The sequence below is a fragment of the Tasmannia lanceolata genome, unplaced genomic scaffold (assembly GCF_043159265.1).
Source record: "Tasmannia lanceolata isolate RefF3 unplaced genomic scaffold, GAP_Taslan_0.1 ptg000018l, whole genome shotgun sequence".
NCBI lineage: Eukaryota > Viridiplantae > Streptophyta > Magnoliopsida > Canellales > Winteraceae > Tasmannia > Tasmannia lanceolata.
In genome coordinates this window covers 18946066-19018154 of record NW_027518695.1, presented here as the reverse complement: position 1 = coordinate 19018154, position 72089 = coordinate 18946066, and the positions used below count along the sequence as shown (strand labels likewise).

Genomic DNA, 72089 nt, shown 5'->3' with positions numbered 1-72089 from the left:
TCAACCTGAAAAAGAGGTTACAGAGCCCATTTTATGGTAAAAGCTCAACCCAAAGTTTCATTTTCAAGAGAAATTCTTTGGTGCAACTGTGCAAGCCCTTACGGTGGAAGTACCAACCTTGATATTTGATCCAACAACAACTTGGGTTGGCCAATTGAGTTTCATTGGCTAGGGCATTATATTCCTTCTCTTGGTGAATTTGCAGTAGCAAATTGCAGCTATTATGGGAAAAAATCTTTGAAGGAAACATATTATATGTCTTGGAGTTATTATGTCTTTTTTTTAATCAGATGTCTTCTTTGCCATCATCTCAACAATCTGTGAATGAAACTAATCCCCCAAATCCTAAAGAAGTAGTGTCTGGTGAGAATGTGAATGAGGATGATAATCTGCAGATTTCCGACTGGGAGAATGAGACGACTCAAGAGATTGATACGGATGTAGACAAAAAGAGGAAAAAAATCTGATGTTTGGGTTTCTTTTGAGGATACAGAAGTTACGGAGAATGGAAAGACGGTTATAAAACATCAATGCAAGGGTTGTCGATCAACATTTACTAAGATGAAAGGTGGTACCACATCTACCCTTAGAAGGCATATGGGTTCATGTAAAGCTTTGAGTTGGAAAAGACCCAAACAATCTACAATTTCTTTTCCACCTGCTGATGGTAGTGGGATTGAATTTGGAGGTTTTGCTATAACTTCCTATGACCAAATGAAGATTAGGGAAATCATTGCCAAGATGATCATTGTGCATGAGTACCCGTTTAAGATGGTTGAACACACATGGTTCAACATCTTATGTAAGTCTTTAAATCCTACTTATGAGAAGATGTCAAGGAACACAATTAAACTAGAGTGCATGAAGGTTTATGAAACTGAGAATGAGAAGTTGAAAAAAAAATTCAAGGGTGTTGGTAGAATTTCCCTTACATCCGATTGTTGGACATCAAACCAAACTATTGGATACATGTGTTTAACTGCTCATTTTGTTGATTCGGATTAGAAGTTACAGAGGCGCATCATTAGCTTTTGTGATTTGGAGCCACCCCATTTTGGAGTTGTCATAAGTGATGCCATTTCTGCATGTCTAACAGAGTGGGAATTCAGGATAAGGTGCAATCCATCACATTGGATAATGCACAGAATAATGATGTGGTTGCCGATCAATTGAAGATCAATTTCCAGTCAAGGATTAAGTTGCACTACAAGGGAAAGATTTTTCACATTAGATGTTGTGCCCACATTCTTAACTTAATGGTGCAGGATGGTCTTAAGAAAATTGATTCAATCATTCAAAAGATAAGGGAAAGTGTGAAATATTTAAAGAAATCTCTATCTCATCTTTTCATGTTTGGGGAAATTGCAAGACAACTGGATGTTCCTACTTCTAAAGGGTTGCGCATAGATGTTCCTACTCATTGGAACTCTACTTATTTGATGCTTGACCATGCCTTCACATATAAGAATATTTTTAGTCAATATGCTGCTAGAGATGCAAATTACAAGTGGCTTCCCACTCCACTTGATTGGGGCAAGGCAGAAAAAATTTGCAAGTTTTTGGGGGTTTTCAATGGAGTGACAAAATTATTCTCAGGAACATCTTATCCCACTGCAAATGTTTTTCTTTCTGAAGTGTGGAAAATTAAACAGGAGTTGACTACCCACTTACTTTCTGATGATCAGTGTGTGGTACAGATGGCAAAGATTATTTGTGAAAATTTTAATAAGTATTGGGGCGATTGCAATTTGTTTATGGCTATTTCTAGCATCCTTGATCCTAGGTACAAGATGAAATTAATTGAGTTTTGTTTCCCCAAAATCTATTCAGTCTTCGATTATGAAACTCACATCAAAATAGTTCGGGACTCGTTGTATGAGTTGTATGATATTTATGTAGTTGAGTACAAGCGCCAATCTACCATTGAACAAAATTCACAATCATTTCAAAGTTTACAAAGAATTGATGAATTTGAAGAATTTTGCCAATCTACGGAAACCGTTAGATCTTCCAAGTCAGAGATGGACACTTATTTAGAGGAAATTCGTTTAAAATGCGACAAAACATTTTTTGATGTTTTGGAGTGGTGGAAAATGAATACACTCAAGTTTCCTACCCTTTCAAGAATGGCAAGGGACATACTCACTATACCAATCACTACAGTTGCTTCTGAGTCTGCATTTAGTGCAGGAGGAAGGGTATTGGACCAGTATAGAAGTTCTCTAGCTCCAAAGATAGTGGATGCTTTGATTTGTTCAGGTAGTTGGCTTAGAGCTACTCAGAAGGTCATCTCTCCCCCTTCGGTAAGTGTCATATCATAACTTGCAATTTTTTTGTTTCATTATTTTATATATTACTTGTTTATGTAACACTAAATTTTGCAGTGTGATTATGTCGAGGAGGAAGATACGAGAGTTGTTATTCCAGATGGTGCCGAATAGATTGTGGTATGTTGTTACTTTTGTAGGTTTAATTATTTATTCAGGTTGTGTTGTATTGTTGTTATTTTCAGGTAATCATTCATTTTTGTGGTGGGTTATTTGTCGTGGGTTTCTCTTAAAGTTGATCATATACCCACATGTATCTATTTTTTGCAGGAATATGGTTTTTTTTTTTTTTGGGTTATTTGTGGTGGGTTTTCTCTCAATGCTCATGCAACCTTCTATGGAGTGGGTGATGCCTCTGGAATAGTGGGTATGTGATGAAATGAGGCTAATGAGCATTTGTGGCCTTTGTTATTTTAGATGTGATAGATTATTTGCATAATGTTGTTGCATTGGCCTTTATTATTTTAGAGGTGTCACTTTAATTGCATAATGTTGTTTCGTTAACAATTTTTCTCTATTTGTTTTGTAGGTGGTGGGGCTTTTGGTTATGGCCTATGGGAACCTCTGAAGTATTGGTTATGTTGAAAGATTTGTAGTGATTTTCTATGCATGCATAGTGATTTTTGTTTTGAAGTTGTAATTGAACAATATATGTGCTTGTTTGTGGGGATTGTGAAGTGTAGTTGGTATTAGACAAGTTGGTAAGGGCTTGTGTTATCCGTTCCCATTGTGCTGGATGGATTGTTCCCATTGTGCTGGATGATTTTTGTATTATATTGTCCATAAATTGCAAGAATTTCAAATCGTTTTGCATGTATTATAATGTCCATATATGTTAAACTTGTTATTTTATTTGTTACAGGTCAGAATAGGACCTTTTTGCTGTGAATTTGCACAAGACTCTGATTCTCAAATAGAAAGCGTAGAATTTTCTAGTGAAAAGATGCCACAAGATGCCAATCAAAATTCAAGGTAGTTCCCATCAATTACTATTTTGTTTTCAGTAAGCTACATTTAAGGTAGATGGAAAATAAGGTGATTTGGATTTGCCTATAAGTCCATCACTTTATAGCCAGATGATCTAATGATGAGAAGTAGTGTATGTGGAAGTTCTGATACCAATTGCAAGGATGGAAGGATGTTGTACCAGAAGCTTTAGAGTAAGGTTAAATGAATTGGCTGAGAAAAACAAAGGAAAAGGGTAGTTGAAATGGACTAAAGGGTACTTGAAACTGATTGAAATCTTTGTTGGAGGAAAGGTGGTTACGTAGGGAAAGTAGTAGGAAAATTGGTTAAGGATTAAAAGGTTATAAGCTGGTTGGAAATTCAAGAGATAATTAGGAAAGTGAAGAAAAGAGATGGTAACTTGCAGATTCAGGAATGGATTGTTAGGAAAGGTGTAATCAGTTATCAAGAAAGGTTGTTTGGGGTGAGGGAAAGGCGTGTGAAATCAGTAATAGCTAGGTATTTCCTGTTATGTGATGAAGGGGTTATGCGGTTGACATGAAGGGAGAATAAGTGTAATCGAGTAATGTGTCTCTCGCTAAAAGTTCAGCGGCGAACTGAGAGAACTGGTTGCTCTCGGGTTAGCTGATTATAGCACGTATGGGCTCTGTTGTTGAGAGGTTTACAAGGGCTTTGGGGCTGCTTTCGGGATAAGTGAGGTGTGGTGTTTCAGGTGAAATTGAACAAATTTGGAGCGGCTGGTTAAGAGGGAAGAAAGGTGACAGATTTGGGCTGAAACTGGGTGCCCAAAAAATCAAGGGACCTACAACAAACATGAGTGGAAAGGGGACTTAGGCTGGGTGTTAAAATATGGTCTCAGGTGAGGTTTTGAGGCTGAAGCGGCTGTTTGATGGTGGTCATTTTGGCTAAGAATGGAATGTTTTGTTTCAGGTGCGTGTGGCAAGTGAGAGGGGAAAGGGGATTTCGGCTGGGTGTTAAAAGAAGGTCTTAGGTGAGATTTTGAGGCTGAAGTGGCTGTTTGATGGTGGTCATTTTGGCTGAGAATGGAATGTTTTGGGACGACTGAATTTAGGGACTGGTGCTTGTAAAAAACTGAGTTTCACACCTAAAACTAAGGAGGGCCCTCCGGCTGAAACAAAAGAAAAGGAGATCGTTAGCAGGGAAGAGGAACAAGTCTTGGATGCTGTTGGTGAAGGATTCAGCTGGCTTGAGAAGAGGATTTACAACTGCCTAAATAAGAGGAAACAGGGTGCTCGAACAAATTTGGGCTGACTAAGGGTGAAAGGGGTTGTTTCCTGGGCAGTTATTTGTAGGGGCTGATTTACTATCTGAAGCTGGGGATTTTGCACTAATATCGTGCGCTCCTTGTAGTGGCTTAGTCTACGATCAAAAATGTTGTTTGTGCAGTTAACATATGGCAGAATCATGCCTGCTCCTAAAAATCGTGGGGCTGTTGCACGGGCAAACCAAGAAGAAAGGGGCTTCTCAATCGCAAGATGATGAACATAGTCGGCTGCTTTTAAATTGATGGGATAAGAGGTTGAATCAAGAAAGTTGTTTTTTTTTTATTGAATGATTAAGAAATGGATTATACATAGGCTTATTATGCCGATCTCTTACCTGTGTGGTGAGAGCAAACTGGTATGCAATGAGCTATCTTGATGACTTAATGCACATGGAGTTTGTGAACCATGCTTATTGTGTTCCCTTTTACACATTTATCGCAATAGGTAAAAAAAGAGCCCAATTCGCCCCTGTTAACGAGCTTGGTGAGGCTCGCGAGCCGCTGCGAGCCTGGCCGAGCCTGACCGAGCCGAGCCGAGCTTTTGAGCTTAACGAGCCGAGCCGAGCCTGGCCAAGCTCGGCTCGGCTCGGCTCGTTTACACCCCTACCTATAATAGGAACCCAACCTATCTGACTGGAGATCCCAAGAAGTAGGTTCAATGGGGAAAACAAGTTATTTGAGTGATCTGTTTTGCACCAAATTGTATGTGAATTAAGTTCACTAAGCCTATCCCTATGGTGTGGGTGCAACCTGTAACAAAAAGAGGATGAGTTGTAGGACTCTTAATATTATCTATAGCTGACTAGCTAACTAGCTGACTATCAGTGGGGTGCGTAGTTACAGGGCACTCCTGATAGATACACCTATATGAGTGTGGAAGTGTGGCTGCTTCCTGTGAGAATGGGCTAATTTCTCTAGAGCGCTCATGAAAACAAGACATAGTACATGGCCGAAAAGTGCGACACCGTATAAACTTGCTTATGCCTTCTGTGTTGTGTGTGTGGTATGTTGTCTCAGTTTATTACTAAAAGTGCTTGGTTCAAGACGTATGTTCACCGAGTACTTGATAAACTCCATATACCTACACTAAGTAAAGGTTCAAGTCCAAAAGACACATCTAGTGATACATAACACATCTTGCCTTGATCAAATCTATTTACATTTATGATTTATTTATTTCTTGTAATTTTGAATTAGTGGGGGATTGTTGACTTTTTATGTGAAAAAAGTCTTTTTGTAATTCAAACTTACAATGGGGTGTTTTTAGTCATTATATGTATGCTTTTGGGCTTCCCTCCAAAAAGACTAAAGTCATGAGAAAACTTTAGTCCTAGATGGGAAGTGTGAGATGATGAGAGTGGTCATATATATAATTTCACTCTCTTAGCCTTGTGAATGAGCAAGAGGTCATGGGAATCCTACGCGCACGGATCGCCCACTTGGGTCCGGTGAGCTTTTGGTCTTACCACACACGCGCGCCGCCCGACCCGGCCTGCCGCGCGCGTGGACCTAAGGCTTTTCTTTTTCTATTATTTATTTTTTCCTTTTAACGGTCAAGAATTTATTTATTTTTGTTTTAACTCTTTTTTTACCGTTTGAGATTCCTTAATCGTGGTTTAGTGACCGTTTGGAAAACGTCTCTCACGCACTAAAAGAGTGCGACATTTCACCCTAACGTGTCGATTATTTTTCTATAAAATCAGTTTTAGAGAAAACAGAAAGATATCCTTGACGGATTCTTCTTCTGCTCTTTCTCTTCTCTGGTTTTCTCTCTGGTTTTCTGCTCAAGGCTTTTGGCAAATATAAGCGAGTTCTTAGGCATCCGGGCTGCGTGAGTGCACACCCCTGGAGCGAGAGTTGTTGTATCCTGGAGGCATACGCCAAGACGCCCATCTGCACCGTTGATTCGTCATAGTGGGGGCGAGATTTGCCTTAAGGACAGCGAAGATTCTTCGCGCCTCAACTCGATAAGTGATCTAACAATTTCTTTTTTCCTTTACAGATTATTATTGCAGAAAATATTATTATTGATCTCTGTCTTCAAGTTGTGAGATTAATTTGTTATAAGGTATTCTCGAATCCTAAATACAGATTTGCACATCAATTTTCTAACAAAAGGAACAATTTACAGATAGTAAATCGTGACTTTTGTGATCTTTCATTGTCGGCCATCGTCCAGAGAGTTTCTAGTGAGGCCTTCGATTCTGAGGGATCCTTGGGTTGCAAGGATTCCAGTGAATCCGCTTTGTCGGTTTGAGAAGAAAGTCTTAAGGGAATCAAGGATTAAAACCATAGGGTATTCTTTGATGTTATCTTCTTGAAGAAAACATAGGGTTTGGGGTGAAAACCCTGGATAAAGAACGTGAACCGTGCATTCTAGGAAAAACCTAGAATTGCGAGTTTGATCGACCGAAGGAGGATTTGGCACACCGAACCCAACTGGATGGGTATTTGAAATTTTCCAAAACCACAGGGTCGGCCGGCCGAAGAGGCCCTCGGTTGACCGGTTGTGGTTCAATTGTGGTTGAATTCTTGCATTTGACTTTTGGGGCACGAACTCGCCCCAATTGACTTGTGCTTGCATTCAAACATTAACATATAGATGATCTAATTGTAGGGTGACACTACTTGGTAAAATAATTTAGAGACTTGGTTGTGGAAGGATATTGATCTTTAATTGGGAAAGTAACATGTATTCTTATATTGGTGTTTTCTCAATGCTTTACCGTTATGCATATGATTCATATTTTAAACCATGTTTATGGACTCTTAAAACCATGTTTGAAATCCTGTGTATTGTTATTTCTTTTAAAGCATTTTTTGCATGTTTTACTGATGAAAAAGATTAGATCAAGTACGGTGTGTTGTTGTATATGATTTGCAAGTTATATCATGTTCTGTACAGGTTGAATTATTTTCCATGGAAATGGACTCGCTTAATCTCTCTTTAATTTTCTTACCTTATTAGGGTTATTTGAACATGAAAAGATCATTGAAATCTTTGGGGAAAAAAAAACCCTCCGAAGAACCCTAATCTTTGCTCAGTTCAACATTGATAGTTCTTTTCCCATGAATCATATCTTTGTCATGGGAAACTCAAGATTTGATCCTTATTTGTGATTTTAATCATAAATCTCCCACCCATTTTTTAATAAAACTCATTAGATGGAGATCTCTCAATCACAAACCCTATACTAAATCTTCTAAAACCTTATTCCCATGGACAAGATGATTCTCTATGGGAAATTCAAAGATTAAAACAATGAAAATTAGAACTCAATCTATCACATACCTTTAGAAGAAGATTTTCTCCTCTAGGATTCATCCTCGTTTCTCGTGTTCTCCAACTCCCCAAAACAGTTGTCCTCTCTCTCTCTCTCTCTCTCTCTCTCTCTCAAATACCCCCGAATTTCTTAAGAGTATTTTTTTCAATTCACTCTAAACTCTGGATTAGGGCTTCTAATCACACTATAAATACTCTTAAGAAAGTACTCTTGAGAATTGACAAATAATCACACTATTATTCAATCTAAACTCTGTGAATTAACAAAAATACTCTTAAGAAATTTGGAAATTTCAAAAGTGGGGTATTTGAGAGAGAGAGAGAGAGAGAGAGAGATGTTGGAATTCTAAGCTTGACTACTTGACCACCTATTCACTTTGCTCTTAGATTTTCTATCGTTTTGGAACTCTACTATTTTGGAAGCTTGCAAGTTGCAATTTTGACTTGGCCTGACCGCATTGGAAATCTCCTTTGGGGGATTTAATGGCCTAGGGACTTAGTTTCTTTGTTTTGGAATTGGGTAATACATTTACTTTTCCTATGTTAGTGTGTTAGTGGTACTTAGGAAAGCTAAGATTAGTTAAGTCTTATTAATCTCGGATTTGGAATGTAGGCTATATTTTGGGCATGTATATTCTTCATACGTAAGCCATTTTAGTGAAATTTGAAAGGTCTTGAATAGTATAACAACTTGGGCTACTTTCTTTGTGTGTTTGGCATCAAGAGAACAACCTTCTTCTATAGAAACTCATCTTCTACCTCCAATCTAGTTGGTTTCATTCCAACAAGAGAGAGTATTGTTGGGTGACGCCTACCTGTTGGACGTTTCCTAAGTTTGGAGTTTCCAAACTTAGAGTTTCCTCTTTATTGGGAATTCTAGAACATTGGTTACTAAGTTTTAGAGTTGCTAAATTAAGAGTGGCTTTGCATATTAAGCAACTTTTCATCTCTATAAGGTAATCCCTTAACTTTAGAAGTGTTTGGAGAAGGAAAGTTAACTCAAATTGGACTTTCTAATTCGAGTAGAAAAGCCAAATGAATTTGGGCATTCTAGGAAAGCTCTATGAGAGTTTTTGCCTATAAAAGAGACCCTTGGTTCCTCTTACCTCATACCACAATACTAGAACTCATTGAGAGAGAAAGATATCACTTTCGAGAGGTTTCCCGTAGACCTATTGTTGTGCAAGGTAAGAGAAGAACAAGGGGGCCTATAAAAGAGACCCTTGGTCCCTCTTACCTCATACCACAATACTAGAACTCATTGAGAGAGAAAGATATCACTTTCGAGAGGTTTCCCGTAGACCTATTGGTGTGCAAGGTAAGAGAAGAACAAGGGGGCGTTTCTAGGCCTTTATTGTGCTTAGAAAAGATCGAATACTCGTTGGATTTCAAGCTTCAAAGCGGCGGTCATGGTGGTGAAAGGTACATCAAACCCATCTCATTAAATTAAAGTTTTTCTATGATTTTCATTACCCAAGATCCAAAGGGATCATTAAGTTAATGTTTAGATAACATTTGGTATCAAAGCATAGGTTGTAGGCTTTGAGTTTCAAAGAAAATTGAGTTTTGGGTATTTTGTGCATGTTTTAGAGTCACCGGAAAAAGTTAAGTGCCACCAGAAACCGGCGAGTTTTCCGGAGAACCGAGGGTACCGGCGTATTCCTCCCTGACCGACAATCACGCCCCTCAAGTTTCACTGTCATTTGACGGTCGGATCATTAGATGTAAACTGCAAACTTTAATGGCAGTTCTGTAATTTTCCCTTGAAAACTACTGGTTCGTTTTTAAAAATTCGAGAAGCCGAGCTCATGTCTGCTTCGGTATTTTTAACTGTGACACTCTTTGGTAGTTTTGAGATTTATAAGCATCTTTCAAAAGGCACCATAAACTAGTAGTTTTATAAAAGAGTTATACTAACTCGTAGTTGTTGTAAACTTTAAAACCTTGTATCCGTAGTTTCTTTTAACCAAAGCCATATAATGGTACTTTTAGAAAAAGAAACTGTGTTTTTGAAAAAGAAACTGTGCTACGTCCGTGCGCGCGTCACCATTTTTCAAGGGGGTGAATTTATCCTTAGCGGGGAGAAGAACAGCAGTGGGTGAATTTATCCAAGACCATAATATTTCCAAGGGCCAGTTCGGCCTTCTCCCAGCCGTTTCTTGGCGAACCAAGACTGGTTCTGGGACCCTCTAGGTCCCCTCTACCTTAGGTAAAAATTTCAGAGGTACCTCCTTCGGTTTTCTACAAAATCTGAACTTTTTGACATATTTGGCTTCCTCTACTACAAACTTTTTGGACCCATTTTTGGGTAATTTTTTACAAGATAGGAATGTATCCTAAGGTTTTCCTACGTTCCGGATCCATTGGCATAGGTTACGAAGTTATCTGAGGATCGGCTCTTATAGCTCATGTGTAAATGTGCTTGTGGGCCTCCCTTTGTGAGTAAGTTTTGGACCCTTTAGGGTTGTAGTTTTCTGTTTCTCACAACTAATACTTGTTTGGTCTTACTTAGATGCATGAGTTGCACAAAATATTTTTTGTGTGCTATGCATGTCTGGTTTATTTTCTTTTATGTACACAAATAAAAGATTATGAATGTTTTGTATGCCCCTATTTGATCTCTTAACCATTTTGATTCCTCGTTCTTAAGGTTTTGAGGCATACTATTAATTAGATACATCTTAATATTATTATTGGACATGAATCTAATATGAAGATGTGTTTTGAGGCTCCTTTCTATATCCAACTATATTTTATGTGTACATTTGCCTTTGGATTTAGTTGGAATTACTTAAGAATTATTTGTTGCATGTTTCGCGTAGGACCTTTGGATTCATGCAACAAAGTTTTCAAAGGATTCCTATTATTTTTTAAGCACAAATTAAGAGCCTAATATATGTTAACATGCACTAAGGGATTGAAATCTTGTGAGAAACATTATTAGTTGGCCGTGGATAAGCACCATTGTTGCACTTGTATCCATTTAGTTTCCCTTGTGCATCAAACTACAGTTTCTGGATGCTCATTGTTCACATAAAAGGTTTTTGTGCCTATATGTAAAGGATTATTTGGATTCATGCACCAAAGTTTCCAAATGATCCCTATTGATCGTGAGGCACAAATTGAGAGGCTTACATATGTATGCACACTGTGAGAGTTTGCAATCTTGGAAATTGTGTAAGGGCTTTGATCAGCCCAACAGAAGGTCATTGCTCCTATGTAATTTTTGTATATGTGATTGCAAATTTTCATAATTGTGGCCTCTATGCATGTGAATGAGATGTTGTATTTTCTAAGATAAATACTTCGTTGGATTTTGTCTTTTGTGGCCAACTTTAATGATGCAATCTCCTTAAATTATTATGTGTGTGTATTACAATTTATTTTACGAGATCATGTTCAACTGGCTACCACCCAAGCATGAAAAGGTTTAGCCCAACCAAGAATGCTTGTCCGGGTTATTTGGGTAGAATAAGGAAGTTGCAAATGAATAACCACGCTTGGAATTTTATTCTGCCCAACGGTGATGGAATTCCTGGTGCTAAGTTGTTCATTTTCACTAGTCTCGTTGTGAGAGCCCACTGTGTGTCGTGGTTCTGCCCAACAGAAGGGCCACGATGACACGATGGGTGTCTCAACGGGATCACATAAGGATATTTTGAGTGATCATGTAAAGATCTAACAAATCATGGAATAATAAGTGTTAAAAGTAGTGAGCTTATTAGGAAGTTATGCCCATGACATTGAACCCTAAAGGTGTCTGATTTAGATACCTGATTGTATTAAAGTACATTGGTAGGATAAAACCCGAGTGATAAAACGGATCGATAAAGTTGTAGGCTACATGAATAGACTATACATTGCTGGAAGACACAAGCACCAAAATTCACAAATAGAAGAAACTTGTGAATAGTGGTAGTGCACTAATTGTATTAGTCTAAGAACTACATCTTGACTGCAATCCGAGATATTTATTCTGGCTCGGAATGCAAACGAGATTATGAACTTTTCAGATGATCGTTTAAGACACTCGTGAGTACCCTTAATATAAGTTTGGAGAACCCTAAAGTCAGTTGACCAAAGAGGTCTTTATGAGCATATTTTTGAACTCTTGGAATTTACACTCTTGATAATGCTCACTATGAGGTCATTTCAAAGGCAACATATCGAGTCTGGCAGATATAGTGACCCAACAGAGTCAATTGGTTAGAAATTAAGACTTAGTATTTAGTGTCGCCCTTATGGTAGAGGGAGGGCACATCAAGTAACAATACCTTAAGTTTGTGATGGCTGTAAAAATGTGGTAGGACCCTATTTTTTCAAGTACTCCTAGAAACAAATTCATGGATAGATTCAGATCCTACTATCCATATTTAAGTTTCATGTGAGGATTCTAATGAGTAAATTCTAGGTAGAGGAAAATTGGATCAATACATTAGGGAATGAGAATAAAGTACGGATTGAGGCCGTTATCATTCTCTGTTAATTTTTTAATACGAGTTTCATTAGTTTCAGAAACTTTATTTCAGGAAACTTTGTTCTTTCAGCTATGAATCAAAGTTTAGAAGCATGGCGGGTTCTTTCTAATTTTTCATTCCCATTCAATATGTAAGTGATTCTTTTTCAAAGGCAATCCATAAAGATTCGGATTGGTTTCTTCTTGTTATCAGACTCGAATTACCTTACATGAGAATAAGATAGTCAGTAATGTTAGAAATGAGCAAATCAAGTGAGTAAGATGTGTTAAAAAAAATTGGTTTAAAGGAAAGTTCTAAATTCATTTGATTTTACTGATTACAGTGTTTTTATGGATTATATTAAAGAAAACATATAATGGTAAGGGTCTAAAGATATCACTTATAGTATCGGTCCACTAAAGATCATTTAGATAAGATTAGTAGACCTTTCTGACTCTGAAGGTTAGTAAAAGAGATTATTAATCTCTGACTCTTATAGTTTAATTTTTCAGATGTTGTTTATCTTTTTAAATGAAGGCTAGAAGTTGTGGTTTGAGGGTTTTGGTCTTATATCTGCAAGAGAACAGTATTGCTAAAAAGCGAGACCGTATTCTTATGGACAAGATGATGAGCAAATTGTGCAAATCATCTTTACTTGAGAGGAGATGCCTTAAAGACGGCGGTGCAAATCCCAGCTCGGATTTTCTAGCATAATTACACTTGAGACCCTTTTAGTCTTAGTAGGAAATCGGTGCTAGGGTATTTGCACATATGAGGATTTATTGGCCGAGGCTAAAGTCTATAATTCCCAAATAAGAAAAATTGGACCCTAAAATAAGGAGTTGATATTTAAGTGGTTATTCTAAGAGGTTTAAGGGGTTTTGATTTTCTTGTCCTACAAATAGTACTTGTATCTTAAAGATTAGATACGCCGCACGCTTGGAATAATAGCAACCTTAATGGGAGTGTCTTGATCCCATCTCTTCCCATGCAGCCATAATGGGTGATCAGTCGGCTCTGTGGCTTGACGCCATAAAGGAAGAGCTGCTCTCAATAGAAATGAACCAAATTTGGAAACTCAGCGTGTTGCCATATGGAGTCAATGTTTGACTTCAAGGATGACATTGAGATGCATAAAGTAAGATAGAGAAAGGCTATACCGAGGAGGGGGATAGACTTCGAAGAGACTCTCTCTAGTTTCAAAGAAAGACTTTCTATGGAAAGGCATATCTTTAGTGACTCCTTTTATTCTGGAGTTGCACTAAGTGTCTTGGTAGTGGTACTTAAAGTTTTCACATATTAATAATAGGATTTGGGTTCAATAAAGATGTCATGGATAAATGAATATATCTTAGGGACAGTGGGAGTCATACCATCATTTTGGAATTTGTGAGTTGTTGGTGTACTACTCTTTAGAAGTATCATTTTGTCCATGTTACATTGAGACCAAGCAAGCACTGGGTAATTCTTCTGCCCAAAGGTGATGAATTACTCCAGTGCATGTTGACTGTGTCTTGGAAGGAAACTTGGTATAAAAGATCTAGGTGGAACATTTTAGTCTATGTTCACCTAATGAAGATTCAAGGATTACTGATATTATCTCAAAAAGCCTATAATGAGAAGGTCCTTGAATTATCAACATGGATATGTGCCCCACTAGTGGTTCCTCTTGTGGTTAGTGATGATATATTCAGTCAAGTTTGTAGGTCCCAGGATCGGACAGGGGTAGATAAAGGGAATCTCCTATAGTTCCGCATTTGAGAATCTCATAAATGCTTGAGTTTACACCTGTCTCGGCATAACCTATGTGGTGGGCAGCTTAGAAGGTATCAATGTGATCCTATGAATGGATCATTGGAAAGCTGCCAAGAAGGTTGTGTGTAAGGGACTGAAGGCTCACATATAGTAGATCAGATGACCCTAAGGAAATTGGTTAATCTAATTCCGACTTTATAAATGTCGGATACTTAGAGTTCTGCTTAACGATATTTTGGCAGAAAATCTTAAATCGTGGAAGAACGTAAGATATACACCATTAGTTGCTTCCACCTTGGGTTTGGAGTTTATGGTGTATTGCAAGGCCTTAAGCTATGCCTTGTAGTTGCGGAATTTTGACTCAAGGTGTTACCTTGTTGATAATTGACAAGTTACTGAGCATGTGTTGTGATAATTCCGTTGCGGTTTTACTTTTTCAAGAACGACTAATAAAGTAAAGAATCAATGTGGACATATTGTCGTGAGGATGATAATTCATGATCAATTAATGTCTATTGAGTACATAAGTACCGCACTTATGTTAGCAGATCCAATAACAAAAGGCTTACCACTTGAGGTCGTTAATGACCTGTGGACCCCGATCCGAGAGAGGCGGCGGTGAGGGACGAGCCCCCCACGTGCTAACAGTCTCTATGGATCATCCACGTGAATGGAGAGCTCTACCAAGGAACTCTCGAAAGAATAATGCCCCTCACAGCATGAGTGGCGATACAAAGGTGAGATACCTCTCGATTCGGGGACTAGCCCAGATTCGAGGCGTACCTTAAACAAAGAAGAGTCGCCATCCAAGGAAAAAGGCAAATGGGCCCTGGATCCCATACTATGCTCTGTTGCAACGGATAACCAGAGATATAAAATAAGGTTCGTGCCTGGTTACGAATTCGGAAGGTCTAAAGAGCACCTCATCCGCCCAAGTGCAAACACCTGGTCTCTTATGCCATTTACTTAATAATTTTGAAGAGCTTTGGGCGAAAATCATATGAAATGGGAATGAATATCTCCGAGAAGACGTCTATCTAATCATGCATGTCTCGGAGATGAAATCAAAGGCACACAAGATAAAATAAAATAAATAAAAAAATATGTGTCACCTAAGCATAGCTAGGTTATAAGTGACATGCCTAATGGGTGTCTAAGTTCTGATGAACAAACACATGCATGACACACCAAAAAAGTATAAGGTCTGCGCAATAAAGTAAGAAAACACTGCAAAACATAGAAAAAGACTCGATACCATACAACCCTAAGACTCTAATCTATACCTAGGCCCGAGTCTTTAGATGATCTGATGTTCATCCAAAGAAGCCTACGTATCCCCGCCTCCACGAGAATCAAGGCAACGTAGTTCTTCGCACCTATTCTAAGCTATGATGCCTAAGACATCTAGACCTCTATCCTAGACTCGATCTAAAAGACCAGACTAGCTCTTAAAGCTTCTTGTGTGATTATTTAAATTCCAATGGATTGTAGATTTTAGGACACCCTATATGTCCTAACTAAATGCAAGTTGGTTAGCCCTAAGCTAATGCAGGTGGTTCCTATAATCTATGTGTAGCTAGACTATATATCCTAAGAAAACAGTAGGATCTATCGCATCTTAGACCTAGTCATCAATTGGCGATGTGGATCGCCAACTGACTGGACGGAGGCGCTCCTATAACTCTAGGACAAACTCCTAACTCTAACACAAACACAAACAAACCACACAACACATCAAAGACAAACTCAAAACTTTAAAACTCTTTATCTAGGACAAACTCCTAACTCTAGAGGAAGATCTTGTTGAAAACAAGGTTTTGAAGATTTTTGGTATTTTTTCTTAAAATGGGTAAATGATTTATTTACAAAGGTTTGGCTGGACTTGAGATGTGGATCCCAAACTGCACTACGTACCTCGTGGAAGAGGATCAAGCCAACGTAGTTCGGAACAGATTTCCTAACTACTCCTAATGACTCAAGATTTTAGAGATTTTTGGTTTTTCAGATGTTTTTGATATTTTGGTTGTTTTATAGTATTTTTGACTCAAGGGGGACAAATCCTATCATCATAAGGGGAGGACAGACTCCTGATATCCCGCAAAGGTTGGACAGCATCCTATGCTTTGCGGTGAAAAGAACAGAAACACAGCTCTGCAAGGGTTGGACAGCATCCTATACCTTGCAGGAGCGGATAGAAAAAAACATGATACGATGAGAGGTTGGATAAAATCCTAACCCCTATGATGATAGAACTGACTCCTGAAAGAAAGACAGACTCTCTAGCTAAGGACAGACTCCTAGGCTAAGGACTGACTCTGAAAATAGGATTCTAAGAAGGAGGTGCTAATGAGACAAAGCCTGTCTCCTAAAAGAAAATAAGATAAAGAAGGGTGCTAGTGAGACTATCAAGCTAAGATAAAGCTCACAAGTAATAAGGAAAAAGAAACCTTGTGCATATTTGGCAAAGGTAAAACAACCAGCCGGGCCGGACAGCTACCTAGCCCTAGGGTGCAACAAATGTGCAACCCAATACCCATAAGGATAAGGGGTATGTTGCCAAGCCGAGTAGGATGTTCTCCCAAAAACCAAATGATGCACAAAGAGAAGGTTTAGTAAAAGAATGAGACTGGGTAAGTCTATTATACACATAGGTAGGATAGAGAAAAATGTGAACAAGGAAAAAGAGACCTTGTGCATATTTGGCAAAGGTAAAACACCCAGCCGGGCCGGACAGCTACCTAGCCCTATGGTGCAACAAATGTGCAACCCAATACCCATAAGGTAAGGGGTATGATGCCAAGCCGAGCAAGGTGTTCTTCCAAAAACCAAGAGACGCACAAAGATGAGGTTTAGAAAGAAAAATGAGATTGTGAGAGACTCCTAAACAAAAAGATAAGCTCCAAGAGAGGTGCTGACGAGACACGGCATGTCTCCTAAGGATGGACTCACTAACGAGACAAAGCTTGTCTCTAAAGGATACAACTTTCTCTGTCTGAGACATAGCCTGTCTCCCTGAGAGGGCTCTAGAGAACTCTTTCATTGCCCTTGCAATGAATGGATTTCTAATTTCTAGGGGATACACACCATAAAGACTTGGATAAGTCTTTAAATAAATGAGAGGAGTGCTATTTGGACTAAGCAAGTCCCCTAAGGATGGGCTTAGGCTAGCGCCTTCATCGCCCTTGCAACGAGAGGGAATTCTAATATCTAAAGAATTTTAACAGAAATCTATAAGACTGTGTTAGTCTATCAAAAAGAGAAGAAAAGGCTACCAGATAATCACAAATTTTATTCTAAGAATAAATCAAGTGCTAAGCAAAGAAGAATATACAATCTAATAGCAATCATAAAATGATAAATAACATTAATTAGTCCAGACCAGCCGCTGGATAGCCTAATAAAGTAAAAACAATACCAAAACACTTCAAAACCAACCACAAACCCCAATACGGGGACTCCAATGAAATCAGATGATGCCAAAGTAATCATCTTATATCATATACACATGATAATATTTCTAATCCCGCCTTGAGATCAGACAGTACTCATGTTGAAATCCAAGTAGTGACTTGGTTTGGCAACCTAGAGGGGGGGTGAATAGGATGTTTATAAAACTTTTACCTTTTGAAAACTTTTACTAAAATTCCACCCAAGACTTATCCCTTGTTTAATTAAGTTTGAAATAGTTGAACTTAAACAATATTACAAATTAATAAAAGTTCAAAAACCCTTGTTAATTAGCAAACTTAATTAGGTGATTTAGCCTAGTTAGCAAGGTACCAATATTCAATCAAAACCAAAATGCTAACTACTCACTCAATTCCAAATATGTAAGAATGCAAGCACAAATAAATAAGAAAGTGAGAGGGAGAGAAAGATAGAGAAATACCAACACAAGTGACACAAAGATTTATAGTGGTTCGGCAAACGGCCTACTCCACTCTACTCAAGGTCGCACTTGAGGATTTCCACTATTGAGACCTCCACGACGCCCGGCTCCGAGGCTTTTACACTCCAAGGGAATTAGATAAGGATGCCCTTCCACCTTTACAATGACTCTCCTTCTCCGCCGAGTTCTAAGCGCTTTCTCCCAAGGGAATTAAACACGGATGCCCTTGCCACCGATCGAATAAAGAAGAAGATAAAAGCTTTGCCTCTATGTAGGCTACAATGCAAGTTGAAGCTCCAAGGATGCTCTCAAGAATAAACAAGTTTAAGCCTAAACCAATCTCAAAAGATTTTCTCAAATCAAGGCACAAAGAGTTTGGTTGGTGAGAGAATTTAACCAAAAATAGTTCACAAATGATTTTCTATGGTTTGTTGAAGTTGGACAATGTTCCTCTCTTGTTTTAGACCCATTAGATGGGTATATATGAAGTCCCAACTCCATGTGACCGTTTGGGGGGTAAAACAGTCAAAACTGGGTCAAAAAATCAACTAGTCGTTGGGCCTCCAACGGCTATAATTTTTTGAGAAAATACACTTCTCGGAGTTCCGAGAGTTTTCTCGGAGCTCCGAGGGTTTCTCGGAGTTCCGAGAAACCAAACAGAGATTTAAGTTTAAGAACCTGGTGCATTTCTCGGAGTTCCGAGACTGGTTTCCAGCAAACAGTGTCGAACTTGTAAAATTCATATCTCCCTCATTTCTCTTCGGATTTTGACGTTCCTATACTCTACGGATATGAGAAAAATGAGAGCTATCTGTTAAAAATATTTTCAAAAATATTTGAAAATGTTTTAAATAAGTTTTGATAGGATTTAGTTGCTGGTCCAGGTTGTTGCTTCGGAACTCTGTTTTGTTCATTCTTGTGTTGAATGCCATATGGGTCCCAACATGTTGGTACACCACCATGGCCATTCACTTATCCATTTAAGTCCTTAAAGGGTGTGTTAGTCTCTTTGAAAAACATATTTTAGGGGTTTTAAGATGTGCCTTGATCAAGAGAAAACACAAGAGAGAAAGGTGATACATACTACCCTTTTGAACACTCTCTTGAATGAACTCTTGAGCCAATCTTCATTTGATCTTCAATGTGGTTCTTGGATTGCTTGTGGGATCTTCACTTGAGCTCCTTGCTTTAACATCTTCCAAGGATGATGCCACCAATGTGTTCAAGCTCCTTTGCATGTTGATCCTCAAGCATGTGTTGTGTTGCATTGTGTAATGGCGATATGACATGTCAAGCATGTCAAGTTCCTGTCTAAGACACAACACTCAAGGCAACTGATCAGTCCATAAACGACTAATCAATTTGTGTTTGTTAATCATCAAAACAAGGTGATTGAATGAACCCATGGGGAATCCTTGGGGAACCCTTGGGCTTACAATCTCCCCCTTTTTGATGATGACAAACCAAATTGATTAGATAGGTGGGAGGAACCTCTTATGAGGATTAGATGGACAATTTAATCATGACTACTCCCCCTCAACATATGCATGAGATATATTCAACAAGGTATAATACAAGAATGCATATGATAATGGATCTAATCAATTATACAAATTCTCCCCCTTTTGGCATAAGCAAAAAGGAAGAATTAATCACTTAAGCACAATACATAAAGCATCAAGATATACAATGAGAATATGATGCTCCCCCTAGTTTCTTATCATGATTTACCAATTAAATTAATGTATATATGGCATGATAAGATATAATCAACATAGGAAAGGAATGACACAAAACAAATCAAGCCTATGTTGGAAAAAACAAAGAGACATTCCAAATTTAGCACAACTTTTTAGGGTATATCTTAGTATATATATAATTCCAATATAAATCTACCCTATGACCCAAAATATAGTAATAAATTAGCAAGTTAAAGCTTATATTTTACTTATCATGAAAGAAATTAAGCAAGTTTTAGACTTAGCATGATAAGCCCCCTTTTGTTTTTAAAATTCCTATTAGAATCTTATCATGAGGTGATGTGTAAGTATAGACTCATCATGATAAGCAAGAATATATATATTTCAAGTTAAAAATATATTCTTAAATTGTCATGCATAGAAATGGACATTTGATCCTAATATGGCTAACTATTAGGATATATGGCATGACAGTGAAACTTATCATAAAAATACAAATTTTCAAGTGAAAGTACACATGATAAGCAATCAAATTCATAGAGATTAAGATTACAAAGTATAATTTTCTCCTATGAATGGGAAACAAGAAAGATATTCAAGATTGAGCACAAAATTCAAAAAGATGAACATTTAAGCCTTTTTTTTGTTTTTTTTTTTGTTTTTTTTTTTTGTTAAAGTATGAACATATAAGCACATATAGGTGGGGAATGAAAAAATGAACTATATAAGCAAGTCATTATAGTCATTTTAAACATGAATATAGCAAAGGTAATCTCTCCCCTTTGTATTTGTCATTTGCCTTATATAAAAACAAGGTATGACATTACACAATAGGCCAAAGATATGACAATTGAATGCTTGGCCATCAAAACTTATTCTTGGAATAGATGATACCAATCTAGATCATCCAAGATAAGTCTAAAAGCCTAAAAGATATGACTTTAAGTCCTAGGCTATGGGCTTTTTGTCTTAAAACAGTCACATGCTAGATGATACCAATTTAGGAGCATAAGACAAGCCCGAACTAACCACATATGGAGCAATCATGGCTCCTAATGGGTGTACTTATCATAATCCAAATGATATATACATTGAGTATCATATGATAAGCCACTAAGGACAAATCTTGACCTTTAAGCTCCCCCTTTGAAAGAGAGTCATGCAATGCATGAATCCAAAGTGTAGTCCTAACATAGAATCTAAGGATCTTCAAATGAATGATTTTAGATCAACCCTTGGGCTACGAAGACACTTTACTCTCCAAGTGTCGGTTTATCATGATAAAATGATAGTCATAGTCTAGCTCATCATGATAAACAAGCATAGCACAAAAGATGTTCAATCTTTGGCTCATGCTCCCCCTAAATGTGATATAATATTTTTCAAATTTAAGTTTTACTTCCCTAAGTATGCAACATATATAACTAGCCAGGGAGATCACATGTAAATGTATACCTATTCATGTTTGAGAGGTAGGCACAATGCCAATTTGTTAAATATTTTAATTACGGTGAGTGTACCATCTCCCTCTTAGAATCTAAGAAGGCTAAGGGCACCAATTGAGTGACTTTTAAGTTAAAGTTTGACATCTCATACATGTAGATATAATCAACCAAGGGGTGATATCTATAGAATATATATATATATATATATAAGAATTCCAATTTGACTTGATTCTATAGAACTTAGACATAGAAGAATGGACATTAAAGAACCATGTCTAAGAGAGACATCCATGGCTCATGAGTGAGAGTATACCACTATGGGTAATCATGAGGAAGATATGATCTATATCAAAGCTTCCATGGATAGTCTACCATGTTTGGACACAATGATCATGATACATAAGGTACATGGTCCAAACATCTTCTTCCTACATTCACATACCACAAATGTAAAGATAAGGCATTAAGCACATAGTGCATAAGCCCATTGAAAACCAAGATGTGTGGGAGATATATGTTCCCATCATAATCTAGTGTACACAATCACCATAGTGAATTTTAATTTTACTCAAGTGAGTAAATGCCCAAATATGATTCTAGATTCCTATGATATTTTCATTTCAAGTGATACATTGAATCTAGGCATATTTTCAACTTCCTTACAAATTATATCCTTTTATGAATTTTGGGAAGAGACCAAGGATTTTAAAACCATTTAGGTTCAAGTCTTAAACCTATGGGTTTCCTTTGGTTTTGCTAGAAAGATGTGATCATTTAATGTAATTACTAGCAACTACCAATATGGGTTCAAATGCTAAGGATATACTTGTAGATTTAATTTGAACACATGGGCAAGTGATGTGGTTGTATATTCTATTAGGATCAAATTATGGTTTTCACATTAAATTCTATAGTGGCATGAATGTGGATGAATACTAAGTGCAATAAGATCTAAATCATAGTGTGTGCACTTAGAGTAGAACGTATAGATACATGAGAATCAAACAAGAATAAGTACATGGTATCTACACAAACAAATCTATCAAAAGATATTTCATTTTAAGCTCATTACTCCTAAATCTACTAATCATATGATGTGATTCAAGTAGGGGATTTTGGAACCCAAACCATCTTGGTTCCAAGCAAGTTTGCTCTAGGTGATAAGTCCTTTTTAACCCAAACAAACTTACTGCTTTTTACAAATCTAAACATACATTTAGATTTGTAATGTCCAAATCTACCACAAAAATCACAAGACATATATGAGTAGGTAGATGGACGGGATGAACATGATGATCTACAAGAATGGTCATGATGGCAATTATGTTTTACACTTTCTTGTAGTTTGTAATTTTCCAACTCAAGTTTCTCATTCTTGATTTTCAAATCATTGATTTCCATTTTGAAGTTATTTGTTTCAAGAGATGAGGAATTCTTGATTTTATCTTCTTCTTCTTTAAGGAGTTCATTTTCTTCTCTTAGTGATTTAATGGTTTCACTTAGTTCGATAAAATTATTTTCAAACATTTCATTCTCTTCACTAAGATGTGCATGGTCTATTTCTAGTGACCTAAACTCCTTGTGAATACTAGCTAAATTATTTTTCAAGTTTGAATTCTTAGTTAGTTGATCCTCAAGTTTCTTATTCAAATCTTGAAAAGCACAATGTAGTTCTTCAAATGTGAAATCAATATTTTCCAAAGCATTTTCATTAGATTTCTCAATTATTCCACTTAAGCATAGGATTTCACTTTGACAAGATTTTTCAAGTTTGTTTAAAATCTCTTTAGCATTAGTACATGAGGATACCTTCTCATAAATGTGTGGTGGTAATGCACAACATGTTGCAATTAGGGCTTTCGTATTTAATAAAGATAATTTTTTATTATATTCATTTAATCCTTTAGATTTAGCATTTAAAATAAATCCATTTTCAATTATCTTTACCATATCTTTATCTAGACCTTTTAAGTATGTCTTCATATGGATCAACCATGATCCATAATCCGAACCATCCAAAATAGGTAGTCTAGATCCCATCTTTTAAGTTGCCAAAAAAAAACTAGATCGTTCAACTCTTAACCGGTTAGGGTCTTAATCAAGAGCCCAAGCTCTGATACCAATTGAAATCCAAGTAGTGACTTGGTTTGGCAACCTAGAGGGGGGTGAATATGATGTTTATAAAACTTTTACCTTTTGAAAACTTTTACTAAAATTTCACCCAAGACTTATCCCTTGTTTAATTAAGTTTGAAATAGTTGAACTTAAACAATATTACAAATTAATAAAAGTTCAAAAACCCTTGTTAATTAGCAAACTTAATTAGGTGATTTAGCCTAGTTAGCAAGGTACCAATATTCAATCAAAACCAAAATGCTAACTACTCACTCAATTCCAAATATGTAAGAATGCAAGCACAAATAAATAAGAAAGTGAGAGGGAGAGAAAGATAGAGAAATACCAACACAAGTGACACAAAGATTTATAGTGGTTCGGCAAACGGCCTACTCCACTCTACTCAAGGTCGCACTTGAGGATTTCCACTATTGAGACCTCCACGACGCCCGGCTCCGAGGCTTTTACACTCCAAGGGAATTAGATAAGGATGCCCTTCCACCTTTACAATGACTCTCCTTCTCCGCCGAGTTCTAAGCGCTTTCTCCCAAGGGAATTAAACACGGATGCCCTTGCCACCGATCGAATAAAGAAGAAGATAAAAGCTTTGCCTCTATGTAGGCTACAATGCAAGTTGAAGCTCCAAGGATGCTCTCAAGAATAAACAAGTTTAAGCCTAAACCAATCTCAAAAGATTTTCTCAAATCAAGGCACAAAGAGTTTGGTTGGTGAGAGAATTTAACCAAAAATAGTTCACAAATGATTTTCTATGGTTTGTTGAAGTTGGACAATGTTCCTCTCTTGTTTTAGACCCATTAGATGGGTATATATGAAGTCCCAACTCCATGTGACCGTTTGGGGGGTAAAACAGTCAAAACTGGGTCAAAAAATCAACTAGTCGTTGGGCCTCCAACGGCTATAATTTTTTGAGAAAATACACTTCTCGGAGTTCCGAGAGTTTTCTCGGAGCTCCGAGGGTTTCTCGGAGTTCCGAGAAACCAAACAGAGATTTAAGTTTAAGAACCTGGTGCATTTCTCGGAGTTCCGAGACTGGTTTCCAGCAAACAGTGTCGAACTTGTAAAATTCATATCTCCCTCATTTCTCTTCGGATTTTGACGTTCCTATACTCTACGGATATGAGAAAAATGAGAGCTATCTGTTAAAAATATTTTCAAAAATATTTGAAAATGTTTTAAATAAGTTTTGATAGGATTTAGTTGCTGGTCCAGGTTGTTGCTTCGGAACTCTGTTTTGTTCATTCTTGTGTTGAATGCCATATGGGTCCCAACATGTTGGTACACCACCATGGCCATTCACTTATCCATTTAAGTCCTTAAAGGGTGTGTTAGTCTCTTTGAAAAACATATTTTAGGGGTTTTAAGATGTGCCTTGATCAAGAGAAAACACAAGAGAGAAAGGTGATACATACTACCCTTTTGAACACTCTCTTGAATGAACTCTTGAGCCAATCTTCATTTGATCTTCAATGTGGTTCTTGGATTGCTTGTGGGATCTTCACTTGAGCTCCTTGCTTTAACATCTTCCAAGGATGATGCCACCAATGTGTTCAAGCTCCTTTGCATGTTGATCCTCAAGCATGTGTTGTGTTGCATTGTGTAATGGCGATATGACATGTCAAGCATGTCAAGTTCCTGTCTAAGACACAACACTCAAGGCAACTGATCAGTCCATAAACGACTAATCAATTTGTGTTTGTTAATCATCAAAACAAGGTGATTGAATGAACCCATGGGGAATCCTTGGGGAACCCTTGGGCTTACACATGTCGATAATATCGAACAGAGTAGTCATCTGATCTCCTTCTTCCTATTAAACAATTCATTTAAATAAAAGAGAGACAAGTATAATAAGCTTTGAGATAATCTCACCTGAACAATCCATTTATTACCGTCTTCAAAACCTAACTCAAAGCTTAGTATAAAAGAGAAGTAGTAAATTTCCAATAGATTATAGAAACACATTAAATGATATTTTCAATTTGTACAAATTTTAATACATAACAGGGCATCAACTTGTGCAGATTCAAATGTAAAAACTGTGAGAGTGAAATATAAGCAGATTTGTGCAAATAGTGGGGCCGAATTATGCTCAACAAAACATCTTCAAATATATTTAAAAATCAGCTCCAAAGAGACCTTCTCCTCTTTCTAACCTTTAATTTTTCAAGAGGCAAGTAAACAATGAAAGGACCAGATGTGAATGAAACAAGGGCTAAGATTTTGATAAAAAAAAAAACTGTAAGGTGAAGCAAAATGTGCTGAGCTCAAGTTCCATGAAGGGGTGTTTGAGATAGGGCTTACTCCTCCCTGATTTCACTAATCTCTTATCTCACTCTCCTCTCTTCTCTTTTTTTTTAGATAACAAAATAATATGAAATATTACAATACATATAATAACTAAATGACACTTAGAAAAACTCAAACATAGAGAATCTTATAAAATTGACTATAATGCACATCCACAGTAAAATGCTCACAGATATGAGATATATATAATACTAACTCTACCAAAGAATAAAGATCTAACTTTTAGAAACCACAAAAATTTTTAAAAAATACAAAGCACAAGTAAGTATCCTATCATTTAACAGGGTTAAGAAATTCGGAATAATGAAAATCTTAAAGAAAACTTACCTCGATGAGAAGACTATTAAAATTTGAGAACCTCTCTTATGCTAGCCTTCGGAAGATCCTTTATACTCTTTGGATCTGAGCTCTTTGCAACAATCAAACCTTCAATTGCCAGCAACAAGGTGATCGAAATCTTGCCGGAGATAACGAGTCAGCCGGGGAACTCACCGGAAATTGGCCGAAGAAGAGACAAAAAGTAGGGTTTCAACAATTTTTTTTTTATCAAGGTAAAAAGAGAAAGTGACCGGCCGGAGCTTGGATCTGCCGGAAAATTGATCGGGAAAGGTGAAGATCGATGAGATCTAGGGTTGATCGGAAGTGAGAGTTTATATCTAAGGTTTTTATAAAAGAAAAAATCAGATCTGGAAGTCAGAGATCCAGCGCAAATCTCCCGGAGAAGACGATCGGAAAAGGTGAGCTCGCCGGCCGGAGCTACGACAAATGATCGGAAGGGATGAGGGTCGGCCGGAACTCGGATTCGCCGGAGAAGAAGATAAGGGTTTGGGAAATTTTCTCCTCTGCTCTCTCTTTCTTTCTCTCGCTCAGATTTTTCGAGAAAAATGAAAATCCTCTCTTCGTTCCACCAAAGATGATAAAACCGAGCTTTTCAAATCTCAAACATCTGAAGCTTTGACAGATCGGAAAGGATGAAGATCGGCCGGAGTGTAGCCGGAGATTATGCTTGCCGTAGAAGGTAGATTGGCCGGGATCTGGCCTGAATCGGAGATGACTTCCGACCGGAGAAGATTGGCAGAATCGGAAATGGATGACCAGAGTAGAGAATTCCGCCGGAGAATCGATCGGAGGAGAAGAGAAAAGGGATCTGGAGGAAAAAAAAACGAAAATGAAACCTGTTTTTTTTCCTTTCTCTCTGCGAATTTTTTTTTATAAGAAAAATATGGGTTGTTGATATTGACACTCCAACTTTTGATGAGCGCACGGTTGCGCAAAGAAATGATAGGCGCGCGATTTTGCGCGTCCTATATGGCTAAATTCAGCCCTCCCCAGGATAAACTCACCTCCCTTTTTCTGGTTTACACAACGGTCCTTTCTCGGCTCGTTCGCTGGGTAAACGCATTCCGATTTCAACGAAATTTTATGGGGACCTAGCCGGAACCCTAAGCTAGCTCGGGGTGAAATTTGGGGTCCTAAAGAATTGATTTGATAGGGTTTTTGCACAAACATGGAGAGATTAGGGTACGGTCAAAATGGGGTGTCTACATGACCATAAAGCACGCATAAGGTTGGTGGGGAAGGCCGATTATGTTATTGGTGGGAGTCTGCATAAAGGTTATAGACATTGTAATGTGATCACTTTTGAGCTTGACCCTGATAAATAAAGTTATCTGCTTTTCCAATATTTGTATTGTGAACATTGAATGGATATTTAGAAAGCAGAATGTCGGTAATGACATAAAGTGGACCATGTTTAATTCATGTTGATGAGTTTGCCAGCTTTGTGACCATGGGGAGGTCATTGGATAATTTAATAGTCTAATGATTACATGATCCATTGTTAGTACACTTATTGAACGGAATATAAAGTAGTTAATATGAAAGGTATAAAGCCCATGCAAGCCAAGTGGGAGACTGTTGGACGTTTCATAAGTTTGGAGTTTCCAAACTTAGAGTTTCCTCTTTGTTGGGAATTCTAGAACATTGGTTTCTAAGTTTTAGAGTTGCTAAATTAAGAGTGGCTTTGCATTTTAAGCAACCTTTCATCTCTATAAGGTAATCCCTTAACTTTAGAAGTGTTTGGAGAAGGAAAGTTAACTCAAATTGGACTTTCTAATTGTTGGAGAAATTGAGGGTACTGTTGTTGACAAAACACAGAAACTTGTTGCTTCAAGGCGTGATATCACTTTCCTTAAGACAAGATTCGCCCCCACCAGTAGTGTGCAAAGGGGATCCGCAAATTGTCTCCAAGATACAATGAAGCCTAGTAGGGAAGCCCTACTAACGTTTGATGACTCCTCGCACTAGCGGAATCAAACCCGAAATGCCCTTCTGAAAATTCAAGCCTTAGAGAATTTTCCAGATAAAGCGACAATAAAGCGCCACTATGCGCCCTATAGCCCATTGCCCACGTCGCGTGTGCGCGTGCGTGTGCGAACGGTGCGTTGCACCGTCCCGCGGGTCCAGCGATGGGTTCAACCCAATGTGCAACCGAACAAGTAGTAGAAAAGTGTAGTGCTTTATAAGTTCTTCTCTTTCCTTTCTCTCATTCGGTACGGGACTATCTTTTCAACTACACTTCTACATCATTTTGTAAAAGCAAATCTTTCCAAGAAAATATTTTCTTTTTCCCAAACGCTTTTGATAAAATATTTTCCAAAACACTAAAACATGCAAAATAAATGATTTTGAAAATCCAAAATCACTAACACTAATTTGAGTAGAAAAGCCAAACGAATTTGGGCATTCTAGGAAAGCTCTATGGGAGCTTTTGCCTATAAAAGAGACCCTTGGTCCCTCTTGCCACATACCACAATACTAGAACTCATTAAGAGAGAAAGAGATCACTTTTGAGAGGTTTCCCATAGACCTATTGGTGTGCAAGGTAAGAGAAGAACAAGGGGCGTTTCTAGGCCTTCATTGTGCTTAGAAAGATCGAATACTCGTTGGATTTCAAGCTTCAAAGCAGCGGTCATGGTGAAAGGTACATCAAACCTATCTCATTAAATTAAAGTTTTTCTATGATTTTCATTGCCCAAGATCCAAAGATTTAAACAATTCAACAGTTGGGCCCCACAAATAGTTGCATATTAGAGAGAGGGGGGGGGGGAGGGGGGGTGAGTCCCACTGTTGTTCCGGTTGTGGCTTCACAACCAGTAGGGGGTGGGGGGTGAGATGATTTTCCCAAACACACACACAAGATAAGAAAAGCTCACATATGAAGATGACCCAATAACTAAGCACGGAGAGTGAGACCAGAACTATGAAACTTTTGCTCTGTGAGCTGATCCAAATGCTCTATCAATGGAGGGGTCACATGATTTTCCCAATCACCACCTCCCCTTTCGTAAAGAACACCCTAATTTCATGGCCTTGCTCCACTTTTCCAGTCTTGTTCACTTCCAAATCGATGCAATTTCCTTAAAACTGCAAACCACCCCTTCACTTTCTTCCTTTGGAGAGAAAGGATACCCCAATTACTCAGCTAACCTCTTCAAATGAAGTATGGGTTCTTGTTTCATTTCCTCATACTTCAAGAACATGACCCTTTCAGGCCTTTCCAGGCTTGCCTTCCAGTACCCCAACTCACAATCCCAATAAGGACCATATGTGAACACACCGTGCAAAACAACTCTAAGGCCTCCTCTAGAGAAAGTGGTAGACTCGCATGTCTCAACTTGTTAATGAAATGCCACATGGAAGTGAAGGTATCTCTATGATTCTGACGCAAGTAAACTATCCCACAATTCGATTGTAGTGCCCAATCCGGTATCATCGTGTTTGGGATGCGCGTAGCCAAGAGCCTAGGGGAGGGAAGGCTGTAAAATTCAGAAAATTGGTTATGTGCAAAGAACAAGGGAAGGCATAGCCATCTAAACAACTAAACTTATCTATGAACTAGGAAAGGCTAGGAACAAAACTATCTAAACAACTAAATATATCAGGGTGTGCATGCTAAATAATTTTGGTGAAAGCCATTTTGCGGCTCACTTTTGCATAACAGAACAGCCACACATGCTCACTTTTTATCAGATTTTGGTTATTCATTTAATTCATCTGAGATGGATGTTCTATCGGGCAAAAGTGAGCTGCGAAATGGCTTTCTGCCAAATTGCCTAGCAAATCCCTTCATAATAATAATAATAATAATAATTATTATTATTATTATTATTATTATTATTATTATCATTATTATTATTATCATCATAATTATTAAGATGGAGAACACAGGCTTTGAAAGCTAAAGTGACTTTTCTTTGGGCATTCCCCGGTCCAGTTGGTTTTTGTGGTGCATCGGAAGTCGAAGTTAGGGCTCCTTATCATCGTATTAAGAGTCTTGGCAGAGGCATGTTGGATAAAGCTATCGTGGAAGGAGATTCTTTGAATGTGATTCGGTGGCTTCAGGGAGGCGTGGCTCCTCCCGTTTTTTATAAAATAGAGGATTTAATCATGGGAACATCTATTGTGTTTAATCATGTCAGAAGGTCGGCTAATGAGAAGGCGGATTTGCTTGCTTGGAGGGGGGTTTCTACCAAATTGCTAGAGTGGTTTGATTATCTGCCACATTGTGATATGATGCATCATGTTACCCCTTAAAAATCATCCTACCAAACTTCGTAAAAATCATAACTGAATCATCAAAAATAAAATGAAAGAACTTTGACGATCTAAAATTACCAAGAAGAAAATAAAAAGGGTTTTCCAATTGATCAAGGGCCCTTGATTAAATAGGATTGTACAAAATGAATTGGTTTTGAATCCTAAGAACCAATCCCTGGCACATATAAAGTATTACAAAACAAAGAAAACAATACGATGTTCTAGAGAACCAATTAATGAGGAAAAAGTGTCGTGTAAGCCCTCATAGTCCTGTATTTTTCAAAAAGTACTGTGCGGACCACACTATACGATTATCCAAACCGTCCATATGATGGGACACAACGTAAATAGGTTGTGCCAAAAAAATCATTTCTATAGGATGATCCCAACCCTCTGATCTTAGAAGAACTGCATATTATCTTAACATCTATAGATCGGAGGGCTAGGATCATCCTATGGAAATGATTTTTGGAGCACAAGCTATTTACGTTGTGTTCAATCACATGGACGGTTTGGATCATCATATGATGTGCTCCACACAGTACTTTTTGAAAAATAGGGGACTATAAGGGGCTACACCATATAAAATCTCTAGAAATCATTATTTAAAAGAAAAGGTAAATAATGGGCTCTCCAAAGTCCAAACATAGTTTAGGAAAAGCCAAGGGTGCCAATATCAATAAAGCAGTGGCCACCACTTTGTTGCATAAGAAGGGCAGGACTTCCATTAAAACAATCGAGTGTCGATCTTGAAGGCGAGTGCAGCGGTGGTGGTGGTGGTTCTTTGGAGTATTTATTGCTAAAATGGCAAAATTACCCTACCGAATTCAGTTTCTCTACTGACTTTAAAAATGACATGGATCTATTCAAGGTTGCATAAAGAGGGCCCTTGCATCTATCATTCCTCATTATATAATATTAAATAAAGCTTGCTCTCTTGTTTCTAAATCTCACATTGACACGGGAATGAAGCTGTAGAAATGGAGGGTTTAGTCCAACGCAACTAAAACCTCCTTATACTCTACTTGGTTGTACAATATCCTGGGTTTTGTAGGGTTTTGTGTGGTTTTTGGCTGTCATAGCCCTGCTTTTCAAACAAGGTGGGCCCAAAAAATTTTCTAATAAATAATACTGGGCGTTGAAAAATTTACCCCTTTTCAGTCAGTCTTTGCCCCCCTTTTTACTTGGTTGTGAAGCCTGTGAAACTACCAATTACTCTAAAGGCTTAAGCGTTTGAAGAAGTTGGTAAGTTAACATGGTATCAAAGCCAAAGGTCTCGAGTTCAAACCTCCCGGATAGCAAAAATCCACATGTGATGGTCGGCCCAAAGTGGGACCACATGTGCCACGTGGTTGCCAAGTGGGCCACACGTGCGGGGGAGTGTTAAAGTATAAAAGATACATAACACCTTTCTCCAATAGCTTAAGCTTTTGGAGAAGTTGGTTTTTGCTTCTTGCTTTAATTCTTTGTGTTGAACAAGGGTATCAAAGTTTGGGTGCTTTGATCTCTTATTTTCTACAAGTGGTATCAGAGCTACTACAATAGCGGGTGACCTATTTTTTCCTGACATGCAGTCGACAAGAACACGTGCTTGTCCTTCACATTGCTCTAAAAACTGAATCGCATCATCAAGTGGAAAACTTTTCTCTTCCTGGAGGCAATGATAAGTGAAAGAATTCTTGTACAAATTTTGACAAGCAGGTACAGTATTGAGAATCCTGTTCTCCAATAGCTTAAGCTTTTGGAGAAGTTGGTAAGTTAACAAAGCCAACTAACAGTACAATAAATCCTATCTCTCCATCTCCCTCTTCTAGCAAACCATACATACCCTCACAACTCTCTCTCTCTATCTTTCAACACCAGTCCTTGGTGGGGCCCAACAACTGAATGTTTTAGATCTTTGAATAGCTAGACCAGCACTATAATTAAAAAAACATACATATAACATTTAAAATAGGCCCACTTTATTCAAAATCCAAACCGCTGGCCTGGTGCAAATAGGCCTCCCCTATAAAATCATCTCCATAGGATGATACTAACCCGTTGATCTCTTTACGGAAGACACCATATAACAGATTGAAGAGTTAGGATTATCTAAATTATATGCTTTTATGGGAAAGGATATTTGAGCTGGGGCCCAACAAATGAACGGTTTGAATCTTTGAACAAGGTGGACCCCGATGGATTTTCTAATAAATACTCATTATACAGTGTCTGTGAAGTACCCCAAAATACGCTCTTTATAAAATTAGTCCCCCGTCTATGGAGAGGGCCGTTTTTGTCTTAAAGTGTTCAGTTTTGATTAGGGCTCTTTTATAAGCCTATAAATACAACTTTAAGGAGAGATTCGCATAGAACAAGAGGAGAACGAAGATCAAGGATTTGAGAACTCAAATCAAGTTACGATCTATGTTCCAAGATGACTATTGTGTTAAAGAACTGTAAAAGAAATATAAGAATGTTTAGGAATACAAATCGATGGTTTGATTGTATTCTAGGTGAAATCCGTATTTGATCTTGGATTCTTTGGGGTTCGCTTTGTATTAGAATCCCCAACGAACTGAAGATCAAATCTTTTTAGCCTTGGAAATCTAGATTTTGCGATTTGGACCTAAAACGTAAAGATATTGTTTTGATCTCCGTTCATCGAGTGTTGACGCATGAATTTGGATTTGATGGAATCCTCATGTTAAACGGAGTCCATCGGATCCAACCTCTCGCGAAACGGAGGTCAAACGAGAAAGTTATGACTCCCTAAAGCTTATGCAAAATCGGGTAGAAATTTTGAATTCACGGAAGAAAATCCTAGTCGCGATTTTGGACGCCTGATTCAGCGCCGAACGCGTATGATTAAGAAACCCTGAGAGCTCGGATTTCTTCGAAAAGTCTCAGAGGCGCCGGAAGGGTCTTCCGAAGGAGGTGCTCGGGTGCTTGAAAACCTAGGTCGAACGCCCGAACCCGCTGAAATGTGTGAGTCTGTTTTGGATTCTAGGTTTTGTATTTAGTGTTCTCTTTTAATTCTTTAAAAGAACAATTTTGGGTATTAAAAGCTTATCAAATGTCGACTGTAGGAAACTGAAGAATAGCTGTGTAACGTTTATTGGATTCCCAACTTGAGGTGACCAATAGGGGATTACTCTAATGGGTTGTTCCAAAGCCCTCTTTGCATTTCTATTGCTATGGTTACTCATATACAAGTAAGATTACGGATATCTATATCCTATTGAATTCCTAACCCGGTATGGTATCGAAGTCGGATTGCTTATAGGTATACCCCTTACCTTGTGCTTCTGTTGATCAATGTTGTATCGAACACAATGTTTCCAATTATTGAAACTCACATCGAATGTCGAACTGTATGATTATTAACATCTTTGGGAAGCTTAGATTTATTTCTGGACCGCGCTAGTGGGGCATGCATAATTCATTTGCAAGACTAAACATTTTTTAACTATATTATTGGCCAATTATGGACCCAGTCAGTGGGGAATGCATAATTCGCCAACATTGTCGACATCTGAATTCTGAACAATAACCAAAGCTTATGAAGCCGAGATGTATCGAATTCTGACACTGATATATGTATCGAAATACCATTTGCTATCTGATTTAGACCATTGATTTCAAGATACCTGTGAATTGAACTTTTTTTATCGTTTCATGGAACTAGTACTGCACTTCAGTTGATCCCATACATCTGAATGAATTTATTAGATTCTTTACTACCTTCGTTGCTTGATATTCCAACTGTAATTAGTGTAGCTCTTGTTACTTCACATGAGTATTAGCTCAACTGTAGTTTGCATATTCCAACTGTAATTAGTGTAGCTCTTATTAGCAATTTAGCGGCTCACTTTTTCAAGAAAAATGAGTCACCTCACATGAATCTATACTACTCTTAAAGCCTTAATTTAAAAAAATATTATTAGGAACTTTACCCTTAGATATTTCCCCTTATATCCCCACCCAGGGCACTTACAACTTTCCACCTCCCATATGTTACGAATTTTATTTTTTCCCTCACACATGTTCGCCGCCCACTTCGACCTGTTTTCTTTCGTCTTTTATTCAAGGCCAAAACTCTTCGTCTTGTTCTTTTAGTTATAGCTTGAAATCCTTCCATCTTCTCTATGGCAGAGTACCCAATTGCTTAAAGATGATGAAATAGTAAGGAACAAATGCAAGGAACTAATCTCCTCCTCTTGTCAATCCGAGCCGATTCGAGGGCTGAGAAGGAACAAAGTGAACCTTGTCATAGTAAAGAGATGCAATTAGGGCTGAAACAAAGTACTCCTCCAAAGAAGAGTCAGAAAAGGAAGCTGATGAAGAACACCCCCATCAGAAGAAAAAAGAAACCCTCCATCAAAGGAAAACTAAATAGAAAGAATAACTGAATAGCAGCTTAGAGATTTGGGAAGCCAAAATAGAACATAACGTGTAGTTCATTGATTTCTTCATGCTCTCTTACTGCTCAAACACATAATCCAAACAAGGATTTATTGGAAAACAATCAAAATCAAGATAAGAAAAGCTTCTCAAGTGTTATTGGAAATCAAACAAAAACAAGATAAGAAAAGATTATTTAGGAAGATGACCAGATAACTAATAGAGGAAAGTGAGACCAGAACCATTAAACTTTTGCGCCATCAACTGATCCAAACGCTCTATCATTGAAGGGGTCAAATGATTTGCCCAATCACCAACCTCCCCTTTCCTAAAGAACACCTTTTTGTCCATGCCAATCACTACGGTTCCTGTCTTGTTTGCTTCCGAATTGCTCAAATTCTTAAAACTGCATAGCTTTGATATTTCTTCCACCACCCCTTCTCTCTCCTCCTCTAGAGAGAAAGGATACCCCAAGAACTCAGCCAAGCGCTTCAAATGAAGTATAGGTTCTTGTTTCATTTCCTCGTACTTCAAGAACAAGACCCTTTCAGGCCTTTCCAGGCTTTCCTTCCAGTACCCCAATACATGATCCCAATAAGGACCAAAGATAGAAACTCCAGTGCAAAACAACTCAAAGGCCTCGTCTAGAGAAAGTGGTCCTAGACTCTCATCTCTAAGGTTGCTCATGAACGCCCACATTGAAATGAAGGTATCTCTAGGATTCCGGCACAAGTAAACTACGCGACAATTCGAATGTATTGCCGATTCCGGTAAGAACGTGTAAGGGATATGGGTAGCCAAGAGCCTAGGGGAGGGAAGGCTCTCAAATTCAGAAAGTTGGTTATATGAAAAGAACTTCAAGATGACAAAAGGGACAAGGTCATGGGGGTTAGTTTTGAGCAAGGGGTGGTCAGTGAGAAGGTAACGAGACCGGTTCACAACCGTGAAAGCAAGCGCCTTCAGCCAAGTGGTTCCGGATTTCGGGGTGGTGACCAGAAATACATCATCGTCGCGGGGTTGAAACTGTTGATGGAAAGCCACTGCTCCTTTCAAGTAACGTAGAAAATACCAGAAACCTTGATATTGGTAGAAATAAGGTAGGAACCATCCATTCCCTCTTGGAAGGGACGAGAATAGTTCCTTGCATTCATTCCTTAATATTTCATCGTCTTTAAGCCATTGGGATGTGGCCATAAAGAAGATTAGGAATCTGAAGATCTCAAGCTATATATCAATAATGTCCACAGGGGAATTTGCAAAGCTTGGATGCATAGCCACATATTTATTCTCCAGTTCTAAAGCTTCCTCTGATAATTTGTTTTAATTATCTGACCTTCATCTACCAACTCTCCTCCATCCTGGTACTCACAATAAACATTCATGTGTTACAGCTTACAAGAGTGTCGGTGACGCAATCCAGACCTTCTAGAAATGAGTAATTAATAAGGGATCTGCTAGGGACCATCGCAGAAGGCATTTCGCCGACTGATTGCAGCCACTTAGGCTCAGATTTTGTCAGACATCTAAGCCTATGTGGCTGCTCTCTCGTGCAACAGCCCGTCCGCAAAATGCCTTCTATGATGGTCCCAAGCAAATCCCTAATAATAATAATAGTAATAAGGGATTTGCTAGGATCCATCGCAAAAGGCATTTCGCAGCTCGTATGTCGCATGTTAGGCTAGCTACCTTGTGAATGAAGACAGCAGCTTTTGTCTCCATTCACGAGGTGAGTGGTCTCACATGCAACATACCTAAGCCACGAAATGCCTTTTGCGACAGACGCTAGCAATTCCCTAATAATAATAGACAATACACCAAGCCTTCTAGAAATGAGTAATTAAAAGGGCAAATCTATTGTTTTAATATTTAGTCTAAGTTTGATGAAAATCATCAAAATCACATCCTCTACCATAAATACAAGAGGGACAATGAAAGTCATTAATGAAGCTTTTCTGGGGACCAATCTTTTCCCTTAATTAAATGGGGTGTATTATATTATGGATGGAAAAGTCATGGAAGAAATCTATAATGGGGATATTGTTCCCACACCCACCAACATTTTCATTAAAGTAGAGTTTGTGGGGGTCGAAATTTAAAACCATGATCCATACCATTCAGTTACTTAGATTAATCAGTTAGAATTGCTCGATGAATGTAATTCTTCCGCTATAGCATCTTTATGGTGGACCCATTGGATCAACGATCATGATCTTTTGTACACTCACCTAGATGGGCCAGAACAGAGGATGTCTAATGTGCGTATGATAAAAGTGAATCTCATTTTATCGTTATCCATGATATAAATTTAGGTTATGTCCCATTTTGTGGACGGTTTGGATCATCCTATGGTGTGGGCCCAGCATATAAAAACTCATCATTTATATATAGGGTGATGATATTTGCCCTATTTTACCGTGATTTGATGTCAAAAAGCATTAAAGTTGCACATTGTTCATATTATAAGGGGCGAATGCGTACTGCACACGAGGTGAAAATATCATCTCCGGAAATGATATCATCACACACATGTTTTAATAAGAGGCGCTCAAGTCTCTTGTCTTTTAGTATTTAAAGGGCTGTCAGAAGTATATTACAGTTTTCAAAAAGCTCTTTCAAACCCTTTAAATACTAAAAGACAAGAGACTTGACCGCCTCATATTAAAACATGTGAGTGCAGATATCATTTCCCTATATATATGTACAAGATTTTTATGCATTGGTGTAAAAACGAGGTCTTGTTTTACCTCCATATTTTGGGAGCTTAGTGCTTATACATATATGCTCAATATAGCAAATTCAACCCAACAGATTTTTTGGTGATATTCCTTAAATTTCGGCCCGACCCGAAATTTTGGGAAAAACGAACTTTCGAAATTTTGGTCGAAACGTTACCCAATTTCGGTTTCACTCTAAACCGAAACCCGAAATTTCAGATTTCAGTCGAAATTTAAAACCTTGCCTATAATGTTACTCGTTAAGTTTTAAAGACAAAGAAAAATGTTGAGGGGAGTGAATTTATCCTCAAGCACTGAACCATCCTCACAGATATCGTTAAGCGGGGGGGCGGTCAAGGTGGCAAACGTGCCTGGCCGTGCCGGCACGGCCCGACCAAATGAGGCCCGCATAGGCCCGCGGGCCGGGCACGGCACGGCACGGCACGGAAAGGTTCATGGGCCGTGCCGTGCCGGGCTGAAATCGTTGAAGCGAGGCACGGCACGGCCCGCTGCCAGCAGTGCAGTGCAGTGCAATGCTAGCCAGTGTTTTTGTTTTTTTTTTTGAAATATATGTTTTGGACGAAAATACCCCCCAAACTAGCCGTTTGAAATAACTTTTGGGGGGTATTTTCGGGTTTTTCAAAAAAAAAAAAATTTATAAAAGGGGAACCGAGCTCACGGGCCGCCGTGCCGTGCCTGGGCAAACGGGCTGTGCCGTGTCGGCCCTCCGGGCAGCCCAACCAAGCCCGGCACGGCCCGCGGCTTCGTGCCGTGCGCCGGCACACGTCACTGTAGCTATCCGTGCCGTGCCAGAACGGCCTGTGGCGTGGCGTGGCGTACCTTGCCGGGCCGCGGGCCGGCACAGCCCGTTTGCCACCTTGAGGGGCTGTATACGTCCCTTTGATCTTTTGTGCGTATAAAAAATCTACCATGGGTAGTTAGGCCACAAAATGATGGCATTGCCCGATTTGCAAAATTCACTCAAATGTAAGGACTCTATTTGCAAATTGTCAAAATATAAGACCTGTTTTTGCAAATAAATCAAAGGCATCCTGATCCTGAATCCTTTTCACCCTGAGCCCAAGGAAATTCCACACGGGAATCAGAAATCAGGATTCCGTATCCTCATGTGGATGTGGGCCCACATTAACCGATGATTGACACGTGTCATAGCACTCCATCTCCCTTATCCTCGTGTGGGCCCTTGAATCCATTTTGCTTCCGTTTCGAAGCAAAGAAGCCAGAAAGCACTTTAAAACAGGAAAAGCATGCTGACACGTAAGCATCCGTAATGCTGACGTGGATTTCTGACGTGGCACGTACTTCTCATCCCTCCACTTGCCTCCTTCGTGTCCCTCGCAGCTTTTAAAAGCCAAAAGCACAAAGGAACGAATATTCGATCGCCACGTGGCACATCCCACGTCGGATTGCTGGTATTGACACAAACTGGTTACCGGGTAAGACCCACGTGGGATGCCAGTTGTATCTTCTGCTGCAACTGCCACGTCACGTGCCTTGTACGGTACACCTCGGTATCCGGTCTCCCACGCGCCTCTTTGTTCTGGTCGGGGACTGAGGAGTCAAACGTTTAGAGAAAATGGCGAACCCAACCATGGTTAGATCTTCCATTATTTAATTAACCAAGGTTTAAACCTTGAAAGACAGTTGGAACACTTGAACTGTACTTAATTATGGTTCCATTATTTTAATAATTGCACAAACTCAGCTTGCCTTTTCTTATTCAAACAATTTAAGGTTGCTACGGTCCCTAAAAAGTCCTGAGAACCCGATTAAAAACGAAAAAACAAACTGAGTTTGTGCAGTTACTAAAACATTGTAGTGCCAAAATCATTAGCCTAAAAAAAGAAAAAAAATTTCTAAATGCAAAATGCTTTATGAGCAAGTCTAAACTGAAGGAAGCCCTTGCAAAAAAAGAGGTGAAAGGGCTCTTCCATTGGCTGCACATCACCATTATTAATGCATGATGGTGATGTGTAGCCAATAGGAGAGCTCTTTCACCTCTTTTTTACAAGGGCTCCCTTCAGTCTAGACTTCCTCATGCTTTATTATCAGTAATACTCTCTGCACGCCACTTCGTTTTATTATTAGTCAGATCCATCTTATTAGTTTTCAAAATAAAAAAATGTTGTGATATTTTCATATTTTTCAATTATATAGAGATAATTATATTAAAACGGTGGAGCCAACATTATTTGATGATCCAAACCATTCATTTGTTGGACCCTTACTTAGATAGTCTGTGCCTCAAAAATCATCTCCATAGGATGGTCTTAACCATCCAATCTGTAGATGTTTCTATAATGTGTCAACCCTCTACAGATATAAGGGTTAGGAGCATCTTACGGAGATTATTAACTGAGGTCGAAGAAAGCAATGGTCTCGATCAGCAAATAATGGTCTCAAGTGATAAGACTAGAAAGAGATAAATGGTATACATTAGGGCTGCAACTCGAGCCGGGTTTTACCCGACCCGCATCGACCCGACCCGAAAATAGCTTGGGCCGGGTTCAGGTTTCATGGGTTTCGGGTCGAGCAGGGTTCAGCATTCAAAAGCCCGCATGAATCTCGGGTCGAGCCGGGTTTGAAGGGGCCCGACCCGAGTTACATAAGTTATAGTATGTACATTTTTTTCTATTGTTAGTTAAAAGTTAAAGGGATAATTACATTTACACCCCCTCTAGTTTCTGACACATCCACTTCCACCCCTATAGTTTAAAACGTGACAAATACACCCTTGTAGTTTCAATTTGTTTAAGGTAGGCCCCCTCAGCTGAAGGTTCGTCCATAGATTGAAGGGTTAGGATGATCTGATGGAGCTGATTTTTTGGGCACACCCTATCTATGTCAGGACCCATCAAATGAACGCTTTGGATCATCCAAACAATGTGGGCCCACATTATCTGGATGATTTTTCGGTAGTGTTTGGATTCGGGTAGGGGCCCACATTATTTGGATGATCCAAAGCATTCATTTGATGGGTCCTGACATAGATATGGTGTGCCCAAAAAATCAGCTCCATCGGATCATCCTAACCCTTCAATTTATGGACGAACCTTCAGCTGAGGGGGCAAACCTTAAACAAATTGAAACTACAGGGGTGTATTTGTCACGTTTTAAACTATAGGGGTGGAAGTGGATGTGTCAAAAACTAGAGGGGGTGTAAATGTAATTATCCCAAAGTTAAAAGTGAAAACCCACGCACCCACTGTTACTGTATGTGAGTGTAATTTCTGCTTCTATGAGTTGAGTTGATTCAAGTGTTTGATTCAGCATTGTTTGATTGTAATTACAACATTGTTTGATTACAGCATTGTTTGATTCAAGTGTGATGTGAGTGTAATTACATCATTGTTTGATTCAAGTGTAATGTGAGTGTAATTTCTGCTTCTATGAGTTGAGTTGCTTTGCCAAACAAGAATTTTCCTTAAAAATTTGCGTCAACGTGAAAAAACCCGGCCCGAGATGATAATACATAAATGCAAAGGTCCCGTCACAAAAGAGGACTGTTAAAAGTGTCATGTAAAAAATTTACAGAAATGATAAATAAATCACTTAAAATAATGTTAATTTTTTTTACATGACACTTTTAACGGTCCTCTTTTGTGACCGGGCCCATTGCATTTATGTATTATCATCATATGGAAATGATATTTTGGTGTGTCGGCCCAAAATTTCATTTACATAGGATGATCTGAGATCTATAATCTATAGAGGGACTGCATATTGTGTTGTGGCCATGGTTTGAAATTTCGGTTTCAGCATAAATTTAGGACCTAGCCGAAACCGAAATTTCGGCCGAAACTTAGTAAAGATGGGCGAAATGTCTGTTTTTTGGACCGAAATTTCGGCTGAAATTTTGTGAAGGAATAAAAAATTAATATTTTGTTTGAAATTTCGTACGTTTCGGATTTCAGTGCCGGTGTTGACCGAAATTCGGATTTCGGTGCCTGAAATTTCAAACCATGGTTGTGGCCCATCAAATCGATAGTTTGGATTATCTTATGATGTTTGCCGTCTAGTAGTTTTTTGAAAAAATACTGGACTACTCGGGCTTACATTATAGAAAAACTCAGAATGGTGAAAGTGACTTTCTGCATAGTGGTTCTCAATTCCAACCCTTGGTTTTACTTCCAGACACCCCTTCTTCACTGGCTGTTATAAATTATAATCCCCATCAAGTCATCAGCCCTTACTAGCCAATGAACTTACAGACTGTATGCCACAAAAACAAGTGGGTGTAAATTGTGTAATTACCAATTCCCCAAACTAAAATAAAAACTACTTCACCAACGCGAGAAGCGTGGCAGGCATAACCACGTGCCGGGGACATGTGCCTGGCACGGGCCGGAAGACACGCGTGTGTGGGGGCGCACCGAAACTATTGACTAGGAAAGAAGCCTAGCCATGTGGGAAGGAAAGTGGCTAGACAAGACCTGCCAAAAACATAGAATAAAAAAGGAAGTTGATATTGGCACACTATATTTTGATAATTGCACTAACTATCCTTGTCTTTTCTTTTTAATTGGTTTATGAGTAGGCTAGGGGTGCAACACGGGTCGGGTTGAGGCCAACCCAAACCCAACCCGAGGAGCCATTTACTCAACCCGACCCGACCCGACCCGACGAACCCTTTTTCTCAACCCGAATTTTTAAGCTTACTTTAAAAAAAAAAATGATAAAATGTCAAGTTACACTCGGGTCGGATTACCCAAGCCCTCAACCTGAACCCAAGCCCGACATGAGTTCAACCCGACCCAACCCAATTTTTTAGGGTTGAACCCAACCCGAGTTGCACCCATTCTGAGTATTTTTGGAAATTGCAATAACTTTGACAGCCGGTTAATAAAAAGAGACAAGTTGAGTCAGTGCAAATTATCAAAACCTCGTAGTGCCAATATCAGTATCCGAAAAATAATAGAATAAATATCCCACGGAATCCAATCACTGAATAGTGATTCTAGGGATTCTCGGAATCAGCCGATACGCAATTCTCTGTACTTAAAATAGTCTCACTTTCCTAATCCAACCCTCAATCTGCATTTCCTTCTAAAAAGGGGGGTGTGTGTATAAGGAAAAAGGGGGTGGGAATATCAGTTGCCCTTTTTTGAACGTTGAAATTCTCGCGAGATATTTTGTTCAGAGGGCGACAATCAGGAACCATCTCCGCAAACGCGGGAGATTAGATTTCTTAATATCTGTTTCTATTTTTAAATTTTTGTAATTTCTTAAAAAGGGTTGTTTCTAATGTGCGCCTCTTAAGGTCTATATGTCTTAACCGGTGCCGCGCTACTGTAGAACTTTTAAGCGAGGTAGGCTAGTTTGGACTTAAATTTCAAAGAGAAAAAGAGAGAGGAATTTGGTCTGCAAAAGTAAGCGAATTTTCGAGCCGAAATGGGTATGTGTTTTTGTTCTTAATTTTGGGTTTTGGGTTTTGGGTTTTCTCGGATTTTGTTTTATGTTTGGGTTTTATTAGTAGATGTTTGGGTTTTGTTTTTTTCTCTGTTTTGGTTTTGTTTCTTGATCTCTGGTGATTGATTTTCATGGGTTTTTGTGCTTTTTTGGTTTTTGATTTGTGGCTTTGGGTGAGATGTTTTTATTAGTTTTGTGGTTTATTTGTTATTAATTGTTGTTAAAGTATGATGAGAGAAAGATTTTATGGTTGTGTAGTCTTTGGATTTTGATTTTGATTGATGGGGTTTTTTTTTTTCTGATTAGACTCTACCACTCTCTCTGTCTCAATTTGGTTGGTTTTTGGTTCATGGGTTTTGTGGGTTTTCTATTGTTTTTGCTCTTTATTTGTTGTTTTAATTCATTTTTTACATGTGTTTTCTATTTTTCAGTTTTCTTCTCTTTTACTGATTTGGGGGCATGTGATTCCACGTTTTTCTCTTTTTTTACCCTCCTTGCTGGCGGAGCAGTATTTATAGTGTGAACCTCCTTAGGTGCAACCATACACTACAAGAAAAACGGTAATTAGCGACGTTCTCTTACCGACGTTCCTAAAAAGCGACCCTAATATTCTATATACAACGACGTTCAAGTAGTAGAACGTCAGTGAATTGATATTCCCGCTCAAGTAACTTCTCCCGCCCAGAAAATAAGCCCTATGTATACACCGACATTCGTTGGGCGTCGCTAAATCCCTGTAAGTACCGACGTTTTTTAATAAAAACGTTGTTAATTATTTTTTTTTTACTTTCGGAATTCACCGACATTCATGTAATGTCGCTGAATATAAAAATTAGTGTCGATATTTTATAAGCGTCGGTGCCTCTTTTTTTTCATTTCCCGATCAAGCTCGCGCCACTTAGGGCAGAAAACATTTTTTTCCCGCCCGCCCAAACCCTCAGCTTTCCGCATGCCTATTTCCACTCGAAACCCTCCCAAATCTCTTCTCTAACCCTTACCCTCTTTCCAGAAGCCCTATTTCTGTTCTCAAATTCCATCTAAAATCCCTAATTTCCCTAATCTCCTCATCTCTAATCTCTCCTCTTCTATCTGATATTTTTTTCTTCTTCCATTCAACGGTGATAACGAGGGACGATTGAGGGTTTACCGGCATTCAAGGGAGATAACGAGGTATATCTAAGGGATTTGAAATGATGATTGTGGCATTTGATGAGGCATTTTTTGTTTAAATTTATGGTTTCAGTTTTTTGTTTCGAGAGATTCCGCAATTAGGGTTTCTTTTTTCCCTGTATGATTAATGATTCTGTTTGATCTGTAATATCTTCTCCCACTTGTCTTTACAATTAGGGTTTTGGTTTCTATTTTTTTTTTTAGGGATTTGATTTCCCATATTCATTCTATTTTCAAGGTTTTTGATTTCTCACTTCTTTTTAAAGGTTTTAGAAAGTTCTTATGTAATTAACGAGGCATATCTATAAAGACTGGAAATGGCTTGATCAACCTATTGTAAAAAAAAAAAAAACAGCTCGAATAAAGAGCGAAAATGTGAAATTGATCACATTTTATTTAAAGGTTTTCTCGCAATTTGGGATCACTGTGATATGCTGATTTTGTGGGATTTTTAAAAAGTTCCCAAATCAGTTAAAATGACAGTGTTCTGTGTTTAACTTTGACTGGTCATTATAGTTATAGATTTAATTTAACTAAGGATGTCAATCAATTTGTGGTTAAGATTGGGTTAGATTAGAAGTCTACTTTGTGATTTTGTTTCTAGCTAGGGTTTTCATTTACTTTCAAGGGCTTTGATATTTCATTTTCAATTTTTTTTCTAGGGTATTTGTCACTTCAAGAGAAAGGGTTTCCCACCCATTTCCTCAAAAAAGAAGGCTAAGAAGAAACGGTATGGTTTGTATTCACATTGCCCTAGGGTTTTGATTTTGTTTGATTTTTTTTTCCATCTAGGGTTTCTTCTTATTTATTTATTTTTTATTTTCATCTAGGTCTCAGCCAGCGAAAGGGAAGAGGAGGTTGAAATCATAAAGAGGTATTGATTTTGCAAGCTTTAATTTCATTGTACCCTTAGGATTGCTTTACTCTTCCCTTTGCAAGCTCACTAAGTAATTTCTCTTCTTAATTGTTTGCGTATCTTCTGTGTGAAATTCGTGCAAACAGTTAAGAAGAAGATAAATTGCTTGGACGATATTGGAAGTTTGGGTTGATTTTATAGTGCTCTGTTTTCTTCACGATAAATCGTTTGGAAGCCTCTTGAATAGATTGAATTGAATGCCTCAGATCGGAGTTTTGTTTGGTCGGCCACCCTTAATATCCAGAACTATCAAGGGTAGTTGAAAATCACTAAGCCAATTTAAAAATTTTGGACTAAACCTCATGCCTTTTACACTCTTCAAATTGAACTTATAGAGTTTTAATTTTTAGGAGTTTGAGCTCAGATACGCTGTAGTGTTGCTGCCATTATGAGTTCCTATGCTCTCTGATGCTTATACCTGTTTACTTAGGGTGTACTTGTTAGAGTTCTCAAGATTCAACCGGATATGGACAAGATCTAATTGTCATCAGTTCATACACATTTGAGTTTCCATTTTGGGTTTTATGTACTTTAATTCCATGCATGTTGGAATTGTTATCCGTCCTTACATGTTGAGTAGCCACCTGTTCATGCACATTTGAAATCTTATCTACTCATGTATGTTTGAATTGCCACATGTCAATCTTATCTCCCTGTGTAATTCAACATCTTTTGTTTATGGAATACTTCGGTCGATTTTCAAGACTAGTGACTATGATCCTCTCCAAATCCATGCCCTGCCCCCTCTTTTCCCCAACACCTCACTTTCTATCTAGACCCCTCATAGTTTGCAGTGGCAAGGAGCAATGATTAAAATATCCTTGATCTGTTTATTGTAGACCCCTCCAACACCTGATGGTTATGAGTAGTTGACCCCTCGCTCAATCTGTTGGTTGTTGAGGGTGATTCCCTCAATGTGTTTCGGTAAGTTTCTGAGAGGAAGGATGTCCTTGGCATTTGGTGGGTGCTTTTTAGGAGATTAATGATATGGTTTGGGATCATTCCACAATCTTTTTGCATGCTATCCGATCTGCTAATAGTGAGGCTAACTTTTTGGTTTGTTTAACTGTTGCTAGAGCTGATTTGATTACCCCTTATTTATTTATTTATTTTTGTTTTGGTTCTTGATTCGACCATCATAGTAGCCTGAGACTCATGCCATTTTTTCGATAAATTTTAGTCACCATTCAAAGAAGGCATTAAATTATCCACATCAACAACTATATTACCCTAAACCCTAAACTGTTATGCATTGCTTATTGGTCGTTGTGCTTTTTTTTTTGTTCAGATGTAATTAAAGTGTTTCCACATCAAGTTCCTGTTTTTTTTTTTTTTGCCATTTAATGTTTTTTACTTTTACCTACAATGTCTTCATTTTAGGATTAATAATTTGAATGTATCTATAGTGTTCCTAGAGTGTTGGTTGGCTTGGCATGTTGTACTTTAAAAGGTCAAATTTATGCCACATCTTGATATTTGCACAACAGATATGCTATCTTTAACCGATGATCTCTTTAAAAGTCAAATTTTCCTTTATCTCATTTAGGCTCCATTTGTGCCTACTTATATACTGGACGCTGTATCTTTTTTTTTTGCAAATAATCGATCTACTTGTTTTCAGGTTAGATCAACCCGGAGTACATGAGCCACCTTTGCTTTATGTCTTTTACGTATCATTTCCGAGTTCATGTGTCATGGGCTATGTTGGTTCAATTTTTAAGACTGTTTTGTTGTGTTTTGTGGCTTCTGTTGCCTCTTTTAGCTTTTTGTTGCATTGTGTTGGGCTTTTTCATCCTCATGTCATAGAACACATTTTCTTTTTCATCTATATTTGTGTATGCAATTTGATAGTCAAAATTGTTGTGATCCAGCTTATCTAGTTTTGACGCAGTAAATACGATTATCTGTTTCTCTCTCGATCTTGTGCTCAAATATCTTCATAGATAAGAGTCAATGAGCCCCTTCAAAATGCTTCCAAATGATCAAAAGTACTGTAATTTTTTTACTGCTTATCTTCTGCGCTTTCTGCATATAACCCATTCATTCTACTCTTTCTGATGCTAGAACCTCTCGGCAGAAGATCATTATGAAGGTATCTTTTTGCTTGCAAGCATCTATGTAGCATTATCACAAGTACATTCTATCATTTATGTTCTCTCCATACACTCTTTTCCTTTCTTAAATGTCCCCAGAGTTCTATGAATCTCACAGGTTCGATATCTCATTTTCATTGGCCATGAAGCACTTCTTTACTTAAGTTTATTCATTACATCTGGATCAAACAATTTTATTTTCTACATTATTCAATTCTTTGGGTTTCAATTATGGATTCTAGTATGGTTTCTTACATTATTCTTTGGGTTTCAATTATGGTTCAAGTATGGGTTTCAATTATGGATTCAAGTGTGGTTTCTTACACTTCTACATTATTCTTTGGGTTTCAATTATGGACTCAAATATGGTTTCTTACATGCCTCTATTGGAATTTTTCTAGGTTTCTCGCCACTGCATCTTCTGACCACACTGTTAAGATATGGAATGTTGACGGTTTCACCTTCGAGTGAATTTTGACAGGTAAATCTTGGATCAGATCCCTTGCATGTTCTAACTTAGTCCCTTATGGAGTGATCTTTATTTTATTTTCGGTGGTTTTGGTTCATATCTCCACAGACCATCAACGCTGGTTATGGGATTGTGTGTCCTCTGTAGGCCCTTCTTTAATTAACGGGTATAGGTCACTGAACTCATTTTTGCAAAGTCCAGTTATTGCACTCATTTTGGATCATATGTTCCCTTAATTGAGTCTCTTTGTATTTGTTTCTCCATTTTTTTTATAATGTCATGAGTATTATTTTTTTTTTAATTTCAATTGCAGCTTCTTCTGATACAACTGCAAGACTATGGACAATGGCAACAGGGGAAGCCATCAGAGTGTATTAAGGACATCACAAAGCCTTCAAGACTATTTAGTATTACCCTATCAATTCTTTGGTCAGTAAGAGCTGGGCTTTGTTTCTTCTCTCTTGTAGTATGAGGTGAAAAGCAGCTTGTCTTACCTACATAAAGCATGTTTGATAAATAGACCTTTACATGTTGGATGCGAACTGCTATTCATTTTTTAACTTTAAAATTCCCATTTGCAAGTCAATGATGAAATGATTAGGATAATCCCTATTAGGCCCTTGATCAACATGTGTCGTACTGTTTACATGTATGTTAATTGTTCAAAGCCAAATCATACATTGCTCTGTAATAGAACTATACCCAGGGTGCAAGCTCTCAAAATTGTGTTTCTTCGATCCATGTTTCAGCCCTTGTCTTGGCAATAACAATTCAATTCTGTATTTTATGTGACATGCAGGGTGTATGGAGATTATTTCATGTTCTCAGGATCGTCGATCTATGGAATTTTAGAGGAAGGGATGGAACCTTTTATATAATTTTGTTTCTTGTCATTGTATTTGAAACGATGGATGCCATTATAGTGTCATTTAATGTCCTTTAAATAGTCTTTTTTTAGTACTGTTGGATGTCACACTGAGGAAGAAGTTGTTGGTATATGGGTTGATTTTAGATGGAGATGGAGATAGTTGGTTTGATGATTTTTGTTTGGAGGACCTTCTTGGGTTTAATTTAAATGGAAATGGTGGTTTGATGACTTTGGATGTTTTTTTTTTTTCTATCGTTTGGATGCCAATATGTGTATATATATGTTACTTATGGTGGTACAGGTTTTATACAGGTTCATATTCACTGTGCTGCTTTATTTCCAAAAAAAATAAAAAAAAATGCTAATCACCGGCGGTCATAAAACCGTCGGTGAATAATAAAAAGAAAACGCCTCTACATCTTTTACCGACGGTTCAGAACGCCGGTGTATGTCCTCTACACCGACGGTTCCAATGAACGTCGGTATAGTTTAAAGAGAAAGTCCTAATTTGTAGTCTCATTTACCGACGCTCATGGCCGTCGGTGTAAAAAAACCTTTACCGACGCTGTTGACAACCATCAGTGAATGTCCTTTTTTCCGGCTCTTTCACCCCTTTTTTACCGACGTTTAAAACCATCGGTATAACATCATACAACGATGGTTTATTAGAACCGTCGGTAAAAGGGTTTAGTCATGGTAGCATTACCGACGCTATGACAAACCGTCGGTGTTACGTTCACCGATGTTTTTACGACGTTTTACCGATGCTCGTGAACGTCGCTAAATGTCCTTTTTCTTGTAGTGATAGGTCTTTTTCCTTCTCTTGAATCAGAAGGAACTCTTGATCTCAAACCCTTAGACAAGGCATCTTCTATTTGGGTTCCCTTCTTGATGAGATGATTGAAATCAAGAAAGTACTGGATGGCCATGTGATGATAGTATTGTGGAGACAGATTCTTCACAACAATTTTTATCTGTTCCCCATCTGACAGACGATGAGTCATCTGCGCGGCTTTCCTTCTCCATCTACGGATGAAGGAAGTGAAGGTTTCATTGTGGCCCTGCTTTAATGCTTTGAGATCTCTTTTGGTTACGTCGATCCCCTCCTCCATGGAGAACTGTTCGACGAACCTATTGGCGATATCCTCCAAGGTTCTGATCTCTTCTGATTTTAGGCTCTATAACCATTTCTTAGCTACTCCGAGCAAAGATCGGGGAAACAAAAGAGCAACCTGCTCCGGAGATAGACTATGCTACTGCAAAAGCGGAAGCACTGACATCAGATGGCTTCTAGGACACCCTGTCCCATCATACTTATCCATGTCTGGTACTTTAAATCTAGGAGGCAATGTGACTCCTGGATATATCATGAAATCTGCCATGTTAAGCTTCTTCGGGCCTTGAAATTTTATGTTTTCCATCTCCTGGGCTGTAGACACCCCATTTTGACGGAACCCCTAGTTGCCATGTTTTGTGAATAACCCCATCAAATCAGTGAGTTAGAGTCTCAAGTTTTTCCCTAGGCTCGTTAAGGGTCCTAGCTAGGTACCCGTAAAATCTCGTTAGAATCCGAGTACGTATGCCTGGCAAATGAGCAGAGAGAATGAGCGTAGTGCAAATGCAGAAGAGGGGTGAATTATCCTAGAAGGAGCCCCACCAGATTCGAATAAGACGCGATGTGAAGTGCGCTTATAAAAATTTTTTTTTTGCAAAACCGCGCGCCTCTCAATACTTGGAGTGCCAATATCCACAACCATTTTTCCCTATAAATATGAGCTTAATCTCTTCATTTCAGAGGATCAAGATTTTTTTTTCCCAAATTTCTGAGAGAAAGAAAGCGAGAGAAACCCTAACCCTAACTTCGATCAAGCTCTCTTCTCCGGTTGTATTCCGATCGTACTCCGGTCAAGCCTTCTACCTTGTGCTATCTTCTTCTTCTTCTTCTTCAGCCATACCTTTGGAAACCTAGATCTGTGATTGATTTTTTTGAAACCCTATTCTTTCACTCATAAACCTTAGATCCAAACATTTTAGCTCTAGATCCTTTACTTTCTTAGCTAGAAACTCCAAATTTTAATTTTAATTTTTAGATCTGAAGCTTTGTATTCTTTAAACCTAAAATTTGAATCCTAAGATCCTTAATCAGTTTTTGATTGAGCAAAAATCTATTTGTTTTCATCAAATCAGTTCAATCTCTCTTTGTTATGGTGTAGATCTGTTTCGATTGTTGTCTTTAATACTGGAGGTTTATACTCAAGAAGGAAGTAGAAGCGAAAGGGATTAATTCGGCAAGAGGTAAGTGATTTGTTGTTTATTAAGATATTTGCTTATACATTTTTTGATATAAATTCTTATGGATCTCTATTGTATATTGCTGTATTTTCTATAGACATTTTCATTAATTGACTCTAAACAATGGTGAGATCTGTGTTTTTCATATTGAGCTCATGATTTTTTTTTTGAAAATTGTCTGTATACTATAAGATCTGTAAAAAAAAATACCTATGATTTGCTTAAACAAGTTAAGTTTATGAGATTTCTCTTCTTCTATTTCATACAAGAACAGTGCCAACACTTTAGTTTAAGAAGTTACTCGTCCATAGTTTGTTTTCCCTTTCAATTGGCTTATAATGTTTTGGAGCTGTAATGATATTTTGACAGTCTTTTAGCCATTAAAAGATGAGGTGTTTGGGTGGAAGTATCAAAACATAATAATGTTGGTACCATTTCATTGATTAACTTCACCAACCCTATGTTCTTTTGGTGACTAAAGAGTTGTCAAGGCCATTTAACTACCTTTCAAAAGATAAAATATCAAGCTCTATTGTTGGCTGAATAACAAGTGGTTAGATTAATTAGGTTATTAGGTTTGTAGAAAGTTGATATAAGATAAATTTGTATGGAATATAAAGGTCTGCTGGTGTATGAAGCTTGTGAGGGGATGGATAGATAGCAGATTATTGTCTCTGTAGTGTAGCCAATCTGTAACAAGTAAATTTTATATGTTGAAGCACTGGTTTAAGATGTGAAGCATAGACAATTTAAGGTGTAAGTTAAGGGTAGGGTTTAGACTAGTCATTAGGTTTGGAGGTTTAAGGAATCAAAAGAAATGCTACAGGTAGGTTATTATTATTCAAAGACGTTTTGTAATATAAATTATTTGACTGAGAAATTGGTATGCTTTACTTGAAAGTTGTGTTGGAAATGAAGGGAATAATACTCCTATGTCTGTTAAATGAGTATAATTTTTTTTTGTTTCTCTAAAGAGTTTAATATTACTATTAAAGTTATTTTGACTATGGTCGTAACGTGTATCTTAATAGCTAGGTCTTTTACTTTATGCAGCTAATAGGATTTTCTGAGCATAACAATGAGTACACACACTGATTTCTGAATGGTTTCAATACATTTTGAATGAATACCAAAAGTTGAATTTTCACTTTACTTGAAGAGTTTATAGTGTTTCCTTTTGTCGTTTGGGAGAATGAGTTTACCGTTATTTGGTAATCTATTTATATTTGTATTGGCATTTCATTGTTAGTCTTGTGTTATATGTTGATTTCTAAGAAAGCTGATTCCAGTTGAACCACAAGAAAAATGAAATTCAAGTTGTTTGGTTTGTTAATTGGCATGATTGTATCTGATGAGAAATTATACTATCCAAAAATGATATTGAATTTTTAATTTGATGAATGACTTGAATATTATGGTCGGTTGTGATGATCTTGACTAATTTTCATTATTAAATAGTGTAATAAGAAGTTTTTTGGAGTTTATATAAAGAAGAAGAAAGAAAGAGAACTCAGTTTTTACTAGTCCATTTTCATTCTTGATATCTCATTCTTTGGTTTTCATCATTTTTATCTACTGTTTTATTTTAACCAATACTAAGCAGATTTTTCTTCATCATGGTAGTCATTTTCTTTTAATTTGTTTCAATTTTATCATTATTACTACTTTGGCTTTCCTCTATTTTAGATTTAACATCACTTCCATTTCTTATTGTTTTCATCATTGATTTTCATAGTTTTCATCCACCATGGAATTTGACAACCCATCTTTTCCATTCTGTTGCATTTCCATTCACTCTCTTTTCTATTTAGAATCATTATTAATATGTTAAGAAAGCAGTAACGAGTCGTAAGGAGAACTGAAGATACAGAGTAGTATCGTAGGCCTTGAATCCAATAGTATTGTGATGTTTTCTTCTTCAAAGCTAATCTCTGTTGAATTGACTTCATATAATTTGAAATTCACCAAGAGGATATTCGTTGAGTTTAATTGGCAAAAGACGTTCAAGTGCATCTAATTTAGATATCCCAGGTAGTTATAAAATGACTTAAGGTAATAAGAAAGTTTATAATAATAATAATAATATTATTATTTTATTTTATTTTTTACATTCATATCCAGTTTCTGCTGTGCATTCCCTGGTTGAAGCAGGGGTGTTTCTGTTATGCATTTATATTCATTTGGCTATGTGCTAAAGTTCATAAGAACTGAATGTAGGTTGACATGATTCATGTTGCATGAGATTTGTGAATTCTTCCATTCATTGGATTAGAAATCAAGTTTTTATCTGTCCTTGGTCCCATATTCATGTGAAATTACTAAATATCATAGTTATGTACATATCCTTTCCCTAAGGCTGTGTTCTTCTGTTTGTTTAGTGTGGGTATGTAAGTTTTTTTTTTATTTGCGTCAAGTTTCATTTTTGATTTAGATGATATTATCTGAAAGATTTGGCAAGTGCATAGAATTTATAGATGGGTTTACACAATTATGGGTTCTTCATCTTTATCATTGGCGAATTGACTTGTAAGAGAATTACATGTTAACATAGTAATAACTGATATAAAATGAGTCTGTTTGTTGGTGTCTAAGCTTTAAATTGCCATGTGACCTGGAATCTATTAGCACATAATCTGGAATCTGCTAGCACACAACCTTGAATGAGTTGCCATATAACTTGGAATCTGTTAGCACATAATTTAGAATCTGTTAGCACATAATCTGGAATCTGTTAGCACAATTCAACCCCCATTTTCTGCACAAGTTTTAGCACACAATGCACCCCCAGTTTTGCACAAAACAGCCCCTGTTTTATGCACAATTCAGCCCAGTTTTGCACAAAACAGCCCTTGTTTTTATGTACATGTCAATGCACAATTTAGCTTCAGTTTTGCACAAAACAGCCCCTGTTTTATGCACAACTCAAGCCCAGTTTTTGCACAATCCAGCGCCCACCCAAGACTAGTAGGTGCTAAACCTGGTCTATCATTCTTGCTGTGTATTATATTTTAGCTGGACAAAGAATGCTTGAATTTGGGTTGTTCTTTTTATCCTATTTTCCAGTTCATAGAGTTTCTTTTAAAAAAAAACTAAGGAATTCGATTCTTGTATTTGGCCCCGCATTATTTTCAATATCTAACACTCACATGTTAGTAAAAACTTCATTTTTTTTACGCTGTGTCATTGAATCCTGAATATGTGCATTCCAACAGCAGACATGTGTTTTATATATTCGCATAAATTTCTTGATTTAAATGCCTACAATTGTTGAATGTTCATATTGCATTGAGATTTTTTGTATACTGATTCAAGGCTTTATTCTTTGAACCGATGAGGCAATAGTTCATGGCCACTGTTATATGAACAGAACCCCTGTTGGCGTTTAATTTATGAGAAGGTGGTTTGTTGAGTGGTCGACTATATTGAATATAGGCAGATAATGATAGAATTCTATGAATATGGGATTTTGATCTTAGGGTTTTGTCAATATTTTTTTCTCTGGCTTGGTAAAGAACGCTTAGACATCCATGAGTCTAAATCATTTTCTTTGAACTTATTTGATCTTGTTGTGAATTTTGATATCTTTATCTAATAGAAGATTGAAATGAAGCCTTGGCTTTAATTATGTATTATATTTGGATTTGTGTCTCTTATGTGTCTTTGAAGAGAAGATGAGCATAGAACTACCATTCAAATTTTAACTCCAATGCATGCTCAAGTAGTTTAGGAATATGGAAATATGACCTAGAAATCATCTGTCATGATGTCAATGAGTTCCATTTGCTTGAGTACTTGTAAAAATAATTGTGAATGTCTCTTTTGCATATTTGAGAAATGACCTTCAAAGACTATCCTTATGTCATCATGTACGCGGGTTCGGATCCTAACTTTTCTTGATATTTGTATATTTTATCTGGACTTGCACTTTGAATAGAATGCAACAGGGTATAAACTCTTTTCTTAAGTGGAATGCATCCCTACTGAAATTTCTTTCTGTCTTGGTAATTTTTATTAGAATAGTTGGCTACATATTTTGATTTTTTTTTCTCCTAACAAAGATGGTGATTATTTTAAGAAATAATGTAGTGTATCCTCCCTTTCAAGGATATTGGTTATTATTTTTTTATTAAAACTTATGATTGGAATTCATTTTGATTTATGTTTGGAGTATGTACTTGAAGAGCATGATGATAGGGTTGAAGTCCAACTTTTGAAATCAATGGATGTAGATCTTTGGGCCTTCTTATGATGGTTTCAAAGAAATTAAGGGCGATGAAGGAGTCATCCCAAGCCTATCATTAGGGGACTAGCTTAGTTCATATAGTGTTTCCCTCTATTTTCTTTTCTTTTAGAAAATGCTTCAATCTTTTAGACAATCTCTCTATCATAGTATAGAGCTCGCTCAGTCTCATTATCTTGCTTGTTTTCTTCTTTTGGAGAAAGGTTGTCTCCTTTGTTTTAAGGGTGTCACCTCCTTTAGACATATTTTATCTGATTGGCGTTCTACTTGTTTGTGATCATACTAGTTTACTTGTTTGTGACCATGCTGGTGTACCTGTTTGTGAGCACACTAGTTTACTTGTTTGTGAATCACCCTTGTGTACTTGTTTAGTGTCTTTATCTCGGAATATGTTCCGAACTACGTTGGCTTGATCCCTTTCCATAGGGTACGTAATGCAGCTTGGGATCCACATCCCAGGTCCAGCCAAACCTTTCAAAATAAACATTTTTAAACCTTAAAATATATATATATATATATATATATATATAATTCTTCAAAACCTTTTCGAAAAGATCTTCCCCTAGAGTTAGGAGTCTGTCCTAGCTGTTTAGGGTGTTTCTGTCCTAGCTGTTTAGGGTGTTTAGAGTTAGGAGGCTGTCCTGATTTGTATTGATATGGTGTGTCCTGTCGTGTGAGTGTCCCTAGAGTTAGGAGGCCTCAAGTCGATCGGTTAGATATTTAGTCGAACCGATGACTAGACTAGGAAGCATATAGTCAGCCCATGGTTTTTATTAGGTTGCACAGCCTAGTTACACATAGGATGTAGGGCCCACCTGCATTAGTTTAAGGCTAATCAACTTGCATTAGTTAGGACATATAGAGAGTCCTAAAAATTACAATTTACTTGAACTTAAGTAAATTGTGCAAAAACTTTAAAAATCAGTTGAGTCTAGTGGATCGAGTCTAGGATAGCGGTTCTAGATGGTTAGGCATCGTAGTTAGAATAGGTCATCGAACTACGTTGACTCCGATTCTTCCCGAGGCTGGGATACGTAGAGCAGCTGGGATGGACGGCCATCTTGGTCCGAGTCAAGTCCTGCATTAGAGTTTTAGGATTTGTCTTATTGAGTCATGTATAGAGTTGATTTGTATTGTGTGTTTTGCTGTGTTTTCTTACTTTCTTGTACTGATCCTATACTTTTAGCTGTAACGTGCATGTATTTGTCCACCGGAACTTAGACACTCATTAGGAATTTCACTCATAATCTAGTTATTTTAGGTGACACACTTCTTTCATTTATCTTTTGTATGCTTATTATTTCTATTTCTCAGGAAATGCATGCTTAGGTAGACGACTCCTGAGGATTGTTCCCATTTCATATGATTTTACCCAAAATTCTTTGGATCTAATAATAAATGGCATAAGAGACCAAGTGCTTGCACTCGGACGAATTGGAGGCGCTCTTCGGACCTTCTCCATTCGTAATCAGGCACTAACCCATTCATTTCTGGTTATCCATGGTATACATAGCTTATTTTTTAGGATCCATGGCCGTATACCATGGATGGCGACTCTGAGTTTTGATTTGTTTCGAGAGTTCCTTGGTAGAGCTCTCCTTCACGCGTGGATGATCCAAGAGGCCGCTGGGGGCTCGTCCCCCACATCTCTCCCGGATTGGGGTCCACATGCCAGGCTATCCATTCTGTTTGTTATCGCTTTGCCCTTATCAGCTCTCTCCAGATGAGGGAGGCAATTTTCTTCTGCATACTGCTCATCCTCAAAATCATCCTCAACAACGAACACTGCTGGTCTATTCATCATAGGAGGTGGAGGAGGTATAACTGAAGGATGCTGGGGGGCATTCTCTTTAGAAGTAGAACTTCTATCATTTTTCAGGCGAGCAATTTCTTCATTAATGGTACCCAATTGTGCCCAAATAGCTTTCATCATCTCATTGGTGTCCAGGGCATTATTTCCATTCTTCGCCATCGATTCAGGTGTGGGTAGAACGGGTGAAAGAGATTCCTGGAAATTTGAAAGGGGTAACAGCAGGGAAGTAAAAGAGGGTGGTGACAAAGATTGTCGACTCAGCCTGGAATCAGATGTCTGACGGGACCAGGTTGGTTTTGGAATGAGGGTTTTTTGAGAAGCTATGATTACTCTATATCAGAATCTTGAAATAGAAGTATAAAAACTAGATTAAAATGAATGATAAATGAGATAAGATATTCAATCAAATAATGACGGGAGAAACGTAAAAACACTTTCATTAATAGAATTCAAATTGCGATTACAACGGATGGAAATATTAATCTTTGATCACAACTGGATAAGCAGACTGACAATAATGGGAAATGTAGAAATCCAAATGACAAAACATGATATGGATCTTCAAGGCTCATCAATCCGAGCTCTCCTGCTTGCGGGCTCTTCTGATATTTCTCCACGTCGGACTTTGGATGATAAACTAAACCTCCTTTCCATATTTTTGTTTCCCCAAGCAGCCACAATGGATCGAACAAGATCAGGAGTATGATCTTCACAAAGAGGAGGGACTATGGCTCCGGGAGGACATGGAATTCCCGCAACCTGATGGAGAAATCGCATGGGTGCATAAAAAGAAGATTTCTCGGTACCCATGAGATAAACAAACGGATGTGGGTAAGTGCTAGTAAAAACTTGAAAGCACGAATGACTTACCCAACGAAACTGACTCTCCTCTACATGCTGCAACCAACTGCGCCATTCATCAATGGACTGAGGTTGATTGGCTATTGGTTTCCATGTACGGAAATTCCTCAGGGTATAAGGATTTTAGTTTTGTCGCTGAAGAATTTAAAGTTTTTCACCAAGCCAGATATACAACAACTTGACACACCCACAGAAATTGTCTTTGATCTCCTGAGAGGCAATAAGATCTAGTCCCAAGAAGGTTTCTGCTAACATGGTGGGGATTGGATTCCTCCCTTCGTTAATTTGGTCTACCACGGTTAGCAAGGTTAACGGAGCAACACGAGGGTTTTTCCGAATGACATATCGCGCAAAGACACTAAAAATCAAAGCATTGCGTTGACAGCTCTGAAAACGGGAGTTAGTAGGATCAATGTTTTTGGAAAAAAGGGTAATGAGGTTTTGAACTTGCACACACGAATCCGTTAAGCATGGAAGAGCATCAACGGTTTGATTTTTTAATAGCTTGCAAAAAAGAGAATGAGAGGAATCTATATTCGAAGTTCGTATCCAAAATCCCTCTGTTAGGAGTTCTAATAAAGCACACCAATCTTCGAATATAGGACAAAGCTCGAAGGATCTAAATCGAAAAACATGCAGATTAGGATCCCAAAATCCAGCGGCTGCTTGGAGAAACTTCCAATTTATGTCAGATACACTTAAATGATTGAAGGTACAGATGAACCGATCAACCATACTCCTTTCCGAAGATTCTCGCGGAAGAGTCCTAATAGTCTCGCTTATCCAGCCTTTCAACACATTATTCGCCATAATTTAACCTAAACACAAAGAATAGGTTGGGATAATTAGGGAATGGAGAATAACTTGGAATAAACAAAGAATAAGGATGAACTTAGCAATTAATCACAAGAATGATATAATTAATGACATCAAATGTTCCATTGATGATCAAAGATGATCAGAAACTCAGGGAAGAGACCACGGTCATAAAATGACAAAAGTAGATCATAGACCGAATCTAAATCTGGAAGATGGACGGCAAAAATGTATGATCAAGAAGATCAATAATGATAGACTATGGTCATAGAGATAGTAGACAAGCTATCGACCATATCTAAGACAGAGCAAACAACGATTTGAATAATACATATACAATATGAATCTACAACAAAAGAATGGATGAATGAAGCTTGAACTTTGAAGAATAATAACAGGCAAAATTTATCATCACTGTGTCAAGGAATAAACCATAGCTATGAGTGTGACAAGTAGAAGCCACTAGCCATGTTTAGATCTGAGAGATGAATATACACAACTGATTGATTCAAGCCAGGACTCGCTACTAGAAAGTAGGTTCTGATCTTATAATCAAGAGATATATGGACAAAAATCTCGATGAATAGAACAAAAGATAGGCCACGACCATGAGAGAGGTAAGCAAAAGCCACTGGTCGGGTCTAGATCTGAAAAATGGACTGATATAACTGATTTGATTAGATAAGGAAGCCTCACTAATGAGTAGGCTCTAATCTAATAATCAAAATATATACATATATATCCTAACCAGGGGCACCAGCCCTAAATATAATTCCGCAGAAGCAAGAAGCTTGACTCAAGACAGACATGTGAGTGCACTAGGACTGCGTTTGTAGCCACATAAGGTGAACTACAATAATCTATGCATAGGACATGGCTCCTAAATCTAGGCTCCAACATGTATAAGCAACACATGTTCGTCTTTATATGAATGCAATATATATATATATATATATATATATAAGCATATGCAGATCCTAATTGGGTTTTACTAAATCAACAAATATATCATGTACATAATATATGTAAAATGAAAGTAGAGCTCCGGATTCAATATATAGGGCACTATGCATATGATCCATACTTTAAGTATATAACACAAGTACACTGAGTGTTATATACAGTATGCTTCATTGCTCACCGGCTGCTGTAAACACAAGTACACCGAGTGTTTACGATTGCAGCACTGGCGCATAGCTTGGAAATAGATACAACAGCACCAACAGGGTAATGACATCCCATGTGGCACGCAGTGCATCTATCCCGTGGAGCTAATAATAATAAAATCAATAAAAAAAAATAAAAAACAAGATGATGTATGTTGTGTAGTGTGTGAATCTCTTGTTTTAAACACCTATTTGGTACCCCTGGATTCTAAGCGATTAAATTCTCATTTCATATGATTTTAGCCCAAAATCCTTCAAAGTTAATAAAAAATGGCATTTTAACAGAGTTAGGCAATATCTCGAAAAAATTCCCCAGTGGAGTCGCCAGCCTGTGGACCCAGATCCAAGAGAGGCGGGGGACGAGCCCCACACGAGATAGAAAGTCTCTCTCTACAGATCATCCACGTGAATGGAGAGCTCTACCAAGGAACTCTCGAAAGAAGTGCCCCTCACAGCATGAGTGGCGATACAAAGGGAGATACCTCTCGATTCGGGGACTAGCCCAGATTCGAGGCGTACCTTAAACAAAGAAGAGTCATCATCCAAGGAAGTGGGCCTTGGATCCCATACTATGCTCTGTTGCAACGGATAACCAGAGATATAAAAAGAAGGTTCGTGCCTGGTTACGAATTTAGAAGGTTCGAAGAGCACCTCATCCGCCCAAGGGCAAGCACCTGGTCTCTTATGCCATTTATTTATTAATTTCGAAAAGTTTTGGGCGAAAGTCATTTGAAATGGGAACGAATATCTCCGAGAAGACGTCTATCTAATCATGCATGTCTCAGAGATGAATAATAAACACACACAAAATAAATGAAAGAAGTGTCACCTATGAATATCTAAGTTATGAGTGTCATACCGAATTGGTGTCTGAGTTCTGGTGTGCAAACACATGCATGCTACAGCTAAAGGTATATGATCTGTACATGAAAGTAAGAAAACACAGCAAAACACACGACGCAATTCAATTCTAAACACGATTCGACAAAACGAATCCTAAAACTCTAATGCAGTACTTGACTCGGACCAGAATGGCCATCCACCCTGGCTGCTCTACGTATCCCTGCCTCGGGAAGAGTCGGAGTCAACGTAGTTCGATGACCTATTCTAAACTACAATGCCTAACCGTCTAGAACCGCTATCCTAGACTCGATCCACCAGACTCGATTGATTTTTAAAACTTTTTGTACGATTGCTTAAATTCAAGTGAATTTTAACTTTTAGGACTCTCTATATGCCCTAACTAATGCAAGTTGATTAGCCTTAAGCCAATGCAGGTGGGCCCTACATTCTATGTGTAACTAAGCTGTGCATCCTAAAAAAAATCATGGGCTGACTATATGCTTCTTAGTCTAGCCATCGGTTCGACTAAATGTCTAGGCGATCAACTTGAGCCCTCCTAACTCTAGGGACACTCACACGATAGGACACACCATATCAAAGAAATCAGGACATCTTCCTAACTCTAAAACACCCCAAATATCTAGGACAGACTCCTAACTCTAGGGGAAGATCTGTTTGAAAAAAAGGTTTTGAATAATTTTTGTATTTTTGGAAGATTTGAAATGTTTATTTTTTTAAAAGGTTTGGCTGGACTTGGGATAAAGATCCCAAGCCGCACTACGTACCCTGTTGAAAGGGATCAAGCCAACGTAGTTCGGAACAGATTTTTCTAACTACTCTAAGACTCAAGACTTTTGAGATTTTCAATTTTTAGATGTTTTTTGAATTTTCAAGTGTTTTTGAAATGTTTTTCCTGATATCCCATAAAGGTTGGACAGCATCATATGCTTTGCGGGGGAAAAAAAGACAGAATCACGACTCTGCAAGGGTTGGACATCATCCTATACCTTACAAGAGTGGATAAAAATCACATAATTTGATGAGAGGTTGGACAGAATCCTAACCCCTATGATGATAGGACAGACTCCTGAAAGAAGGATTGACTCTCTAGCTAAGGACAGATTCCTATACTGAGGACTGACTCCTAGTGGACAACCCCAATAAGGGAATACAAATGAGACTAGGCTAGTCTCCTAAATGAAAAGGAGATAAAAAAGAGTGTTAGTGAGACTGGGCAAGTCTCCTAAACACAGAGATGGGCTCCATTGCCCTTGCAATGATAAGAAGGGTATGATTTTTAACAGACCAAGTCGGTCCTTAGCCTAAAGGAGGTGTTCTATTTGAGACTTGGATAGTCTCCTATGTATGACTCGCTAATGAGACAAAGCTTGTCTCCAAAGGATTTGATCATGTTTTCGTGAGACATAGCTTGTCTCCCTAAAAGGATTGACGCTCTAATGAGACAAAGCCTGTCTCTAAACGGGTTTGACATTCATGTTGGGACATAGCTTGTCTCCCTAAAATGGGTAGGCTCCAGCTAGCACTATCATTACCCTTGCAATGAGAGGGGATTTTAATGCCTAGGATACATGTCTAAAGACTGGGTTAGTCTTCTGAAAGAAAGAGGGGAATGCTATCAAGACTAGGTGAGTCTCCTAAGGATGGGCTTGGGCTATCACCTTCATCACCGTTGCAATAGGAGAATAAATTCCTGAATAAAGGAATAATTCTTAAAAGAAAAGATCTTAGAAACATTGAACACTTGTAAATAACAGTCATTTTATAAGAATCCTGAATATTAGAGTAAGACCCTGCAGATAATGGGAGAATGAAAAGCATCAACAACACACCATACAAAGTATATCCTAATAAAATATCTCCTTTCCATTCACTTTTGCAGAAAACTATAGGGGTGCATAGTATAAAATTTCTAAGATTTCTCAAAACAAAAAGGCCAATTCCAACATGCTATCTAAGTGATCTCTGCAGATAAAAAAGGTGGTTGATCTCTTCGGAGATATAATTGTGCAAAGAACATGAACAGATTTGTGATGTTTTAAATCGAATATATTTTTTGTGAGTAAATGGTTATAGTTTGGCAGCCAAAAGTATTATTGATACATGATTTTACAAAGAAACAAAAGTAGTCTATCATATACCTACCTTTAGGGGAACCCACTTTTAGCAAAAACATACTACCAACCCATTCGACCCTTTTTAAAGAGATTCAAAGTTTTAAACAATTCTAGAACTAATCACTTCAACTTGTATCATCAGGTAGCCTAGAGCAAAAACAACTAGGATTCATTTTGGAAATGGGACAGAATCATGGGCAAAAGCTTGTATAGAAAAATAGTTAAAACTAGTGCCAAAACAGGGAAAAATTAGGGGCAGAAATGTGCTAAACCAGTGTCAAAACTGGGCAGAAATGTGCAGAAAATGGGCCAAACCAAGCCACAACAGGGCAGAAATGTACATAAAATGAGCTAAACCAATGCCACAATAGAGCAGAAATGTGCATAAAATGAGCTGAACCAGTGTCAACACAGGGCAGAAATGTGCAGAAAATGAGCCAAACCAATGCCAAAACAGGGCAGAAATGAGAGATGTCCATTAGTAAAGTAAAAAAATGGTTGCCACAATCACAACTATAAGGGGACTGTGCATATTAAAATGGTGAGGTGGCTGCCAATACGAAGGAGGTGCTATGGACATCTCTATGACACAACAGTTGGAGTAGGGCTGCTACGTAGATGAAAGGATTGACATTACAAAGAGAGGGAGGGCTGCTATTATAAGCCACTAAAGGTCAGTCCACACAATGGAGCAATCTTATGAATACCCCCTCTTCTTCAAATTTGCACTACCAATTTCTCTCTGATCACATCTATGTTCATAACAATTTGTACACAAGTCCATATGTTATTATGAGAAGCCAAGGTTAATACAACTTATCAAGCATGCTACGACCTAAAACATTTCTTAGGTAGCATATTCCATATACAATACTTTGCTTCAAAATATGAGAACAACACAGTTCTTCTTTTTTTTATTTCACCACAAGTGATGGCATTTTAAAAATCTTCTTCAAAATTAACACCATCCTATGAAAACCAGTTGACATTTGATATAGGGGTGAGTGTGCATACAGTGTGGTCGTGTGTAAGGGAGTGAAGGAATATATCATTAGTTCAAATCATATCCAAGAATATATATATATATATATATATATATATATATATATATATATATATATATATAGTCTGCTATTACAAATACTTTCCGAGACCTCTCATCATCAACCAAAGTAAGCAATAAACAACAGACAAATGATACCAACCTAGCTACCCTTAAATATTTGCATTAGCCTCTCTTACTTGTATCAATAATAATTTACCTAATCCTGCTTTGTTAACATGGCCTAGAGAAATGAACTCACACAGGAAGAATATATTCCAAGAATGCCATCGATCAATTAGACTAATCACTCTACTAATCTTTTAATTGACATGAATCGTCCAACTTTTCAGACATAACAAGTCATTAAAACATAAAAAGAAACTTTATGCTACAAGCAGTTCTATGAAGTATCAAGCTCTAAACATCAAAACCACATCAGATCTGTAAGATTATGAACATTAAATAATGAAATTAGCTACAAAATAAATAAATTCCTCGAAATTAGCAATCATATTCTCAAGAGAACAAAATCATCATCATAAAAGAAATTCAATAGAATCGAAGGACATAATTCAAAAGCTAATGCCGTGATGAACAAAAATCAGAAATCACACACTGAGATCTGCTACCATTACATTTTTAAAATGACTTTTAAGGATAAAATCAAAGAAATCTCAAAATTGTATTAGAATATTACCTTTTGTGACAAATTTCCTCACCTTCTCCAAGAAAATATGCTTGCTAACTTCAGGAACTCTTTCCTTACTTCGAATCAGTTTTTTTTTTTTTTTAGCGACTATGGAGACTCCTTACTTGATTTTTTTTTTTACAAATCTCAGAATTCCAGATCTTCTCTTGAATTAGAATTTCTACAACTGTGCTGGATCGGAATAGTATCAAAGATTGAAGCTGATAACCAAAAATTACAAAGACAATTCGCAGAGAATGAATCGTTCTTTCTGATTTGAGATAGAGATAAAGGTAATGAAAAAGTAGATCTAAGGTTTTGGTATCAAGCAATGAAAATCCAAGGTTTTAGGGCTAGAATGAAGAACAGAGTAAGAAAAATACTGTAAACAATAACAAAATCCGACCAAAGTTGACTGGAGATTGGCCGGAATCCGACTAGATTCACCGGAGAAAAAAGGGTTAAGGTTTCAGATCTAGAGGATTAGGGATTTTAAGGCTCAATGGAAGATTAGAACAGCAAGATTATTACAAAGAAGGGATTGACCGAAGGCTTACTGGGAAAATGACCGGAGAAATCAAAGATCGCCGGAGAAGAAAGGGGTTTCAAGAGTAGATCTAGGATTTCTAGTTGCAGGAAAAGGTTTGAGGCTGAGATAAGAAGAGATGGAGAATATGATCGGAGGTTGCAGATCTTGCCAGAGCTCCGGTGGATCTGGCCGGAGAAGATCAATCGGAGAAGAAGAACGGTGAGATCTACTTTCTCTCACTGGCTCTCTCTCTTTCTCTCTCTAAAACGAATTTCCTTTTTTTTTAAATGAGAGAAAATCCACATTTATAGGCATTTTTGAAAATTGATAATGACACCCAGATTGATAAGGCGCGCGAAAATTTGATATGGCGCGCCCACAACTTTTGTCCCATTCGGCCCAGGTTCGGCACCAATCAGGATAATTCGCCCCCCTGTTCTGAACTTGCACCACGACTTTGCTCGACTCGTTCGCTAGGCAAACGTGCTCGGATTTCGATAAAATTTTGCAGGGACCTAGCTGGGGCCTTAACCTAGCTTAGGGTGAAGTTTGTGACCCTAGCTGATTGATTTGGTTGAGTTTTGCTCAAACAAGAGAGATTTAGGGCACGGTCAAAATGGGGTGTCTACACCAAGGTATCTAATTTGGAATACCAAGTTTGTTGCCTCTAGCCGCTATATATAGAAATACACTAGGGTTAGTGACTGGTTAATGGACTCTAGCCCATGTAGGCCCACTACACCAGTCCATTATCTTATTGGGCTTATATTAGAACATACATGGGTATTATCATGCTCCCAACAGTTTTTGCATAATATCCATAGTTTCAAAACTCCCCCACGTCACCATGGAGACATTGAGTTGACTCCCTTCTACTTTGGCTGTGTTCTAATTGTTGATTTTTAAGAGCACAGATGCAAAACAAAATAGAATAGGAGAAAGTTATGGTCTGTTGAAGTTTTGGTAAAATCGGGATGAATCTGGAATTTTTGCAAAAAACCAGTCGAATGAATATTGTCGGATGCCCGAATGAATAGTGTCGGACATCAGGAAAAACATGAACCGAGAACTCGAGAGTGTCTTTCCCTTCGAAAGTGCATAGAGACGTCCAAATGAATAGTGTTAGGCGTCCGAATGAATAGTGTCGAACGTCCGACCACAGTGAAAATTTGGAAGTATTTTTTTAACTTTGGGAGGTTTTAACCACTACTTTGGCCACTATCCTAGGCCTATTTATTGATATGTATGACACTGTTTGAGATAGGTATTGCGCCCTATAAGTTGTTGAAAGGAAATATATTCGTCATTCGAGGTGCTTAATTTCATATTACTTTAGTGTTTTGATTTACCATTCGATATCATATAGTTTGATCATAGTTGCCTAACATCTTTTGAACATGTGAACCTTTGAATAGAGTTTTAGATCTTTACTTGGGTCTTGCGTGCTTAACCATTTTTAAGAATTGAACTCTATTGAATCTTGCTATTTGATACACACTTACTAGATGTATTTCCCACAACTTGGATTCTTTGTGAAACCTTTGCAATTCCTCAATACCATGAACTTCTGGACTATTGTGCACCCTACTACATTGGAAACCCTTGTCGAAAACTTTGTGAACCACCACTATGAACACCCTTTTGGACTATATGTATTGTGGACACCTATTGAGAGCTTGCTTTGCAGGTATACGGCGATATCGTGTCCCCAAGTCTTGGGGGTGTGACAACCTGCGTGGGTGGCATGATAAAAAGTGAGCTGCTGTTGGATCAATGTACCAAGCAGGGACGGAGCCAGGGGGCGAGGGGGGGCACTTGCCCCCCCTCAAAATTGAAAAATTCTCAATTTCTCAGGATCTATATAAGTATGGACAAAGTGAGGGAATGAGAACATAGTGTTTTTTTCAACATCGAATAATCTGTGTCCAAAATTGTCCAAAATTGTAATTGTCAGAAATTGACTCTTGCAATTAATACCTCTCTCTCTGGGATGAGAACATAGCGTTGTTTTCAACTTTGAATAATCTGTGTACAAAATTGTCTAAAATTGTAATTGTCAGAAATTCAATCTTGCAATTAATACCTCTCTCTCTCTCTCTAGGATGAGAACATAGGCATTTTTTTCAACTTCAAATAATCTGTGTACAAAATTATCCAAAATTGTAATTGTCAGTAATTGACTCTTGCAATTAATACTTCTCTCTCTCTCTCTCTCTCTCTCTCTCTCTCTCTCTCTCTGGGATGAGAACATAGCGTTTTTTTCAACTTCAAATTATCTGTGTACAAAATTGTCCAAAATTGTAATTGTCAGAGATTGACTCTTGCAATTAATCTCTCACTCTCTCTCTCTCTCTCTCTCTCTGGGATGAGAACATAGCGTTGTTTTAAACTTCGAATAATCTGTCTACAAAAGTGTCCAAAATTGTAATTGTCAGAAATTGACTCTTGCAATTTACACCTCTCTCTCTCTCTCTCTCTCTCTCTCTCTCTCTCTCTCTTTCTCTCTCTCTGGGATGAGAACATAGCGTTTTTTTCGACTTTGAATAATATGTGTACAAAATTGTCCAAAATTGTAATTGTCAGAAATTGACTCTTGCAATTAATCTATATATATATATATATATATATATATATATATATATATATATATATATATATATCTATGGGATGAGAACATAGCGTTTTTTTCAACTTCGAATAATCTGTATACAAAATTGTAATTGTCAGAAATTGACTCTTGCAATTAATACCTCTCTCTCTCTGGGATGAGAACATAGCGTTTTTTTCAACTTCGAATAATCTCTCTCTCTCTCTCTCTCTCTCTCTCTCTCTCCAGCGAACTAAAAATCTCCTATGACATTGTGGATTTGTGGCACACAAATGAATGGTTCGATCATCCTCTGAAGTGGGACCCAGAAGAAAACTGGAATTCACGCATACACACCGTATAAAATCTCCACTGATACGCTCAAAATATATCAGTTATAATATGGTGTAAGCTCGTATAGTTCAAATTATTTTTAAAAAAGTATTGTATAACTTACCATAGGATGATCCAAGCTGTCCATTTGATGGGCCACATCGTAAATACACTGCACCCCAATGAAAATGGTTTTTGGGGTGCAATGTATTTACGATGTTAGGGTCATAGCCCAAAAATTCATTTCGATAGGATGATCCTAGGCCACATCGTAAATACGTTGCACCCCAATGAAAATGGTTCTTGGGGTGCAATGTATTTCCGATGTTAGGGTCATAGCCCAAAAACACATTTCAATAGGATGATCCTAGATCGTACTACGATCTGTATTGGAATTGCATATTATGGAGACCTTTCATAGAGCTAGGATCGTTCTATTGAATGATACCAGACTACACGAACTTTCACCATCCCAAAACAAATTACCCATGCCATGCTAGGAGTGTTAAATAGTGGGCCCAAACCATCAAAACATGTGTAATATAATTTGGCCCCACTACATGAACTGTAAGGGAAAAGTTATACTAGCCCCCTTTTTTACTTGGGAGAAACCCTCTAGTGTAAAAGAGTAATGGGCCTCACCCATGTTCTGCCCCTCCTCAAGCAAATTCCTGGCTCCGCCCCTGGTACTAAGTGTGGTACCGCCCGCAATGTACTTGACGATCGGGTACCATATAAAAACTCAAGAAGAGAAATGGTATTTGACTGTTAGGATTAGAGGTGGATGTGGAGGTGGAGCTTATATAGGAAGCTTTCTACTTCAATGGTAAGGTTATGAAAATTTTCTACTTAAATGGTCAGGGTATGGACATTTCTCCTTCCTTGTGGTTGTATATGGAGTGAGAGAGTGTCGATTTGAGGGAGATTTTGGGAGTTCCCTTAATGGAATAAAACTCCTCTTGGCAATGGACGTCTGATGGGATTCCTATGGATGACATAATTCTATTCCTAGTCCAATAGAAAGGAAACTTCTGAAAAGAAAGCAAGAAGAAAATTTGGGAAGTTTTTTCACAATCTCTCTCGGCTTTAAGAAATGATGAAATGAGGAACGAGTGGAGTTTTTAACCTCCTTACATTTTTTACCTAGAACGGCCATTTTAAAGAAGGAAATAATGCATGGAGGAAAGTGGTGGGAGGCCCTTTTGTTGCATAATTGGGGTGCCTGGGAAGGAGAATTTCCTTTTTCTCTCTATCTTTTCAAAAGCTAATTCCAAGGGTCCCTTGTGAATAGGACTCTTCTATCAAAAGAAACATGAAAGGTATTGATTTTTTTTATTTGATAAAGATAGGAAATTTATTAAGAGTAGATTACAAGTGCATCTCGGACGCATGATTTTTTGGAATTTATGAGGATGATGCAAGGAATATAAAATATTTAGAGGAATGCTAAACTCAGAGGTGCCCTTGCAAAAAAAATAGATGGAAGGGCACACCATTGGTTGCACTCACCAAAGTGCATATAAGAAATGTAAAAGTTAAATAATATTAAATGACTCTGGTGACGTCCAAGTGTCCAACCATTGAGCGCGGCTCTTCCATCATTTTTTCCAAGGGAGCCCTTAAGCTTAGCATACCTCTAAAAATTTAAATTTAAGTCAAAAAATTTTTTTTTGTTAGGGACAATGCATTCAATACTTCATAAATTTACATAAAGTTAGCCACCTATAAGATGAAAGGTCTGGACTGCATCACCGACAAGCGTGAGAAAATCAAAACAAATTTACAGTGGAAGGTTTAGAACCAAGGGATTGGTAGATGGAAAGTGATATACCTAGAACTGGAGTATAAATATGTGGCTACATATCCAATCTCTGCAAATTTCATTGAGGAGATTAGGTCCTCAGACTCATTATCTTCTCCATGGCAACATCCCAACGGAATAAAGACGATGAAATATTAAGGCAAGAATGCAAAGAACTGATCTCCTCTCTTCCAAGAACGAAAGGGTGGTCACTTCCTTATTTCTATCAATATCAAGGCTTCTGGTATCCTGTAAAGTACTTGAAAGGAGCAGTGGCATTCCATCAACACTATCAACCCCGGGATGGAGATACATTTTTGGTCACCACGCCGAAGGCTGGTACCACTTGGCTGAAGGCGCTTGCTTTCGCTGTTGTGAACCGGAAGCGTTACCTTCTCACTGACCACCCCTTGCTCAAGGCTAACCCCCATGGCCTAGTCCCTTTTGTCATGTTGGAGTTCTTTGCAAATAACCAACTTTCTGAATTTGAGGGCCTTCCCTCCCCTAGGCTCTTGGCTACCCACATCCCTTACAATATGTTACCGGAATCCGCAATAGAATCGAATTGTCGGATAGTTTACTTGTGCCGGAATCCAGGAGATACCTTCATTTCGATGTGGGTTTTCGTTAGCAAGTTGAGAGAAGAGAGTGTAGGACAACCACTTCCTCTAGAGGAGGCATTTGAGTTGTTTTGCACTGGAGATTCTGCACTTGGTCCTTATTGGGATCATGTGTTAGGTTACTGGAAGGCAAGTTTAGAAAGGCCTGAAATGGTGTTGTTCTTGAAGTATGAGGAAATGAAAAAAGAACCCATACTTCATTTGAAAAGGTTAGCTGAGTTCTTGGGGTATCCTTTCTCTCTGGAGGAAGAGAGAGAAGTGGTGGTCGAGGAAATATCAAAGCTATGCAGTTTTAAGAATTTGAGCAATTTGAAAGTAAACAAGGGAGGAACAGTAGAAGTAGGTATTGACGGTAAGAATTTCTTTAGGAAAGGAGAGGTGGGTGATTGGGTAAATCATTTGAGCCCTCCAATGAAAGAGCGTTTGGATCAGCTCACAGAGGAAAAGTTCCACAGTTCTGGTCTCACCTTCTCCTTTTAGTTACTGGTTCATCTTCATATGTGTATTTTTCTTCTCTTGTTTTTTGTTTGGTTTCCAGTAAAGCTCTTACTGACCAACCAAAAAACAGTACCATTTCTGTTTTGTGTCATATTGATATGTGTTTTTCTGATTTTGTTTTATTTGGTTTCGAATAAAGCTCTTGCCGAGCAACAAAAAAAGTACAATTTCTGTATTGGGTCATTTTCATCTGTGAGCTTTCCCTTGTTACAGCATAAAAGATTAAATAACACACCATCTCCAACAGCTTAAGCTTTCAGAGTAATTGGCCGTTTCACATAGTATCAGAGCAATTGCCCAGGGTTCAAAACTCCTTGATATTAAAAATCCACATATAATGGCCAACCCATAAAGAAAGGTCACATGTTCCACGTGTAGGCCAACCCTAAAAAGAGGGGCCACTCTTGAGCAGGAATGTTAGAGTCTAAAAGATTAAACAACACCATCTCCAACAGCTTAAGCTTTTGGAGTAATTGGTAGTTTCACATCCGTATCTTACTCTTGTTTGATTTCCAAAAACGCTCTTACTAAGCAACCAAATAAATGCTATGTATGTATCGGGTCGTCCTAACTGTGAACATTATATCACCACCGACTTCATAGCTATTATTTTAGAGTTTCATTTTATCTTTTATTAGTCATTTAGAGTTGTGTTTACATAGGATTGCTATTAGATTAGTTTAAAGAATTCCACTTTATCTAGAGCTACGTGTTATGGTTATCAAAGTAACGCAGCAAATCAAACAAGTATCACAGCCGAAGCTTACGATCCGAATATTGCCCTAGAATCCACTAGGGAAGAAGAAGAACCCTAGAATCCACAAGGAAAGAAGAGAGACGGAAAAGAGAGTTAGTGAAAACGTATTTTCAATTCATCATAATCTATCCTTGCTTCTTTCACACTAACATATTTATAAACAAAAACTAGCCTACTAATTAGTAGGCTACCAAGAGAAATAGAAATCAAATCTTACTAAACTTTGGAAAAAAAATCTACATCCTATCGATAACTCCTTTCTAAAGAAACAAATCATATATAGCTACCAATAAGAAAGAAAATAACAAGAAAAGAAAACTAGAATATCTGAAAGCTATGTCCTATATCAAAAAGCAGAACATTACTTGAAGTATGTATAGAATTTGAACGTGAATAAATATTTTGAGTGTCTTTTTCTTAACAGAGTGCTATTGACGTTATCTTCTAGAGAGTGCATATTCACGTTCTGTTACACTTCCACAATTTTTATAAAGTGCATTCACGTTATTTTTCAGAGGCATCTACGGTTTTGGCAATTTTATCTCTCTCTCTCTCTCTCTCTCTATTGAATTGTTTTTCTTCCTAAGCAGCAAAGAGAAGTTCACAAGTGGTATCAAAGCAAGGTGTTCGATTGGAATACCGGCCTGTTTTTGGATTTGCTTAGAGGAGATTTCAAGTTGGGAATACCGGTTTGTTCTTTGGTTGCTTCGAGGTGATATCGAGGTTGGAAGAAGAGATGGCGGGAAGTGTTGGTATGTTGGCGGGGATCGAAAAGCTCAACAATACCAATTACATCTATTGGAAGTCGTGCTTGGAGTCATACCTTGAAGGCCATGATCTATGGGAGATAATGAATGGCAACGACATTGA

The 72089-nt window shown here is 37.9% G+C and overlaps 2 protein-coding genes, 1 long non-coding RNA gene and 2 pseudogenes across 6 annotated transcripts; 4 read left to right on the top strand and 1 right to left on the bottom strand.

Annotated features, from left to right (window-relative positions):
- Positions 1-561: 561 nt before the first annotated feature.
- LOC143850117 (zinc finger BED domain-containing protein DAYSLEEPER-like) lies at positions 562-1005 on the top strand. Its single transcript, XM_077359417.1, has one exon. The coding sequence runs from the start codon at positions 562-564 to the stop codon at positions 1003-1005; it is 444 nt and encodes a 147-aa protein (XP_077215532.1).
- An 80-nt stretch (positions 1006-1085) lies between these two features.
- LOC143850116 (zinc finger BED domain-containing protein RICESLEEPER 3-like) lies at positions 1086-2441 on the top strand. The gene is made up of 2 exons (XM_077359416.1): positions 1086-2303; positions 2385-2441. The coding sequence occupies exons 1-2, from the start codon at positions 1086-1088 to the stop codon at positions 2439-2441; spliced, it is 1275 nt and encodes a 424-aa protein (XP_077215531.1).
- A 32132-nt stretch (positions 2442-34573) lies between these two features.
- Positions 34574-35887, bottom strand: LOC143850888 (cytosolic sulfotransferase 15 pseudogene; annotated as a pseudogene).
- Positions 35888-42538: 6651 nt separating this feature from the next.
- Positions 42539-48423, top strand: LOC143850972 (uncharacterized). 4 transcript variants are annotated; one of them, XR_013236145.1, is made up of 8 exons: positions 42539-42665; positions 43213-43415; positions 44512-44579; positions 44680-44723; positions 47260-47339; positions 47436-47493; positions 47641-47756; positions 48127-48423. It is a non-coding gene; the product is annotated as an uncharacterized LOC143850972 (long non-coding RNA). The 4 variants fall into 4 exon arrangements; XR_013236143.1 differs by lacking the exon at positions 43213-43415 and having other exon boundaries at positions 42540-42665; XR_013236144.1 differs by lacking the exon at positions 43213-43415 and having other exon boundaries at positions 42540-42665; positions 47641-47800.
- Positions 48424-69333: 20910 nt separating this feature from the next.
- On the top strand, positions 69334-70637 carry LOC143851892 (cytosolic sulfotransferase 15 pseudogene; annotated as a pseudogene).
- Positions 70638-72089: the final 1452 nt, after the last annotated feature.

Excerpts from the sequence above, each read along its gene's own strand:
- LOC143850116 (XM_077359416.1), top strand. The coding sequence starts at position 1,086 with ATGTCTAACAGAGTGGGAATTCAGGATAAGGTGCAATCCATCACATTG. Across the intron at positions 2,304-2,384 it reads AGGTCATCTCTCCCCCTTCG|TGTGATTATGTCGAGGAGGA; the intron begins GTAAGTGTCATA and ends TAAATTTTGCAG.
- LOC143850117 (XM_077359417.1), top strand. The coding sequence starts at position 562 with ATGAAAGGTGGTACCACATCTACCCTTAGAAGGCATATGGGTTCATGT.